This window comes from Gymnoscopelus microlampas (assembly GCF_963454915.1).
Source record: "Gymnoscopelus microlampas genome assembly, chromosome: 6".
NCBI lineage: Eukaryota > Metazoa > Chordata > Actinopteri > Myctophiformes > Myctophidae > Gymnoscopelus > Gymnoscopelus microlampas.
The window spans coordinates 23,487,288-23,558,574 of record NC_139943.1 but is presented as its reverse complement, the minus strand read 5'-3'; the positions used below and the strand labels follow the sequence as shown (position 1 = coordinate 23,558,574).

The window sequence follows — 71,287 nt, the reverse complement described above, 5'->3', positions numbered from 1 at the left end:
CATATAGAGCAGGTTTCGTTCAATTTCGACCCCTTTGTCACATGGTACTAATGTTTGTGTCCAGAATCACTGCGCCGCGGCAGCCTACTCACGCACAAAATATATGACACAAAAAATAGTACCATGTGACAGAGGGGTCGAAATTGAACGAAACCTACTCTATATGGTAGAAATAGGTCAACAATACAAATTACGCTATTTTTTTTTATTTATATATTTTTAATGAGCGGCCCCCACCCAATCTACTAATCTACCGGAACTACATTCATATTTATCAGAAACGGACCATAACTCTGACCACGGGACTCGGGCAATCAATTAATACCTTTGCAAACTAACCCTTTAACTCTGTGAAATTAACATGCGTAAGAAGACTAAATTAACATGTCTATTTTGTGACTGACACACATTAGCTACTCGAATTGGAAACAAATTGGACGGAAGAGTCAGATACATTTCAAGTAGGCATGCAAAACATTTGTGATATATTTGATAAACCATATAGCCTCTATATACACGTGGTTTATATATTTAAAAAAAGAAAAAAGTAGCCTAATAGCTAAATACAAATTCCACAACATAAATTCACTTACTGCAATGAATCCAATGGTCTCAGAAAGAGTTGCACAAAAGATAAGCGACACGCAAAAAGCTCCAAAGTATCTCTGCATCTAAAATAAAGAAGGAAAATGTCACATTGATAATTATGCACACAAGTAAAAACGAACAGAGTCTGAACAATGAACAGTCGCACTATGATCTCCAACTCACCTTACAGCTGGAGTGACTTGTTCTCTGAGAAAAGATGCTTGGATATTGGGATAAGTTGCGCGTTGGTCCGCTTGAAGTTTCGTGCTGAATCTTCTTTTACGAAAGGTTCAGTTTCTTAAAATGAGACAATAACAAGACTTTCACTCGCCTTTTATAATCCCCTTGAGGAGAAAAGGGATGCTCATGCTCAAAGACGTCACCAACTCCCCCTCCTTGGGACGCGATGGGAAGATCACGAATAGGAACAAAGTGAAATGTAATGATATCGTCATCATCGTTTGTCGCCTTCTGAACCATGGAGTTTCTTTCATAATCTAGTATGTAACTTTTTCTTGATGAATTGAGTACAAAGGACCCCAATGGAAACAATTAAGCCATAGTGCTTTCTTGGGTTTAAAATCCTTTTAACAGACCTTGTATCGAACTGTAGCCTACTTCCCTCCCTGTACTTGACTTTGCAAACTGTTAACAAAGTGTTCAATCAATCAATCGCCTAGGAAAATTAGAACTACTCCAGTAAAGTACCTCAAAATGGTACGTTAGTTCAGTACTTGAGGACATGTGCTTAGTTACTTTCCACCACTGTTGGAAAGTTTGTTTGTAAGTATGCAAATATTCTGCAGTAGGCCTATAAAAATATTGATGTACTTTGCTAGCATACGTTAATGATGACACATTATGAAAACCACAACACAATAATGAGGATCTGGCTTCTGTGTGCAGTAGGTGCTTACAATCCTTTTATGTAAATTTCAGTACCATGGACAGCTCCAGATTGCATCTAATCTCACCTAAAGGCTTTTTACCCTAGCAATTCTACTCCTGTTTTCCTACCAATGCATGGACAAGTAATTTCAGTGATCAAAACAGTCTGACAAATTATTATTTACAACATTTATTACAAATTGTACAGAGGTGTGGTTTACAATATTTATGTTTCTCAGCTTAATCTTTCACCATGACACCAAGCCTAAAACAATATTCATAAAGGCACCTGTACTGTATCTTCTGGGTCAGACTCAGTTTCCCAAACATTTCTATCTGGAATGCCTGAAACAGATATGCATAGGTACTGGTGTAAACATCTGATTTAATAGGCTAGTGTATATGGCTAGTGTATAAGGAGGAGATATGAGCACAGAGTGAAGCCACAGAGTGAAGCCAATGTGAAAAAACGAAACAAAAAAACAATCACTTACATATTCTCTCATGCACTGCTAGTGAATAAAATAGTGAAATTAAACAATTGCATGACATTTCTCCCTGAGGAAACCATGTTGCAAAGCAGTGATCTTGATTGAACATCTTAATACAATTATCATCTACTCCAGCAGAATATATTAGTCTTTTTGGTCCTGAAGCACATTTTGAAAAAGCGCAAAATTCTACACTCCAAATTACCAATCGCTGGCAACTGCCAAATCAAATTATTAGTTGCTTGAATGTCACATAAAACATAGTTTGATCATGCCAGAGGGAGTAAAATGCAGACAACTGTTTGGTCATCAGCTTCTTAACTACTTAACGTCTTAACCCTATACTAATACTTGGTTGACTGGGGTCCCCCATGGGCCGATATACTTGACCCCTCCTTTTCCCCTCTACACCAAATCTCATTGTCAAAATAGCAGATCGATAAGCTTGTCGCAATACGCTGTGAGCTTGTAAATCTTCTATTTTTGCGAAATGTTCACTTATTTTCACCAAATGGCTATTATGACCTAAACATGCCTATTTTCCACAATGACTATTTTCAGAGGCCATGTGTATCCTCATTCAGTGTTCTGCACAGTTCTGAGATATGGGGGAACTTGGTGTCCAGACTACAGGTCTTCAGAGCTGGATATTATTCAACATTTAGACTACAGTATAATATAGTTGTACCAGCTCCGTGGCCTTGTGGTTAGAGTGTCAGCCCTGAGACTGGGAGGTTGGGGTTAAATCCCCGGCCAAGTCATACCAATGATGATAATAATGGTATCCAATGCCTCCCTGCTTGGCCTCCCTGCTTGGCATCATGAGTTAGATTGGGGGTAAGTCTCAACATACTAGCATCCTGCCTAGGGTGTACTGGTACATCAAGCCGCCTTGCGCTACAGAAATAGGAGATAAGCTCCTGACCTGTGGACAACATGGCTTGGGAACCAACTGCTCTTTACTTACTTATAATATGGTTGTAGACAGTAAAGATGAACAAGTGAGTGGGCATCCACTTGTTATTCACTGATTCCTGCCACACGTTGGTCCATTATTAGCCAGTCTCTTCAGAGACATAGGTTGGCAGTTTTGTACAGAACCCATGCACTATGACATGACATGAAAAAGGAAAAACATATATGTCATACTGTCATTTGACTATTTCTGTTGTTTGACCACCCCGTTTTCAGAATTTGTTTCACTTCCCTCTGGCTATATAGGTTTCAGTTCCTGGCAAAACAGAAGAAGAAAAAATAAGAGTTAAACACATAAACTCTGAACTAAACAAACTAAACTCAGTGTAGCTGGTATCGAACACTGGTCCTGTAATGCCCTCTCTATTAAATGGCCAACATGATGTATGTGCCATTGCAGTACATCATGGACTTCAGTGCACTGTTGAATATGTCAAATGTCAATTGTCTGTTTTTTATTGTACCTTTAGATTTTATTTGTACTGCGTTCTTTTACTGTGACACTTTCAATGTAGTACACTACAAACCAAATTTCCCTGTTTGGACAAAGCTACACTATAGCGAATTGTTTGTAATTACATTTGACATATTACAACATACACATTATAATATTATACAATTATAACAGTATAAGTTTGAAAATTCTTGACAGCATCAAAGACAGCAGTATTTGTTGACTTACCAATGCATGTGATACAGTATGTATGTCAAGAATATATATGTATGTATGTATGTGTAAACCAAGGTTTGCAAAGCATGGCACCACCTTTGCATTTGGTCTATTTTAACCTTCAACATAATTGCAATGACATTTTTAAAAAAACAATGAATTAATTAATTGACTTTCCTTTCATAATACCACATGGGACCATGCATCCTGTGTTCATGTCCATGTGTTCCTAAACATTGAAACTACCCGCCTCCAAAGTCACTGTGTAACTGTGACTTCCAGTCAGTAGATTATCACAAACATTTCCAAAACATCCCTGGCTGACGGGGGAACACGGTACACATGACAGGAATACCACCATCGAAGACGAGAGAGAAATGTCACTCCTACAGTGTACAACTCAGAGAGAAACCACTTAGTCCTGCCTTTCCTCGCCCTCCTCCTCTTCTTAGGTGTCATGTTGCCATGCCTCCTTTCATTTGATGGACATACTATGTTCTCCTACCATTGTTATTTCGGACACCCAGCGTGGACAGTCATCATCATTACCACGTCTAACGAGAAACTCTCCCCGGGAGCCACCGGACTCATTACCAGGACAATATGTTCTGATGGGACGTTTTAGCACAGGGTAGGAAGGAACAGAAAGTTCAGTGGGACATTGAAAAAGTGGCCTCCTTCCTTGCTCACTGTGACGACCTCCCTGTCTAGGCCTTGTACTATGTGTTTCAACCTGTATTTCTGTGTGTCTTTCTCTCCTCTAGTCTTCTCTGCCTCTGCTGTTTGATCTGATATTGGTCTCCATTGACTATCTGATACAATCCAAACCAACATCCAAAGGTTGTTTCCTATGTAAGTATCGAAGTCAAAATTCCCAAAATATTCAATATTCAGTGTCATTCACAGTCATGAAACCATCCACTGAATAATCCAAATGATTCTTCAAAGCAACATTTTGACTTTTTTGTTTTGTATTGACTACTACGACTCATAAAGCCACTGGGGCTCTGCTGTTCTGAACATGCACATTAAATAAACACAAGCCTCCAATAGCATATAATGCTATTGGACCCCAATAGCATTAATAATAATGGACCCCATTTGGGTCCATTATTTTCAGAGTTACAGACCTGTAATGGTCTATTTGGTTCATAACTATTAACCATTTAGCTGGGGGCCCACTGGAGCCCCCTCAAGGAACCCTGGGCCTGGGGTTACCCGGACCCCAATGCTGAGAACCAGTGACTTATAGGTGTACTCAATAATTGACTCAGTACTAATGCTAACCTCCAGCACATTCATTCATTTTTTATTATTTTAATGAACTGATTCTGAAGAGCGGTCCTGCAAGTCGGAAGGCTCTGTAAAGATCACCAATAAGCAGTTTAGCCTCAGGTATCAATAGTTTTATTCTATCTTATTACATTATATTACATCACTGAGGACAGTGATGTTCTTCATTAGATTGATGTAAATGTGGACTGGTTTTAGCCAACGGCCCACACAACACAAGTGTTGATTTCTACTGCGTGAAGGGAAATGGAAAATAATGTATCCATGTATATTGAATATTTTAGTTTAGCAGTGGTGGAATGAACTTCCCACTGATGTCAGGACAGCAGAGTCACTGCCCATCTTTCGCCGCAGGTTGAAAACCCACCTCTTCAGGAAACACTACCCTTCCTCTTTGCCTGGCCTACTTGTTGTTAACTAGTTGTACGAACTCTTGTTTTATTGTTGTATTGTTTTATTGGATCTTGTTTAGTCGATACACTTATTTGTTTTAGCTCGTGCTCATTTTATTTTGCTATTTTGTCTCATCTGTTTAAGAAAGTAGGTAGCTGTTATACAGTATTGCACTTTTACCATAGCGCTAGGTATACTCTTGGTTGCTTGTTTTTGCAGGAAATGCACTTAAGACTTCTGGTGATTAGTAGTTTTGTTCCCTACCTATGTTGAATGCACTTATTGTAAGTCGCTTTGGATAAAAGCGTCTGCTAAATGACTGTAATGTAATGTAATGTAATGTAATGTAATGTAATGAGTTCAACCTTTAAATGCAATTATCTTGTCTTTTTCTATTTCCTTTTATGTTTGTATCCTTGAATGTTTGTTTCTTGAAATCCTATTTCAATAAAAAAAAAAAAAGTCAATTATATATAATGATGATGATAATAAAATACTGTATACTACATATATATACTTATATGTATTTTCCTCCAGGGGGATGTTGCAAGCTCTGAGGTTTGAGTTTTTCATCTCCTGAAAATCTCCCCCATTTGAACCATTATCATCAACCCACTGTCTTCATAGCAGGGAAACATATAATGGTATATAGACACATTTTGCATTAGTGCTTCTGATTGTTTGTCACCCAAATGGGATTTATTTTTATCTCTTGCCATGGGGTCCAGGCCAGGTCATAAAAGCTCTATTTTTAGGACATGTGTTCATAGTTTGTGCTAACAAACTTGAGTGTCCATTTGTCCAACAGTGGTGGACAGTAATGAAGTACAGTACATTTATTTGAGTAGGCCTACTGTACTTAACTTAATATTTTTAGTATGTGTATTTTCTTTGTATTTGTATTTCTGGATGATTATGACTTTAACTCCACTACATTACAAAGACAAATATTGTACTGTTGACTCCACTACATTTCTAGAAAGGAAAAAAGTACATTATTAGTACAAATTAGCCACTTACAGTAAGCCCTATTTCATATAGTGAAAATAACAGATCTACAAGCTCACAACGCGTCATGATGTGACGTGTTGTGAGCTTATAGATGTGCTATTTACACTAATGTTTAGAAAATATCAAACAAAGATGAGATGGGAATCTTTAAAAATGTATTGAGCCAAACTAGTATTTTTAAAAGTACTTTTTTTGACAGAGCAACATTCACTTGTAGGCTATTTGAGTAATATTTGAACAGGAGTATCCATACTTTGACACAAGTATTGAGGTTGAGTACTTTGTCCACCACTGGTGTCCAACATTGAATTGTCTACTTTTAAAACCAAAAAAAAGCAAATGACTTGTACTACACATTATCTGTTTGGAACAAACTGTCATTTTGTCCCTAACTAACCCCCAGTGTTTTCCATGCAGCTACCATTCTGTTTTGTCAGTATGCGTCAGCAGCAGGTGGATGGTCAGCAGGTGTGTGTGAGCAGGTGCTGATACAGTAAGTCCAAAACAAAGTTGTCCTTCTCCCCCCTTCAGTCTCAGCAGCTAGTTATTAAGAAGGTTAGGGTTGTGAATTAAATAATTGTCTAAAGGGCCATTCACACTGAGCACTATAACTATAACGATAACTACTGTATCGTTCACCATATTTGTGATAGTTGTGGTGTAGACTCTGCCATCTGCTTGACTTGGAACGATTTTTAAAACTATATTTGTTATAGTTATAGTTGTAGTTATAGTGCTCAGTGCTAGCCAAAGCACTGAGTGCTCAAGCCAAAGCCACTGTCATTGCTTCCATTATGGCAATTCAGGCTCCAAATGTTGCTACAGTAGTAATTTAGCCTAAATCAACAGTATGTCTATCAAAGCTTATGATTTGGTTACATCAGAGGTCCCCAAACTCTAAACTGTACAAAAGTACATTATAAATGAATCACATGAAAATAGTGAATAGTGAAAATAGCCGATCTACAAGCTCACAAGGCATTGTGATGTGAGCTTGTAGATATGCTATTTTCACTATTTCCTAAAAGTCTTTTTTCTTTTGAAATAGTAAATAAAGATGGCAGGAAACAATCCATATTTGGACCCATAAAATTGGGTCCACGGCCCATAGTTTGGGAAACACTGGGTTACATAGCTACTGGTGAATTTATGGTAATATCTTCCACTGGATCTCCATTAGGATGTGGATGTTTGGGATGCACATACAGAAGAAAAGAATTGAAAATGATTTTCTATATTTACAGTATATTTGTCATGCCATATTAAGTTAGAACCTGCCTGTGTATTATGTTAGTGCTCTAAACTTGACCTTCCTGGTCTGCTTTGCCTCAGTCCCGTCTAACTGCTGTCAATACAGCCCGCTGTGGAGATTTGGATTGGGTTACGATGACTGTGATGAACAATTCATCCACACAGTACATTATTGATCTATGTCTTGAAATAAAGTTTAGAAATAATAAAGTTTTGTGTGCTTCCAGGTGATCCATAACTTAAACACTTTCAATCTGGCATCCGTGTTTTGGGTGTGTCAATGTCATTCTACTTGAAGATTTTAAAATAAATTGTAAAAAATTGTTAGAACCTTTATAAAAAAATGCCATTTCACAAATATCAAAAATATCAAATCTACAAGCTCACAACGCGTCACAACGTGTCGCATCACGATGCATTGTGAGCTTGAAGATAATTTTTTGGGGCTATTTGTCGTACAGCAAAGTAGGGCTTAAGTGGTTAACACAGATTTGGACACACAACTGTAACTGGTGGCTGTTCTAAAGAGAGGTCCCTGCAAGCATGAAGGCTTTATGAAGATCATCAATAATTACCTGGGCCCCGGGCATGTGTGTCGAGGTGTCCCCTGAGCAAGACACAGACTGCTACCCCCCTGCCTGACCACTTGGGCAGCAATCAGCTGGGCGAAGCTGAAAACTGAATTTCCCCCGCGGGATCAAGCTTTTTGAATAGTCGTGTAGGGTTTGTTGTCTCCAGCAAGCAGAGGTGGACAGTAACTGAGTAAATTTACTTGAGTACTGTACTTAAGTACATATTCTGAGGATCTGTACTTTACTTGAATATTAGATTTCTTTGATACTTATTACTCTTACTCGAGTAAATTTCCAAGACAAATATTTTACTTTTACTCAAGTAAATTTCTAGGAAGGCTAAAAAGTACAAGTTACTTTTAGGTTCGCTGGTTGTTTTTTCCCCCTAAAATGCAATTGGCCACACGCTGTGTTCGTCAAAGAAGGAAAAAAGAAAATAATAATGCTGGGAAGTGAGCCCCAAACAGATCCCCTGGACACAAACATACAGGGGCGCTGGAAGTCATTTATGCCAAGGGGGGCTGGGCTTGGCGGGGGACCTTTTTTTCACGTGTGTCCCGCGTTTTTTTTTCACATTTGTCATGTTTTTTCACCTTTTTCAACAAATATTTTATTCCCCAAAGTTAAGTACATCATTGTTAGCGGCGCTGAGCGGATCCTGCTCTATACCTGACTTTGTCCGTGTTCACCGTCAACGCTCTGATTGGTCAGACCCGTCAACGCTCTGATTGGTCAGACCCGTCAACGCTCTGATTGGTCAGACCCGTCAACGCTCTGAGTGGTCAGACCCGTCAACGCTCTGATTGGTCAGACCCGTCAACGCTCTGATTGGTCAGACCCGTCAACGTTCTGATTGGTCAGACCCGTCAACAAAGTGATTGGTCAAGCTTCACGTGACACATGGCTATAAACACATTATAAACACATATCGATGACAAAATGTATCAAAGGCGCCGCTACCTTCACACAGGGTGTGATTTTTGGGGCGGTGTAGCCGCCCCCTATAAGTGAGTTTTGGACACCGACCAAAACAATTGTGTACCCCCTAACCCTTCCATTGTTAATGCAAATCAATACTTTTTTCATATCAGCCAATCACATTACAGTTAGTGGTGATGACAGTAGCTGTAAGGTGATTGGCTGATATGAAAAAAGTATCGATAGCCAAATTCAGGACTGTGATTGGCTAGCGAAACACATGACACATGTGCAGCCCTATGAATAGCAGTATGGACTTTAAGTGAGTCATGTTGTGATGACCACACACCGCCACCACACACACCGGGTGTGATTTTTTTTTTGAGAACCAGGATTTTGGGCCTCGCTGAACCATCGCTACCCCAGGACGAGGCCTCTTCCTGGGGTAGCGATGGATTCAGCGAGGGCCAAAATCATGGTTCTCTCAAAAAAATCTAAAATGTTTCTAAGTGTCTGCATGGGCTCCAGAGCCCCCCTGGAGGACCCCCGGCCGAAAATCTCACTTAGAAATATTTTTGATTTTTTTTTGAGAACCAGGATTTTGGGTCTCGCTGAACCATCGCTACCCCAGGACAAGGCCTCTTCCTGGGGTAGCGATGGGTTCAGCGAGGGCCAAAATCATGGTTCTCCAAAAAAAATCTAAAATGTTTCTAAGTGTCTGCATGGGCTCCAGAGGTCCCCGGGGACCCCCTGGAGGACCCCCGGCCGAAAATCTCAACTTTTTTGAGAACCATGATTTTGGGCCTCGCTGAACCCATCGCTACCCCAGGAAGAGGCCTCTGTCCTGGGCATAACTATCCGATGGCACAGGTGGGCCTTCCAGGCACCTGCAAGAAAATTCCCGGAGGCAGGAAGGCAGGCGCCCACCTCCTCGAGGGCCCTGGACACTTAGAAAATGTTTTGATTTTTTTTTGAGAACCAGGATTTTGGGCCTCGCTGAACCATCGCTACCCCAGGACGAGGCCTCCTCCTGGGGTAGCGATGGGTTCAGCGAGGGCCAAAATCATGGTTCTCCCAAAAAAATCTAAAATGTTTCTAAGTGTCTGCATGGGCTCCAGAAGTGCCCGGGGACCCCCTGGAGGACCCCCGGCCAAAAATCTCAACTTTTTTTGAGAACCATGATTTTGGGCCTCGCTGAACCCATCGCTACCCCAGGAAGAGGCCTCTGTCCTGGGCATAACTATCCAATGGCACAGGTGGGCCTTCCAGGCACCTGCAAGAAAATTCCCGGAGGCAGGAAGGCAGGCGCCCACCTCCTCGAGGGCCTTGGACACTAAAATGTTTTGATTTTTTTTTGAGAACCAGGATTTTGGGCCTCGCTGAACCATCGCTACCCCAGGACAAGGCCTCTTCCTGGGGTAGAGATGGGTTCAGCGAGGGCCAAAATCATGGTTCTACCAAAAAAATCTAAAATGTTTCTCTGTTTCTAAGTGTCTGCATGGGCTCCAGAGGTCCCCAGGGACCCCCTGGAGGACCCCTGGCCAAAAATCTCAACTTTTTTGAGAACCAGGATTTTGGGCCTCGCTGAACCCATCGCTACCCCAGGAAGAGGCCTCTGTCCTGGGCATAACTATCCGATGGCACAGGTGGGCCTTCCAGGCACCTGCAAGAAAATTCCCGGGGTCTGTGATGACCACTGTGATGACCACACCGCCCACTTCACACTGGGTGTGATTTTTTTAATATATAAGTGTGTATGTATACTTTAAAAATGATATATACTTGTTTAATTTACAAAAAAAAAAAATCTAAAAAAAAATCGAAATGTTTTCCAATTTTTTTCTTTCTCTTCCCCACCACCAGGGGTGCTGCAGCACCCTCAGCACCCCACTTCCCGCGTCCCTGCAAACATACAAAGTACACTTAGCTCTATGCATGCGTGATGAGAGATCAGACTAGACAACAGTCTCACTGCCTAGAAGTCACATGTTGACTTTTGTGCAGAACCCCTTCCAGTCACAATGTGACTTCCCAGCATTATTGTCTCCGCCAGGAGAGTTTGTTTTCACTTTCCGTCAGCCAAGCAAACATTGGTCGAGCCTCACGTGACACTTGACAATACGGTGAAATAGTGTGATCTGATTGGCTAGTGACGTATAACGGGCTATAAATACATGTGTAACTTTGAAAGAGGCTTTGCCTCTTTCAAAGTGAGGTAAGACAGGAATAATCACGAAATGGCTGAGAAATGGCGGATACTGTAACAATTGGATAGGACACTTACACAGACAGGACAGATAGGACACTTACATAGACAGGACGGATAGGACACTTATACAGACAGGACGGATAGGACACTTATACAGACAGGACGGATAGGACACTTATACAGACAGGACGGATAGGACACTTATACAGACAGGACGGATAGGACAGTTATACAGTAACTCCAGGTGGGGATACCAGTTTTATCCAACTAAGGTTTGGAAAAAACAGACGGATAGGACACGGATAGGACACTTGTGTCATGTTACTATGACACAGTAACATGTTCTAATTAGAACATAAGAATTAGAACATTCCCAACACAAGTCTGCTGGCGGAGACTTGTGCTCCGAGGAGCACTTTTTCTAGTTATTTTTATTTTTTATGTTAACAGCTGGTCCGAGTTGGAAGGCTGACTCTGTTTCCCGTCAGAAGACTGTTCCTCCCACTGTTCCTGACTAACCCTGAGGTGGCTTTTTCCCCAGATGCTGTTGGTGTGTATTTTATTAGCACAAAGCAATATGTTCAGCAAAACTCAATTAGTTTTTTGCCAGAATAATGGGTATCAACACACTAGTTCACGTTGTAGACTCTTTGCAAAAAAAATCCATTGAAGTAGATAGGGACAGCACTTGTTGTCGATGCAAGCATAACACTTTAGATCCCTTTTGAGAGTTCAAAACTATCAATTCCAGCGCAGTTTGGTGCTAGCAGTTAGCACATAGCAGTGACATATGGTACTTGTTTGCCTTGAGTATTCATGAAAAGCAGAGTGACATGGTTTGTGTTTCACCTTGAACAATCAAAGGCATACAATGTTGCTATACTCAGTATGCCAAAATTGTATGCCTTTCATTCACGTTTCCCCATTTAGACAGTATGGATGTCTGAATGGGGAGATTTTATAAGGACTCATCAGAATCACAAAATGTCCCTGGGACCCAAATGACCACTCCTGGGTCCTGCCACCCACTATAACTACATTGAAAACCGAACATCACTGCTACTGCTTAGATGGGGAATGATTTGTGTTGCATTGGAATTGCTGAGGTTTTAGACATAGTATTTTTTGTATTTTAGACAGTATATTTAAATGTAATATTTTGTGGTTATTTGGTTATTTTGTGCTGCACCGCTAGGCTATGAAGATTTTCATTTAGTTTACTCGTTTTGAACCAATGCAGCGCTAATTTGACTTGTGATTAAAAAAATTACAGCAATTAATTGATAATAAGAAATGTACATTAAGTAAGTATATTTAAAAGCAAGTACTTTTTTACTCTTACTTGAGTAACATTTTGAGCTACTCTTACTTGTAGTGGAGTAAATTTAACCAGGGAGTATCTGTACTCTTACTCAAGTACTGGTGTCGAGTACTCTGACCACCTAATGTGGTATTTTCAATCTACCAGGTGATTTGTACGTACTGTAGAAGCGGTACTGTCTGCTGATCACAGTATGACAGTACTGTACAAATTACAAAGTACAAATTGATCAAATGATGTTAGAGTTCAACAGACGTTCAACACATTTATCATTGCGTGGTTACATCATTTAATTTAGCTCTTCAAATCTAGGGAACAAAGCCCTGCTATCATGACACAATGTGAAGACACCCACATACAGTTATGCCTAATTTATGCTCCATATGACAGTGTCACACACCGAAAATAGCAGATCTACAAGCACACAATGAGGATTTCAAATCGGGCAGTAACACACACAAGGAGTCCAGGACGTGTCATCAACGGAGGTTGAGATCAAGTGCTTGTCTGAGAAAGTTGTTATATATCCAGATATTTAAAAAAAGATTAAGAAAAATCTACTGCATACATTAAGTGCCGTAACGAAATATCACCTCACATGGAAATGTTCCTATTGTCTTTAATGTTCAGCTATGGGCAGCCATAGCTGAATGAGTAGAGAGACCACCTGGGAAACAGAAGATCCCAGGTTCGACCCCCGGTAATTTGTCAAGCAAGACACTTAACCCCTAGCTGCTCCCCCCATGCACTCAAGTCTGACCACTTGGGCAGCAATCAGCTGCATGGGCGAAGCTGCAAACTGAATTTCCCCAGCAGTGTCAAATAGGACTAATCAATTAATTAAATAAACTGATGATAATTATTAAATTAAATTATTATTATCACTATTTTATTTTTATTTCTTCCATTCATATGACACCCAATAAATACATCCGTTATTAGCCCTCTATCTAAAAGCTACAATCCAGGACTTATTTTAATGAATAAAATGATATTTTAACCAATCTGTATGGTAAGTAAGTAGCCTTTGGAACCAACGGTTTCCAAGCCATGTGGACCATACTGTAGGTCAGCTTCCATGAGGCAGCTTCATGTGCTAGTACACCCCCTGACATAACACTATATGTCACAGGGATTTACCCCCAATCCAACCCTTGATGCTGAGTGCCAAGCAGGGAGGCAATGGGTATTGGATTTGTTTAGTCTTTGGTATGACCCAACCTGGGATTGAACCCTGACCTCCCAACCATTGAGCTGGTTATGGTAGAGTATGCTAATGAAATATATAGTCATCTGCAGTGATTGGAGGTGGCCTCCCTTCTCTTCCATTGAGAAATTTAGACTCTGGTGTCGGTAGGACACCTACTGGTTGAGAGGCCCTGCCTGAAGCTCATAAACCCATGCATGCTGGCCAGAATGAATTCCCTCTCGATGGAGCAGTATTTGGTTTCACATGCGGGACACCAGGGTTTGAATCCCAGGTGTTACAGGCGCCATTATCTCTCTGTCGGGTGAGGACACAAAACGTAAGGACTGTAGCTATAACAACAGTGATTATATTGTCAGTCCAATTGTATTGCTATTTTCCAATATTGGTCGATTCAGCCGTATCCACTGACTGAAAACTAGTAAAAGGAAGAATTGCCTTAGGAATGATTCACCGCCGTGGCTCACTGAGTACTAGCACATAACACATACTGTAAAAAAGGCTCAAGTCCACAGCCAATACTGGTTTGAATCCGACACACAGCATTTTACTGCCTGTCACCCCTCTCCATTTCCCACCTGTCCTCCCTCTCTGTTCACTGTTGTCACAGTCACAGACTGTGCCTGTCTAGGTGTTGTATTTCTATGTTGTGTTCTAGTTGTTCTGGTTCTATGTTGTCTTTCCCAGCTGTATCTCATGTGTAATCAGCCCTCATGTTTATATTAGTCTTGTTCCCCAGTCAGTGCTTGTTGGATCATTGTCTGTGTCACATCGTCTGTCTGTATGTTTACTGGTAATAAAATCCCTATCATGGGTTTTGAACACTACTCTGCCTGGCTGTCTGCATTTGGGTCCTCACCACACCACCAGATCATGACAACTGTTGTATCTGATTGAAGCTTAACATGCCAAAAAGAAGTGCCATTGTATGGCTATGTCACTATAGGTCCATTCACCACTTCACTCCCATTAAGTCACATTTATGGGAGCCAACCCAGGGCAAAACCAGGAAAGGCAAGAAGCGAACCAACCACGTAAATGCACTGCGGCACGACAGCTTAGCTACTGTAACAACACTGTAGAGCTCAAGACCCTGATGTTAGATAGGAGAGTGAACTACCATCTGTATTGCCACATAATGTGCTGTACACCTTCATTCTCCTCGCAGAACTCTACCGTTCGACGAACGCTATTTTGATGACCATATTGCCTTTTGGTTAACGGCAACCTTAGTCCAACATTTCCACTTAAATATAATGGGTGGATTGCATAACACTTGTCTGTCCAATTCAGCTTAGGTCCCAAGCAGGGGCGTAGCTACGGGTGGGCATAGGTAGTCCCACACATTTTTTTTTATTTTTTATATCATATTAAGCCATTTTGTTAACAGTATATTCTTATTTTTAAATATCTTAAGCCATTTTCAACTGAAATAACACAATGTGGAAACTAGTAATCTCTGCATTCAAATTCACAGTGTTAAGCTGCTAAATTGGGCAGTGGGTGTACATTTCTTACTGATTGGAGATGACAACCTGTCTATTATCTACTCAACCAATACACATTCATTGTGCTGCTAAATCATGTGCAGATAGGCAAAAATAAATATTAATTAATGAATTAATGGAAAAAGTTTGCCGTGCCCACCCACATTGTGCCAGGCCTAGCTACTAATTAATTCCTGGCTACGCCACTGCTCCCAAGCAAGATACCTGAAAAGCTACTGTACTACCAGGGGTGTTAGAAGGAACCCTGGTTGGATAGCAGGGATTTTTTTAATCAGAAAATGTGATCAAATCACCCATTGGTTTGGGTCTAGGGCAAGGAGATGAGCATCAAGGATAAAGATTTTATTTACTTCCGTCACCATTTCCACTTCTCTACTCAGCTTCAAAAGAAGTACATCAGCACTGAGCACTGATTGTCTGGTAGGGGGTCTGGTAAAAACAGAACTCCTTCAGATGAAAGAGGAGCTTGCTGAGAAGAAAGGGAATAGAGCCATTAAAGGGTCCAGGAAAATGTAGACAGATACTGGGATGGAATATAAGGCTTCAGAAGGACATGGTCCCCTGCAAAAAATGTCTAATGTGCATTTATCCTGTGTTCAACCAAATGTTTGGTTATTTTACAATGTTATATCACTGGTAATTCATTTCACAAATATTAAGCAATTTAATGTAAAATCCTTTTTAAAGCGGCCATTTTGACAGGTAAACAAAGCTAAAGGTACATCAACTCCTGCTTTCGGCATCTTCTGTATTTCCTTCTCCAAAGCCTGACAGGCTTAAATAAATGGGATTTAATTTGCATCCAAATGAGTTCACACACATGCACAACTTTTTGAATATCCTACACTTAAAGGTGTCTGTGAAACAAGTCAAACTGGCACATTTGGTTTAAGAAACTAAACACTTTTTGTGACACAATTTTGGTAATGTGTTTGATAATACCATTGCATAATAAGCGATGTAGTAGACAAAATGGGTTCTCCCAACACCTGAATATAAGATAATAAAAAATTAACATGAGCAAACAAATTACTGAGCTTGTTACTTTTTGCAGTGTAATGCAGTGGAGGTCTGTGCTGCTCTGTGTCCATTACAGCCCCTTAGGCCTCCCTGCTGAACCAAAGCCTTGAGTCGTAGATTTCTGGAAATGTTATAGTACTAGTAGTGACTCACACAGTCATTAGCATTTAGACAGGCTGGGATCAGCTCAGAACACAGAATGACACAAACATTCATGTATATGGACATACACACACACACACACACACACACACACACACACACACACACTTGAAAACACACACACACGCACGCACGCACGCACGCACACACACACATCGAAGCTATACATGCTGTATTCTATTTCTGTAGAATGACGAATGTCACCATGAGTTTCATCTGTTGTTTGATGGTGAGGCCACATAGGGACTGGCCATTGTAAGAAATTCCATTTCACTGAAGATTGGGAATGATCTGCTCGATGTATTCTGTGATTTCCCACATTCACATAGATAAGTGGCAGACTCCAATCATATGTAGATAGAGTTGGGTCTTATCAACTCCAGAGTGAGGTCTGTTGAGGTAGAACCAGGCATTCTGATTTTGAAATGTACTATTGCTTGTTCCAGGAATCGAGGATCCATTCATGGTGTGGAGAGATCATGATTAAGAGTCTCCTAGCTTCAGTAGAGAAGTGTCTGCCGTCTTCTGGTCAACTCAGTGTAGTCAACAGGCGGTAGGCTAGATCAGGGCTTGTGGACTGTATACTTACAGGCAGGCTTCAATGTCAGGAAATGAGCTCTGCAGGTGGGATGCCAGAGGGACACAACAGGAGTTGATGGTAGGGCTCCACTGATTAGCCTCATGAAGGTGTTGAGCACAATAGCAATAGTGGCTGTGTGGCTGCTGTGAATCCTTGCAGGTGCAGCATACACAGCAGTGGAGTACAACAGCAAAAGTGGAGGTGTGTAGGGTTTACGTTGGCAGCGGTCTTGGCAGCAACTTGTTTGATGTGAGATGAAGGTGAGGATTCGGCTAAGTATGACATCAAGATACTTGGGACATACTTGACAAGTTTGATACTCAGTGTGGTATTGACATCAGTTTGAAAGATGAAATACAGAGCATACCGTGTTGGGAAGGCTCAGCTTTATAGGTGCTAATTGTGGAAGTACTAGCTCAGTGATGAGAGTTCTTTTCAAGGGTATTCTGAATAACGTTGAAAGCTTTATCAGCAATTCAAGTGGCTGAGTCATCAACACAGGTGTATTATAGTAACAATGGGACAAAATAGAGCCTTGAATAGAATCTTCTTCTCTTACTGCATTGGCCATTAGGTCTTCATTACAAAGGTATGATCCTGTATAAGCATCATGATACATTTTACAAGTTTGACATCCGGTAAAATCTTTAGGAGCTTGATGCCTCTGTGTCAAATTGTATCTTACGCCCTGAAGTCCCTATGTTCCCCGGGTTCTATGTACCCCAGGTTCTATGTTCCCTGCTTACCTTAGGGTTAGTGTTAGGTTTAGGGTTAGTAAGCAGGGAACATAGAACCCGGGGAACATAGATACGCTCCTGATAGAATCACCCTTTCAAGCAGAGTGATATTGGATGGGATTTTTTGGTTCATCTGGTGGCTTGTTATTTAGCTTAAGTATGGACAGCCCCTTAGCTTGACTATACCATCCATCTGGATGGCAGGGCTTACTGGTGTGTCCCCTGCCCAGTTCAAGTTAGACAACTGTGTAGTATGTCATCTTTTATTTGCCTTTATTTCCTGTCTCTCCTCTGGAAATAAAAAAACTTGATTCCTTGTGCCATTTCCTGCCAATCAAGCAGTCAACGACTCCGCCTCCATGCCAATCATTCACCTGTCTTCAATCAAGCTGATGACAGCTCCTCTTTACGCCAATCAGTGTGATATTTGAACCCTGCTTTGTCAAAATGTCAGTGTGCATTCACTGTATGTTGCAACCCTCCCTCCCTCCCCCCTTTTGTTTTCTCTCTCCTATCCTTCTGGTTCCAGATGGGCTCTCACACCATGGTCCTCAATGTACAAGGGTCCATGCCCTCCTCGGAACCTCCATACCAATCAGTATCGTTGGCCGTTCATGCCATAAATCAGTGGTTCGCAACCTTTTCAGGCCGTGACCCCCCCAAAAAAAAATCATATTTGAACTGGTGGCCCCCCACCCTGATAAGCACTTGGAATTGTAGCAGTTGAGTCATTTCATTTTGTTTGACTCGTTTCCTAAGATAAATATTCTGAAAATAGCAGATCTACAAGCTCACAGCGCCTCGCGTTGCAAGGCATTGTGAGCTTGTAGATCGGCAATTTTCTTTTGCCTCTTCCTTATATTATTTGACAATTTGGCCAATGTTTGACCAGTTTTTATAGTATAGTTTGTTGATTACTTTTGATGCAGTAATGCTCTTTTATATTTTCTTTTGCCAAAAATGACTAGTCTCTCATGATACTTTTCAATAAATTTGTTTTTATTTTTATTTTTCCATATACAATAAACATGTACATTGTACTGTAACCGACAGATTATCAATAAATAACCTTTAACCGTTGAAGGTGTGGTCTTTTCCTAAGTTATATACAGTACCTGTATATACTGTGTGTACATACACACACACACACACACACGCACACGCACACGCACACACACACACACACGCACACACACACACACACACACACACACACACACACACACACACACACACACACACACACACACACACACACACACGCGTATATACATTGTTTGTATATATACTGTATGTTACAGTGAATGTGAGGCATCAGTGATTTTACAAAATGGCAGGGGTGAGTGATTTTGAAGGTGCTGACTGTTAGTGATGACTGTTTACCTGAATATTTGAATGTCGCTGAGTGTCACTGCTTAGCTACAGTGTGAATTTTATAAAACAAAAGAAATGTTAAATCATTTTACTGATCTTTATATTTTAATCACAGTGCTAACCTGGGGTCTGTATGTTAAAAGCCAGCACACGACTGAACATAAACCCAATGGCCGTTTCTGCTCTTAATATGTGCAAATTACACTTAATAACGTCATTTAGGTCACCTTCAAATGGAGCTCCATGCCAGCCATCCAAATACATTATGCCGTGAACAGGCAATTATGGGTTATTTGGGAAGAGAACGTGTAATGGTTACATCACTTTGTGGGAACTTCTCTCTGGATCTCTACTGCCTGATGATGCCGTGGCTCTCTCCTTATTCCTTCCTTATAAGTGCAAAATGGGTTGTCGTATTTTATGATACCTGATTCCAGTCAGCCCTCTGTCCCTGCTGTGATTAGATTAGACAGAGAAAGAGAGAGAGAGATGTATCTTTTTTGTGAGCCAAATAGGATACAACACATTGCATGTACACAATGTCCTCAGTATTAATGTACAAATAGAACCAATTGGGCCTATATGTCCAGGTGTATGTCCATCCTTATGTTCGTCCTCTGTATTCTTATTAACTGGGGTGTAAACTAATATTGATATTATATATTAGATATTAATATTGAAACACATATCTATGACAAAATGTATCAAAGGCGCCGCTACCTTCAGACAGGTGTGGTTTTTTTGCGTAAGTTTTTTTTTTTTTTTTGGGTTTTTTTTTTCATGCTACCTGTCTGTTTTGTGTTTATGTCTGTTTGTTTTTGTTTAAAAAAAAAAGGAAGCTAAATGTACAACTATAACTTGTGCTTCACAATAAAAATATTTGAAACATAATTTCACATTGTACATCTAGCCTAAAATATCTATATTTTAATACACTGATACAACACAAATATAGATAATAAAGCAAAGATGCCAACAGGATGGTAAAGCTCACTGTGAGACCACCCAAAGGTATTCTCTCGTGAATAAAGCTCTGCGGATTTACAGAATCATCCTCCCATGTATTGTGTTGAGTGGCTCTCTCCTACTGTATAATCCACTACCCTTTGATCATTAGTAGCATTCTGTCCTAGACTTATCCGCCTGAATCACGACCAGTAATTTAGCTCTCTGGATAATAATCAACAACACTCATCAGGTGACTCATACCACACACAAACACACACAAAGAAACAACAAACATGCATGCACGCACGCACGCACGCACGCACGCACGCACGCACGCACGCAGACAGACCGCAGCCCCTCTACTACTTTCATGTCTGTCTGTTCATGTTCACATGTTCAGAACCAGGTCAATATAATTTAGTATGTGTTTGGATTTGTTGAGGTGTGTTTGATTTGTGTTGCCTTGACGGTACAGCTGTTTCATTGGTCATTAGAGGCAAAGTTAGCTATCATTCATCTTCATTTCTCCAATTATGGTTTATGTCTCCTTAATTTGCCCTTTGGGCATTTGGCCCCTTCCTACCTGAAAGCCCCGGGCCCGGCCTGTACCCCCTGACACTGCCAGCCCTCCTCCTAGCTGTCCCCATCACCTTCCAGTGTGATCTAACACTATGGGATTTTGGGTGGGTGGCTCATCATGACTGTTGTGGTGGAAGCACAAAGTGTACAGCTGCATGTCTGTCCCAACTGTAGATGGTCATGATGGGCTGTTTGTCAATAAACTCATCCCTTATGTGTAGAAATGAGCCTCACAGACCATCCACATTCTAACCTGCTGCTGCTGTTCAATATCCCAACCCATGACTTACAGTATATTTGTGCCAAGTTTGGAGGCAATTGTATTACTTTTGTGAGAACACGAACGCACAAACACACAATGCCTTACAGATTCTAAATGATTGATATGATATAAAGTCCTCTTTGGCTCTGTACATATCCTTTTTTGTCAGATAGAATGGTTTGTTTCAAATCATTAAAGGACCATACCACATCTTCGGTCATATATCAAAGATAATTTACATAGACCATTTCCTGCTAATGGCTTTACCAAACTTACCCTGGCTGTAGCTAGTTATACAGTAGTTTGGCCTGTTCTTTTCATATTGGCTATTACAGATAAGAGAGCTCTCCATGGACACATAATAACCATAACCAACATAACCATTGTGCTGATTGAAAATGGGGTTTCAACAGTACCCCTTCAGCCCAGTTCTGAAGAACCTCTGAACCCATCGACTTCACACTCGACAATAATCTAAATGAGGCTTTTAAATATAGTTAAAGAAAGCAACTGTTTAGTTGAAGGCCTATATAAGTAAGTAAAAGTAGTAGCCTAGTAGTAGAAATAGCACCAAGGGCTGTTTTTAAGTCTTTCTGTACAAGTTCAAATCAAGCGATTCAAGACAAGTTTTAGCGTGTTTAACCCACAATATTAGCGTGTGTTGACCAGCTCACCACATGCATTAGATTTTATGAAAAAAAAAGATATAGTTATGGGATAATCATCTATCTCATGGACTTGAGAAAAGTTTGCAGAAGATTTTAATTGGCAAATTTTCCACATAAATGTTTTTGAAACTCGTAATTTCCAGCCCACATGAGAGTGCAGAGTGATTACAGAGGGCAGAATCCCCCCCCAACCACCACCAGCACCACATGTGCCATGGGGAGCCCACGTTTTTAATGTTATCTAATTAAATTATTATATGATAATGAGATAATTAATTATATGATGATAACTATTATTACAAGGCTATTATTGGTATAAGAAGAAATGGAAAAAATGCATATCGCAAACATTCTGTGGGCCTCGAGCTACTTTCTGAAGACTCCCTTTGGGCCATGGAGAGTGCACACATTCCTGCCTTATTCAGGGCCCTTTCTAGCCTGGTTCCAGACAAATCTGCCATTGCAAAAAAATAATTATTTGCCCTCGGCAGACTAGGTCTGGCCCCTCTCAATAGAGATTTTAGTTCTCTCCCTCCGAAGTTGTGAGGGACCAATCAGAGCCCAGTATGCAAATATGCGGCGGGTTTATCACCAGCGGCATTTTTTGAATTTGCCCCTCGGAAATGCAGGTTCCACACAGAGATTCCAGACTAATATCTACGCAGTGATATTAGTCTGGCCATGCCAGGCTAGGCCCTTTCCCTTTCACTGTCAACTCCAACCCATCAGAAACTGTTGTACATTTTATGATTTGTATTGTAATCTTAAAATATGGATATATATCTTCGAACATTTAATATATTTTCTCTAGAAATATTTAATTAATTAATTAAATTAAAATAATAATGTCTAGTAAATGCTTGGCAAACTACACATTGGCTGGCTGTGAGCAATGTGTTGTCTATATTTCAAAAAATGGTGGAAGTCATCTACAGTAGACACAATCACAGATTTATATATGCTCCTGTGACCCTAATAGAACAAAAAATTGGGCTCGTCCGGGATTTGAACCCGGGACCTCTCGCACCCTAAGCGAGAATCATACCCCTAGACCAACGAGCCTCATACAAACTACTGTAAATGCCGCAGTCTCGTCTGTCCCATCCCAGCCGGGGGTTCAGTTTGAGTAACTGGTGATGTGGCAGGTTGGAACAGAGCTGATCTTGTAGAACAGTGCCCTCTGGTGGTTACAAGTTCATTTAACTTTTTTGTTGTGTACTACCATACCAGGCGTGTACATCAGATATAGGCCTACAACTGCATTTAAAAATACGGTGTACGTCATCTGGATTATCTTTAATACTTGCATCATTTGTTTGATGCTCAGAATCAGAATAAATATAGCCAAAAATGTATTAGTTGTGGTGTCTAATGCTGTAATGATTTTTTCCTATTTTTTTTAGCTAACACAGATTAAAGAAAAATAAGCAAACCTTGCTACACATCAAGCTTCTATCAGCTTCAGCTATTATATGTGCAAATTATACTTAATTATAATCTTTGAATGGGGCCTGATACCAGCCATATGAACATTATGTGAGACATGGCAATTATGGGTTATTTGGGAAATTGCCACATCCCTCTGTTTATGGGCTAATTTCATAGGCTCTTAGGATGTTCACCATCTAATCTCCTTTAACTAGGAGATGGACTGTGGTGTTGTCTTCACTGTAAAGATAGTATGGCTGACAGTGACACAGTAGCTGTTTCATTGGTCATTACAACAAGAAACATTATAACCATCTTCTCTTTCCTTTGTATCTTTCAGTTCTTCCATTTTCTCTCTGCCTTGCGAAATTGCAGATGGATGTTCTCCTTTTTCCCTGTCTCTGAACCATCAATCTGAAGCTAATTGAAAATCTCCTAATCTTTCTGGTAAAGCCTTAAAGGACGACTTCACCCCTTTTCAACCTATCATCATATAATAGGTCCTCACTAATGCTCATGATAAAATGATACAATTTTTTCTACTTGGTCTGTGTCTCATAGGAGGGCTGTGGACAGTCCAGACACCCGTCTACCAGTGACATCATCGTTAGGCATGATTTTTTTTCCAACAGGATTTCACAGTTTTTATTTAGATTTTTATTAACACGAGAACAATGGCTTCTTTTATTGCATTGCAACTTTCCAGGAATAGAAAGCCTGCAGTTTCTATTAGCTTGGATTCCCCATTGATGATGTCACTGGTAGACGGGACTCTGAACTGTCCACAGCCCTCCTCTGAGACACAGACCGATTAGAAAAAATTGTACCGTTTTATCATGAGTATTAGTGAGGACCAATTATATGAAGACAGGTTGAAAAGGGGTGAAGTCGTCCTTTAATTTATATCAACTAAATGACATAGTCAAAGTAAAAACTCGCCATAAGAAACATCATGTCTCAGATCTGACTTAATAGGCCTTCACTCCCTATATGACCTAGTTTGAATGCATTTTGACACACTGCTGCATTTGTAAACCCATCACATCTTTCATCTTCCAGACATTTCTCATTACATTTACATTTACCTATTAGTGGCAAATGTAATTACGTAGCCTACTGTTGATTATTCTTGTAGAAATGCCATTCAACATTTTTAAATAAACATAACATTTTGTTTTGTGCTGATTTTTAAATTTATTTTCAAGACGTTTTAAGGTTCCGGTGGGTGAACCTTGTACAAATCGTTTATTACAGAAACCTTAAAACTTATACAAGCAATTGACCACAAAAAAATCCCATTGTTCAAACATATTAAAATAAGTCAATGGAAACACATGATTTATGAAATGCAATAAATAGTTGTAAGAAATAACAGTGAAAAAATATGTTTATCAGTATCACAGAGTTTGTAAATGGCAGCCCTGTAACAACGGGGCATTTTGTAATATCCATAGCATTCACAGCATCCATAATGATGCTTACTGCCCGATTTATACTTGGTTGTGCCCCACATTGCGTGCCAAAAATTGACGATCTACAAGCTCACAATGAAGAGTTGTGAGCTTTTACATTGCCCGTATTCGGTGCACAACACCAGCGCGTAACCAAGTATAAAATCAGGCTTTAGGAGGTCATTCCTTCTGCTTCTTCTCATGTGGTGTCTTCAAATGTTTGTGTTCCCAGCTGAGTGTGAAGAACGTTGCTGCTGTTACAGTTGATATCTGGTATCTGTGACATCCATTGGTCATACGTCATGTGACCTGCTACCTGCTCTTTACTATCCACCCCTGCAACACACCAGGACAGAGATGATATATCGTTGCTGTTGGGCTGAAACCTTGCATCTTCATATTTCAACTGCTTATGTTTTTTTCCCGTAAATTAATACCCTGCTGCTTCATTGTAAAAAGAGCGTTGTACAAAAGTGGCAAAAAAAGCAGATCTACAAGCTCACAACACATCGCATCACGATGTGTTGTGAGCTTGCAGATTGGCTATTTTCACTACTTTTGAATATTTTTGAGGGTCTTTTGTGGGTCTTATACATATTGAACTAATGAAAGGTATTAACAAGGGCTTGTGCCTAAATAATAACTACATTGGATCAATTGGATGACAGGTTATTTTTTTATTTTTTTAACAGTTTTAGACATGAAAAAAGGGAGATCCTGCACACGGTCTTCACTTACAGCAAAAACGTTTTTTTTTTATGCAAATACAACGTTTTCGTTGCACTTACCTTCATCAGGTATCTGCTAAAAAATTATCTGCATGACCCAGGGGGCATGTTTTTTTTACATCAGACTTCAGTACTCTATTATCCATCAGTTGTTGTTGGGTAAGGTACCTTTTACCCTAATTATATTATTGTAAGGCAGCCAATGCATTACAATGCTGCACAATACATGATTGCAGGTCTTTGCTGCCGTATAGAGCTGATGGGAAAATAACCAACCTTACACAACAGATGTTTTGTAAAAGTGCAACATCTAGTGGCTGAATGATGTCGAGTGCCCCTTTAAATGAACACTGGATTTGACTGTGTATGCCTTTTTTGTGTTACCCTTTTAGCCTAAATGTTTTACTGTACCGCCGTGCTGTTTACATTTTTTGACTAATAAAGTATTCAATCAATCAATCAATCAATCAATCAAATGTAGTATTTGTAGTATTTTACCTGTCTGTTTGGTGGAGGGGATGCTGCAGTAGTCGGTGGTCTTCCGTTCGTCTGAATGTGCTCCGCCACAGTTCTCATATTCCGGGTCTACCTGCTCCTCCTTGATTGCCATTCTCTTAGCATCCTCTGCAGAACAAAGTAAAAAACAAATGTGAAAAAAGAAAAGAAGAAAAATAAGAAAAGGAGGGAATAAGAAAAATATGTTCAAAGTAATTGAGTTCATATCAAGTGTATACATAACAGCGCAAACTACAGTCGCACTATGTTCACAATTAACTGCCTTGAGAATCACCTTCCCATGTTGTGTTTTCGGTGTCCAAATAACAGTTTTTTGGACACAAACAGTTGTTTGTGAAACCGCAGAAAGTGAAACCGTAATATTAATATAATGAATGAGTATCTGTTCTCAAATATGTAATGAATAACTATCTGGCTCTTGCTTTCTTTGTGTACACCACAGGCTCTTTATATGTGCAATAATAAGCACCCTCAAGCTAGTCTCGCGTAGCCAGATGATCGGATATCTATGCCTGCCAAGATGTCTTGGGACTTCTAAATTCACTGTAGGGGCTAAAACTGTGTGGAAACAATCCAGAGATTTATTGGGCCAGTGATGTGATTTGTTTTCACAGTAGTGGATGTGGGTTTGTCAGGGGAAGTTCTCTAGACTATTCTAGCCCATACATTGAATTTAGATTGAGGCCTGTCACAATTATTACATAATCGCCTAATCGCAATTATTTGAGATGATCTCAACTATTTTGCATAATCGTCATAAATCGTTTCCATCCTACATTTACAGCGGCCTGAACTCTAGATGTGACGGCTGTGTAGCAGCCGAACCTCTATTTTGTCAAATCTGCCCTGTGCAATTTTTCTTTACAAAGCCTAAAAGACAAAACAGAAATGTATTTTTTATGTTCCAATGTTCAATGCAAAAAAACAGTTGAATCGTTAATCGCAATAATTTATATGACAACTCATCGTCAAGTAAAATGTCATGATCGTGACAGCAGTGTTTAGATTTCCAAAAGACGTTTCAGTAGGGGGAGATCTCTGACCCGCAATGCAACAAAAGGACCTATTTGGTCAGTTTACCTTTTGCTAGCTGAAGGTCGAAGGAGTACTTGGTCTCCTCCACATCATGGGTGGGTGACGAGTCGTCCTTAACTTTGTCCCGTAGTTCCTTCAGCTTAATGTAGAAATGCACTTTGTCCTGAGCACGTGGAAACTGGGCACAGCGTGGGCTGGATGACGGCATCAAGTAGCACAGCTGCACAGACAGCCACATGTTAGAAAGACCGGCATGTCAACAGACAGACAGGCATTCTCAATGACCACGCTGATACCGATCTGGCTGCATCCTTACCGTTTCGGTCTCTGGGATTTTGTACGGTTGTAAGCCAAATTCAAGGTTGGTTGCCTTTACACCGAAGATCTCTTTACAGAAGATTTCATAGATGCCTGCAAAAAATGTATACATTAACCACACAATGACTTAAACCCTCTAGTTTATAGTAAAACACACCTGAGTTACAGCAGTATTTGGACCGCGTTTTTCCTTCTACACCAAATTGTAGAAGGAAAGTTTTACCAAAAATAACTTGGGTTCAAGTGGTTAAATGCAGGGCTTAATTTCTGCCGCAGCTGGCCGGAGCCGAGGTCCGGTACCTGCCTGCTGGGCTCCGGGAAATCTAGAAGGTGCTCTGTCACCTCAAATGACATACAATACAATACATTTTTATTTTAGCCTATTTATCATTAATTAAACTCTCACATGTTCCCTCAATGTCCATTCTTGCAATGGAAAAGGACTGCGGATGAAATTTAATTTAAACACGTTATTATTCGCCGTTAGAAAAATGGTCGCGCAACTTGCGTCCGTGAGCCGGGTGATCTGTCTCCGCAAATAACGCTAAGGCCCCGTCTCCCCCTCATGTCAAAGTAGTCAATGTTTACGACTTGATGAGAGGACATGTGGAAATACCCTTATGGACCCCAAGAGAGAGAGAGAGAGGGAGAGAGTGGAAAAAAACGGCATGATTGACGGTTAGGTAAACGTGTGTTCTCTCTCTCCTTTCCAAGTGTGATGTCATTAAATAAACAGTAACGTTACGCAGATGGCGCGCATCTCTGTCTAGTAGCCTATCTGTGTTGTTAACCGAGCTGGACAGTGTGTGTCTGTCTGTGTTCTGTGACTTTATGCCTGACAAAAGTGAGAGTGACTGAGTAGTGTTTAATACGGTCCGCTCGATAAACCACGTTGCTCGTGAACATGCCATGGTTTCATATGCACATCGCGTGTCACTGTCTGCGAAATTGACAAGAGAGGGAGAGGGAGGGAGAGAGACAGATAGAGAGAGAGAGAGACGTTTCTACACGCCCCTCCTGTTTTTGTCAGAATCGTTCATAAATAATGCTAGCGTTCTTCTATTGCTACATTCTTGATTATTAATGCATCATTTGATGTGGAAACAGTAGCCCTCATGCTGTTATTTGGCCTTGTTTTCTGGGGATATTATATGGTTAAATCAATTAATTATATTTTATGAAAAATGTATAAAAAGTCTGGCCGACCGGGCCCGACATTTGGTCGAGTTCCGGCACCTAACACAGCCCATCCTTTATGAGATTATTCAGACACATCCTAAAGAAAGCTTTTTTTTAAATTATGTTGACACATAAAATAAAACCAATAAAATAGAGATCTATGAAAGGAAGATATCTGTATTAGAAATGTGTATTACATTCTTCTTACCTTTTCCATTAAAAGCTGCTATGAGAGGCTTGTATTTCTGCAGTTTCTGCAATAACTGCCGACCACCTTCACGAATCTCTTTACTAGAATAGACATTAAGGAAAACAATAAGAGACACAGCTAGCAATATGCCCTCCTCACAATTTTACCATTTCTCGTATTTTGTCTGAGGAATATTCCACTCAGTGTAATAAGGGTTTTATCTCATGATACCCTACATAAAATGTAAGGAAACAGAAACAGCCAAATCTTCAGTGTTCAATTAACTCAAGAGACCCTCAAAGAGCTATTTGGTTCCATTTGTACACTGATGGCACCTTCTTAGCCGAGAAGAGTCATAAGTATTCACCTGGACAGGTCCTTGCTCCCTGGTGTGGTCCTCTCCACCATGTTGGTGAAGCCGATGCCATACTTCTCTGGAAGGCTCTGGTCGTGCATGAAGTTCAGCTGCTCCTCTGTGAACCCAGCCAGGAACAGACACTTCCCTGGGGTCACACGCAGTGTAATCCTCATTGTTAATTTAACTTTGAGAGTGTACAAAATGGATAAATTAACACAAACGAAAGAGATAAAATACTTTTGTTCAGAAAAACAAGACATATTGTCCAATAATGGCTCTTCCGGGTCTAATTGTTATAAAATAATGATACATATGTATAGATGAATAATTACGATACAACTTTTACACTCTTCACAAGTTAAACTAATACATTTAGGCATTTCCTGGTTGTACACCAAGCTATGTAAAGAGTTCCGTAGTTGTACGGAGTGCTATGATTTGTGACATCATCAAGTGCCAAACACGCTGCCAGTAGGCTTCAGAAACAGAAGTGCCTCCAAGCATTGTACTCAACTACTTTTGGAAATGCAAGAATTACGGAGAGGCCTACAGTTATGTTGCTATGGCACAATCAGTAGGATATTGTATATATATTGCTTTGTAAGGCATTCTTTGAGAAAGAGTTCTTATAAAGAAAAGATGGTCATAACTTTGGAGAGCATCACTGAAATGGAGAGGGATTCTTTGATAGGATGTATTCATATTGAAATGATCACGCTCAGGACACGACCATATGTAACTACCATAGTAACTGTTTGGGGTGGCCGTAGCTTTTAGTTGATAGAGAGGCCATCTAGTAATCAGAAGACGGACAGCCCACATGTCCAAGTGCCCCCAAGACTCTTAATTAATAACAGACACCCCCTCCCCCCCAATATAATATTAATGTAATAATAATAAGGGTAATAATAATAATAATAATAATAATAATAATAATAATAATAATAATAATAATAATAAATGCAGGAACACTTTAAAAATAATCCCAAAGGTGTAATAAAGGAGGACTGTGAACAGTAACATACAGAAATGGTTTCCTGGATTGGGGTAGTGGCGTCCTTTGAAGGCTGACATCAGTCCTGGGTTGATACCAATCTAGGAAGAGATATAAAACTGTTACTAAGTGTTTTTTTAGGGCTGCAACTATACTATAGTTATATCGAATGCTTTTTTGATCGAGAAGTGTATTTTCTTTGTTTAGTTTTTTATGAATCGATGCAAATACATTCTAAAAGGTTTTCATAGTGTGCGAAAATAGTACATTTACAAGCCCACAATGCAACGCGTTGTGAGCTTGTAGATCGGCTATTTGCTCCATTTTCTTTTTACTTTTGAAAGAAAAAAAAAGGTAAAATGTACTCCCCCCCCAAAAAAAAACAATTATTATTATTTTGTATAATCGACCGTTGCACCCCTAGAATCAATTAACACTGAAACACCCGTGTGCACAAATGGGACTTCCTCACAAAATGGTGCTGATTCACGCTCATGTGATTAGGCATGGAAATGCCACAAGTGCACCATTGAATGATCCTCATTAAATAACTCACAATCAAAATGTCAAGATTGTAGGTTATAATGTCTGGCAGGGTTTTGGCCATAACTTCGTCCACGGACATGCCGTTGAAGCGGTTCAGAGTTCTCTTGGCCTTCCTCGCCGCTGCAGCCTGCTCCTGTTCTTCATCCTGAGCGCTCCTCTCCTCCTCTCCCTCCTCTCCAGCTTTTCGCTTCGGAGGTCTTCCTCTCTTCTTCTTGCCTGGCGTCACAGCTGGAAGAGAGACAGAAGGGGGGAGACAATAGGTAAAGTCTCTTATGACAGCAATTCCCAACCTGTGGGCCGGGGACCGCTGGTGGGCCACGAGAGTATTGCAAGTGGGCCCTCAAATAATTTGCTAAACACTACAATAATATAACATTCATATTGAAGAAATAAAAATAATGACATTTTTTGAAACCTTGTTTTCATTGTGATACTGATAAATAAGAACTTAAAGTATACTTAGTTGGTTCCGTTGAACCCAAAGAAATCCATCTAAATAATATTTGGAACATAATCTGGATACAAGACACAGGTTAACGCTAAATGTAAACGGGGGCTGGCTCTGACACCTGCTTCAGTACCTTGAGAAGGCTCCGCGGGCAGAGGCTGCCCATAAGAAGCCTGTTGAGAGGGTTCCACGGGCGGAGGCTGCCCATAGGAGGACTGTTGGGCTCCTGTGGGACCATAGTGGGGGTGGTGCTGCTGGTCCTCCTCAAAGGTGTGGTAGTCCAGGGTGTGGTGGAGGGCCGAGGTGTAGCTCTGATGAGAAGAGAAGTCATGGTGGTGGAGAGCCGGTTCCAGCTCTGTCAACTGTGGTTCCGTTCCGAAAGCCTCCGCGGAATACGGACCCTGGTTGTGGTACTGAAGAACTCTATGGCCCTCTGTCTGATGACTGTTCTGATACCTGGATAAGACAAAAACCACAAGAGAGGGTTTGAAAAAGTTAACGGGAAGGAAAGGAGTGTGTGTGTGTGTGTGGGGGGGGGGGGGCAAGAGAGAAAGAGCAGGGACAGGGGGGACAGAAAAATAAGATGGAGAGAAAGATAAAGACGCACGTGTGTGTGTGTGTGTGTGTGTGTGTGTGTGTGTGTGTGTGTGTGTGTGTGTGTGTGTGTGTGTGTGTGTGTGTGTGTGTGTGTGTGTGTGTGTGTGTGTGTATATATATATATATTTATACACACACACGTTTTGTCAACGTGTAAGCGTAACTGGGCTCTTATATTTGCTTTTCACTGATTCACAGGTTTGTAGATGGACTTATCCGCTGTTCTGAACACACAGGATCTTGAACATCAGCCCTCTAAGCAATTATTTCCCTCTTAAATGTCTTATTAATCTGTACAGTAACAACAAAAAAATGACACAACGATGCACAAATTGAAGACGACTTAGTGCATTTTGGATACGTACAGTAGGCTGTATTGCATTTTGTAGCATATCCAACTTGTATGCAGTGGTGTGAAGTAACTAAGTACATTTACTCAAGTACTGTACTTAAGTACAATTTTGAGGTATTTTTACTTTACTAGTATATCCGGTTTTCAGTTTTTCCGGTTTTCAGTCATTTTACTTCTACTCCATTTCAACTCAAATATTGTGCTTTTACTCCACTACAATTATTTGAAAACTTTAGTTACTAGTTACTTTGTAGATTTGGATTATCATTACAAAACATTAATTCATTAATTACATTATGGCCTTTTTAAAATAGCCGATCTTCAAGCTCACAATGCCTCTCATCGCATCATGAGCTTGAAGATCTGCTATTTAAAAAATATATAAACATTTTATACATTTGGAAACTTGTGAAGTGGGACATTCTGCATAATGAGTACCTTCTACTTTTGGTACTTTAAGTACATTTTGATACCAGTAACACTTTTGTACTTTTACTAAGTATTTTGAATCCTGGACATTTACTTTGTTTTGTAACAGAGTATTTCTGCAATGCAGTATTGATACTTTTCCTTAAGTAAAACATTTGGGCACTTTTTCCACTACTGATGTATTCTCTCTTTATTTTGTCATTGATTTCCCACTATTGACTTTCCCTGTGCATGCAGCAATGAGCAACAAAACATCACGTTTAAACGTCCAAATAAAAAAAATAAAAAACACATGCATCAATGCTGATAATAAGCATGATAGTTGTTGGAATGGCATTGTTTTGTGTCATGCATGAGGATGATGCATCATGCACACACAAGAAGGTTTCCATGGAAGCCTCCTCCAACATCACAGATCCAACTCACTCACCACTGTTGGAGATAATCCGTAGAAGGAACCGTCAGAGACGTGTACTGCTTCTCCTCCATCTTTACCGTGGATTCTACACCAATAAACTGAGATGCATGTTGCTGTGACACTGAGTCAAAAGCCTTTAATCGTCAAAGGCTTTGATTAAGAAGGACGACAAGGAATCGAGAAGCTGCCTATTATCTGAAAATCAACCAAACCAAGCACAAAGACGCTGGTTTTTACTAGACACAACCATTTCACAATCCCATTATTTTACACAAACATCGACGTGACACTGCTGTAACGTGCAGATGGTTAGTGTTGTCGTGCTGAAACGTACCTGTACATGTCCATGGTTTTGTTGTTAAATGATGACTAAATGAAGGCACCCCAAAACAAAGACATTTAAACGTCTACGTTACGGATCGTCTGCTCTAGATGCTTTTTTTTGCAGGAATAGTTTAACTATCGCCACCCGCTGGCTGGAGTAGGCTACTGCATGACTAAACAGTAACTAAAGGCAGTGGTTCTCAAACTTTTAAAATTTTATTTAAGGACCCTCTGTGAGTGTACAAATGGAACCAATGGATTAGTAAGACCTGTAAGGGTCCATTCGATAACCTCTCAAGGAACCCCTGAGGGTCCCTGGCTGGACCTATAGCCGCAAGCAACTCTTAGATCCTATTTTTTATATCTGGAATCTAGAGTTGCAATACCAACCCTGGCTGGCTTGACAGCCCATTACATCCAAAGTCAGAAAAGTCCTATCTGATTGTATTAAACAACTTAAACTCACCAACAAGGCAATAAATAGGATCTAAGAGTTGCTTGCGGCTAGGCTGGACCCATGGCTGGACCCCACTGTGAGAGCCACTGCTCATAGGTAAAACGGAAATGTGTGCCTAACACAAATTCACCAGAACTATAGTCCTTATTTTCCTTATTTTAAATATTATAATTATCCAATGAGTCTTTACCACCAGTTTATTATGGTTGCTTTTACAGACAGTGGCCGCTGGGTGGAGACAAATAGCTTGTACATGGAAATACGTACCTGGCTGCTGGTATAGAAGAAGAGCGTGGTCCGGTTGAGTTTCCCATAGTCTGAAGAGACGGCCTCGTTTGTCGTGCTGCGATTTGCGGATTGGTTGTCCCGGGTAACCACCAGTTTTAGCCATGTTTTTTAGACCAGTGGATACCCTGGCAACCAGGCAGCGTGCCAATCACAGCCCGGCCTCAGTGCCCACCCTCCGAGGTATGGGATTTGTACTACCCTCTGTACTGTTTACATGCGTGGTATGTTTATGCAATTACAATGTGATGGTTAGGTTTATACCTCTGGTTTGTGGTTTATTAAGTATGAAGCAACAGAAGCATATTGGTACGACTACGTAGTCACTCCAGCTTCTTGGTGGACATTATATGACAAGTGACAACTATTCTCTGCCTCAGAGAGGAGCAGTTATATCACCAGAACTGAAGCAAGACTCATTCTGATTACTAGCATTTGAATAGACAAGCAGGTGGGTTCCCAGACAGGGGTGTTGGTGAAGCAGGTTTAATCAGCTAACTTAACTGTTAAATTCTTTCTTTTTCGGTAGCTTTATTTCTGTTATTTGACTTGTGCAGCACTCATATTCTGCTGCAGCAGGTTGACCTTGACCAGCACTGTGCACTGTTTCTGATTCTGAGTTCTACTGGCAGAAATGTGTTTTATAGTAAAATATCTCCACTTTTAACATGCCATGTACGTATTGGGATAACATTCACAACATTACTGACAGAACACAATATATCTACTATGCATAAACTTCAGTTAGCAGGTACGGGTCTGGTATGGGCTGGCATACATGTTTCATAATAGCAGAATTTCAGTAAGAAATTGCACATATTTAATTACATGTTTTCTTCCAATTACTTTTGTCAAGGAAAAACATGAACCATTTTTGGATGGTCACTTTAATGACTGATGATTATGTGAATTCTGAACTTGGGGCTGGTTAGGAACCTTAGTGTTGAAGAGGGTTTGTCTTGACTTAGAGAGAGATACGCAACTGTTAGTGCAGGAACTCTATACATACATGATCTGTCAGGGTAGAGCAAAGTGTTAACACATGTATGGGCATAGGGAGGGACCATGTAAAGCTCCATATACAGACAAGTGGGGAAGTGGAGACATCAGCTGAATGACGTGGTCATGACGTTGCCATCTCTCAGGAGAAGATGTAAGACAACGTTACAGAGTTTTGGGGAACTAGTGTCTACAACTGAAGTGGTGACCGGGGATATTTCTTCAGCATTATAGAGGATCTTCAGACCATGAATCTTACTGCATATATACTGACGCCTCGATCTGGAATAATTGAATTCACTTCTTATTCACCCCTGTCTTACTTAAGTTCAAGGTAATGTTCTGCGGCGGAATCAGACAGCTAAGCTAGACAGTTTAGAACTATTTTTCACTTAGTGTCTGGCCTACAGTACATTCATCATATCATTTTCTAATAATTTTCCTTCACTTGGAAGGCACACTACTTTTTCAAAAAGTCTGTACAGTTTGCTTACACGCTACCTCCTCTGTTCTCCCAATACTTCTAAATTATATGGAAGATAAAGTTGTTAATAATTAGCCTAATCCCAGATGACAGTCTGACAGGCACTCACTGGGTGGAGCAGAGAGGCAAATGCTTACTAGAACTTTGATGGGCTTTGGATAAAATCTGTTTGTTGATAACTTCTCTTGTAGGCTGAGAGGAACCTGTTACTCCTCTGAAGATGCCAGCCGGTGTGTCTTGGCCTCGCTACCTGAGGATGCTTGGGGCTACTGTCCTGTCCATGTTTGCAGGAGCACAGGTTGTCCATCAGTACTACCTACCTGATCTGGTGAGTGCTAACATTCATTGCTTTCCTTTCATTTCCACTGATATTGGGTGGAGGTTGTGATACAGTAACTGGCCTGCGTTTCCAGACTTGAGAGCAAAGCGACGACGGGCAGTACAGTGTACGGTTCGGTTCGGCCCAATTCTTCTACCCGAGAACCAGTTGTAGCTATTTGGTGGAAATGCACAGACTGTTTTTTTTTTTCAGAATCAGTTTTATTGTCACATCACAGGTTTACAAGTTTTTTTTTTACATCATTCCCATCGCAACGTTAATTTCCATAGAAAGAAGAGGGGGGGAGGGAGAAGAAGAAGGGGGGTAAGTGGGAAGGAGATCAGACAAGAGAACAGCAGAAAGGCCAAACAAGTTATCTACATATTTACATATTTACAAGAGTACCAATGGTTTGAGATTGGGCACTGGATCTGCCTCTCGTTCTGGAAATCCACTATACTTTTTAGGTCTTATATTTACTAAAACATATGACCGATTCCATAGCTCTGGAATGATACAAATACATAATAATTTCCAGGTGTTTGTTGACACACAAGTTATATGTGTCAGCACCTGGCTGAGAATGTGATGTTCTGTCCACACAGCAAACTGATTTGTTGTCAGGAATTTGAACTTAATCCATGAACGCATGCAAACTTCCCACTATGCATACTGTATTACTGATCTTCCCGTCTTTTTCCTTCTATCCATTAGAGTATCCCAGAGATCCCACCAAAGCCAGGAGAGTTGAAGACAGAGCTGCTGGGATATAAAGCCAGAGAAGAGGCTGCCGCAGCAATGGAGCAGCTCAAAGCCGAACAGAAACTGGACTGATAGAACTAATTGCTTTGTACTGCCCCCAGTGTGGAAGGCACACCCACACTTTTCCCACAAGGACATTTTCTCGCATCTATGGGTGCTTGGACATGCTGACATGCGCATCAAGCGTCACTACATAATTTTCACATACAGTACATATGAAAGGACATGGAAATAAGACGCTGGCTTTCGTGCATTTTATCCTCTTGATAATTGTGTGACAGTGTATGTATTTTACATACGTTTATGGGTTAGGTCAAACTTTATGTCACCTCAGTGTTGGTCACTGAATCAAGGGGAATACATGTTAATGCTCAATGTCAGATGTCTGGCAAGAGCTGTTTGACTGCCAAAGCATCCAGATATCGGACTGTTTTTGGGGAGCATGTTGTACTCTTTCAACTGTGTGTTCTTCATGGCTTCAACTGTGTACTTTTTTGCTGTGGGTGTTCTTAGTGGGGTGCCCTGGCACATGGTTGTGCAACTGATATATTTATGTGTACCTGTTCAAGATAAGCACTTCAACACGGGAGCTGGAGAATTATGAGGCTGCTTCAAGAGGATTCTTTGACTCATTAAAAGAAACAACATGGTTTAATTAAGCCTTTCTTATCATGGCTTATTAATGAATGTGTCTTGTAATCTGTGCTGAAAATGAGAGTATTCAAGTAGGTACAGTTTGTACAGAGTAAGTAAATAATATATTGATGAGCATGTTTGTATTGTCTTAATGTCCTCTCACAAATTATGTCACCCATCCAAACATCACCTGTTAAAACAAACAGCCCTGTTTTACCTGTCCCTGTGAAGCAGTTGACAGGTAAATTTGAACTGGCTTATTGTGGCTGACATGGGTTCAGGAGGTGGTAGAAACCCAACTGGTTTTCAGGCAGAACACAGATTCAAGAATGACAGATAACAGACAGTAGGTTTTGAGGTACGCTAGTGATAATTGTATACAGTAGGTTATACTGGAACAAATTAGGGACCCACACTGGCTACAGTGGGAACTGCTTGGAAAACCCGTGTGGATAGAACACACAAAAAAAAATTGGGTAATAGTTAGTAGAAGTACTGTTAACTTTATAGAAGGGTATATATTGCAGCAGACTAGGTGCTTTCACTAATTGACTTATTTTGGCTACCATGGCCCAAATATATGATTTTGCACTGTCCTATACATATTTGGCTATAAAATAAGACACACCTTCATTGATCCTGGGGGAAACTTAGGTGTCACGGCAGCAACAGCAGTAAGAGTGAAACACAGGAGAGGTACATGTAAGACTAGAACAAGTCAAGAAACAAGCTAAGATAAGAAAATACATTTCAATAGAATTATAAAATAAACTCTGACAATAGACATTCTGTAGTGGTTTTCTGAACGAATTACCTGTTCAGAAAACATGTACAGTAGGTCTATTTCAATAGCGTATACATGAATATCTATCACCAATGAATACATTAATGAATGTACATGATATACAGTACAGTCTATTAACAGTGAATATTATACAGTGTCAACATGTCTTCTGCAGTGAGATAATATTACAGTCTGCCAACAGTGAATTTATGTAGCTAGCTACAGTCTATAGTCTATCATTGAATAACCTATAATATGAATGAATATTAAGTAAACATCTCTCAATAGCTTAGTTATACTTAAATGGGCTTTTACCAACATCTGCCAAGTAAGATAGGCCAGACGCTAGAGAAAATCCATGTAATTTATAAAGGTTTTTTATTACTCTTATTTTGAATTTCTGAGCCGGAAGTCCTACAGCATACGACGTGTATCCTAGCAACCACTATAAACTACATTTCAAACATGGCAACGCCAAGAGAAAAAGAAGCTGCTGGGTATCTTGAAAAACACAAAATTGTTGAACTAATGGACAATTTAACGAGTATGCTGTTCTTTTATAGACCAGGTTAGCGTTTCAGTTTTTCTATTTTACAAATTATTATCATTCTCTGTTTGTTAGAGAGTCAAACATCATGGAAAAAACGTCACGTTTTTAATATTACTAGCGTTGCAATATGGGAACCAGAAACCCATCGGCAATTATAAAATAAAATCGTTTGAATTAGCTTAATCTGTCTTGAGAGATTACTAGCATTGGACTGCTATTAGCACTTTCAATGATAGAGCCGTGTGTGTGTGTGTGTGTGTGTGTGTGTGTGTGTGTGTGTGTGTGTGTGTGTGTGTGTGTGTGTGTGTGTGTGTGTGTGTGTGTGTGTGTGTGTGAGAGAGAGAGAGAGAGAGAGAGAGAGAGAGAGAGAGAGAGAGAGAGAGAGAGAGAGAGAGAGAGAGAGAGAAAGGGGGGAGAGAGTGTAACTCTTTATCACCATTGTCTTTGCAGAGAATCCCACAGAGTTTCTCATTAACCAGTTGGAACAGATGGAAGCATCTAAACAGAAATCTGTGGATGCACCCTGTCTCTTTGATGAGTCCAACCTGGACTCTGTATTTGGCATCTTGGACCCTACAAAGCAAAAATACATAACATGTGTCCAATACAAGGAAGGTAAGCAGAGGAAAGATTGTCACTTTGATGAGTATGACAATGGCACAATCGTGGAAGAAGTACTCACATTTCAGCAATAACAATGTAGATACTCTGTTACAACTTGTAACAGATCTATACTTGTAACAAGTGCAAGTACAAATCCTTTTTTTGAATAAAAGTAAAAGTTATTGACATCAAAATATACTGCAGTACCAAACATAAAAGTAGTCATTTTAAATGTAAATTACTAATTTATATAGAATGGCCAATTTAACTATACAGTCTTATTAGGATTGAAATGTGAGGATTGAAATGTTCCAAAGAATTAGAAATGCATGCTTGTGTTCATCACATTTCATTTCACAAACAATGACTAGTCTGAGGCTGTATTCACTCACTGCATGTTTAGTGTTTATTTTACAATCTGTTAATAGTGAATTAAAAAACAGTATGAAGACACAATGGAACAATTCTAACACTAACTATGTAATTTCCTCTGCTGCAGCGTTAACCACACTGGGGATAGCAGATATAAACATTAATAAGTGTCCTGAAGGTGCAGATGAAGACAGGATATCCCGGGAGACATTCAAAAGAGAGGCGTACGTACGCACTGCTGTCTGTTTTCTTCTTCACTTCACTTCATTGCATTGTATATTTCTGTTCCGTTCCAAGCAGTTAAATATCCATTAAGAAATAGTGTCCATTAAATAAATAAACCAAATTGTTATTAATTGGGAAGTTTGTACAAGAAGTATATAAAAGATAATAGTCATCATTTGAAAACTTCTAATCTAGAGGCTTACTATGTCAAATGATTTTGAAGGATACTATACATTTTATTTAATTTGACTGTAATTATTCTTACAATAAAATGCAAGGGGAAAATTTCGGTTTGTGGGTGGGGTGGGTACACCTACTGCACCATGAATGCATGGTACAGGTGCTCACCACAGGAGGAATGTCATGTTCTGTGTCTCTTTTCTTGCAGGAGAAAAGGCCTACAGAGAAGTTCAGCCACTTATTTACAATCTTAAATGTCCTGTTTCGTTTGTAATATGTTATAAAAAATAAATGTATATTATCACTATTTACAAACAAATGTTAACGTCTACATTTTTATTTTACACATTACACCCCCACACGAATCTAATTCCCAGGCTTTGCGAGAGGCACCTCACAACCCTAGTATTTGCAAAAAGATTTGCATATAGACAATAAATAAAAAGTACAATCAAATACAGTGAGCAAAGATATTGAATGTAATTTGTAATATACATGTATTTTTTTTGCTGTCTTTGACTTAAGGGTTCAACTGTGTGATTTTTCTATACATACTTTTAGAAAATACTTTTCTGACTTTTCCTATCACGAACCCAACAGACACCATAGTACAGTAGAACCTTATGGCCTTAAAAGGGTGTGCAGAAGAGAGGAAGAGGTATTTTATAGATTATGATTTGGACATACAGGATTATATTCAACTCTGCAATTATAGTAATTTATAATACATTTGCAGAGTTAAATACTTAAGGGATGGAGATATGATCAGTAAGATCAGTTCTTCTTAATCAGGATTAGACATGTTAGGCAGGCAGGCTGGTAACCTAGTTAGTTTGAGGTAATGCAGTGGTTCAGTGAAAACCAGGGTTCCTTGGGGCGATTCCATACAGACACTCAGTGGTGGAAAAAGTACTCATATTTTTTACTTAAGTAAAAGTAAATACTGCAATTTAGAAATACTCTGTTACAAGTGAAAGTCCGGTAATCAAAATGTACTTGAGTAAAAGTATAAATGTATTGGCAGTAAAAGTATTCATTATGCAGAATATCCCGTTTGACAAGTTATCCTATGTCTAAAATGTATAAAAAATCTTTTGAAAATAGCATATCTACAAGATGCGATGTGTTGTGGGCTTGTAGATCGGATACATAGCCAAAGTTTAAATAGGGCTGAAGTGGTTAATGTATGTTTTGTAATAATAATCACGTATCTACAAAGTAACTTGTTCAAATAATTGTAGTGGAGTAAAAAGTACAATATTTGCCTCTGAGATGTAGTGGAGTAGAAGTAAAAGTATTGAAAATTGGAAATACTCCAGTAAAGTAAAGATTCCTCAGATTTGTACTTAATTACAGTACACTAGACCATACCCGGTCGGCGCAGCCGTGGGGGGATATACGCACATGATCTGGCAACCCGGGAGGCAGTTTGTCCCATAGCTGGGCAGCCGCAGCTATGGGACGACATTCTTTGACACAAAAACGCTAATAAGAAGCTGAGATTTGATGAAATCGAAAAACGGGCTTCACAGTTAAGTTCAGATGGTAATGGTCAATGGCTGTGAGCAAAATCAGAGCAATTGGTCCAGCCAGTGAGGGGAACCGGGTGTCTTCACCACCACCACCACTACAAACGGACAGAGGTTACTAGAATTATAGTAGGATGTATTTGGTTACTTTACACCACTGACTGACCACTGCACAAATAATGTAAAGCCTTGCATATGCACTCCGGGACAGTAGGTGGCTCAAGAAGAAGAAACAGATGAAGAAAGAGGAGAAGAAAAAGAAGAAAAAAAGGAAAAACAAATAGGAAAAAGGGGCGTGGTTAAGGAGTGTCATGGCGGCACCCGCCTGCAAATATAAACTACCCTCGTCCGACGGACTACTAGTACATATGATTTAACTTCTCCAATAAACCAAACATATCTGCTATATTTCGCAGGGCGATCGTGCTCTAGCGCTAAAAATGGGTACCGTTCATGCCAGGGTAAGGACATCTACGTCACATTTATTACATGAATGAACGCATGACCTATATACAGTATGTGTGCACTGTACAAGGCTAATGTTACTGCTGTCAAACCCCCACACAGGCCCTATGACAAGCATGGACCAGTCATAATCCTCAAAACGGAGTCATATTTTGAATATAGTAGATTCTTACGTGCTTTTATACACTTGATATACAATATAAAGTGCAGTAGCCTACATAGACATATTTATTTCTGTAAATTGATTCATAACCACTCAGACTCGGTGCACCTAAACTGGTGCACCGAGTTTCTTTTTCTTTCTTTCTTTTCTTTGTGAAATATTCATTTTTTATACTTTTTAATTTGCAAACTGTAATAATGGGATATTGGGATTATGACTATTATAAATAATATTTTTTTAATATTCTATAAAGACTACTATGTGGTCTTAGGTAGGGTCTTAAAAAAAGGAAATTGACTGATTGATTGAATACTTTATTAACAGTTTGCAAAAAGATGACCTCAATTGAGGTCCTGTGTATTCAATTCAAAGACAAACAATAATACACAATAATATGCAAAACATCATATATACGAGTAGTCAAATGGGGGGAAAGGATATTTGGGGGTGATGTGCACAGGTTGTACATTTACTATGTCTTGTCATATGTATACAGAAACATAGGGCGTGTTTACCGTGCAAATATTTAACAGTTTAAGGGTCTATGGGTGGTACTTGTGAAAGCTATACAACTGTTTTGAAGGCTGTGAATTTAGGAATTGTTTGTTATGCATTTCATACCAACAGAAAGTATACATGACTGAGTAGGACTATGCTACTGAGAATTTTTAATGAATGGGAAAATATATCATTAATGAAAAAGTAAAATATGAATATAAATTAATGGTTCATGATGAAAGAATAAATCAAACACAAATACGTTTAAGGTATCATAAGCTATAGGCACAGCATATGATAATAAACCTGTTCTTCATGACCAATGATACAGAATAGATTTTAGGCTCTGAGTTAGCTAGCTAATGGGAAAAGGAAGATTGCAGTAGATAATGGATCCAGTGTCTGATACTGTGGTGAACCCAAACCATGCTGAATAGGTTACCTTGGTAGCCAGATCGTCAGTCTGCAGAAAGTGGAAGCTGAGAGGTCTTCCTCACACTTCTGTAATATGAAGAATTTTATGGGATTAATATTGTAGCATGGTAATTTAAGTATTGAAATACAACATTTTATCTGTTGATGCTGACCTGTGTTACAGAGCCTAGACCCTCTGCCCATGCGAGGGCCAGAGCTGGGTGTTCAAGCTGATGACATCGAGGCACCAGAGATGGAACAGGAGTCAAAGCAAGAGGTTCTGGAAAACAAGAATGTAAGGATTTGCCTTGTTCTGCATCCAGGTATTATTTAAAATAGTTTAGCATGGGTCCATATTATTATCTTATCATATATCATATGAAATCACATATCTATATCATAAATAATAATAGTAATAATAATAATGTATTTATTTTATTTGTATTCTTTTAAAGAACAAATAAAGGCAACACTCCTCAGTTTTGGAAGTGCATTGAACAGTGCATTGAACAGACATGTAGAAGAAACACAACTCTGCTCATTTGTTGCTGCCTAATTCTTTTTCAGGTTGTGGTTCAGCGTGTACATATAGACGGCCTATCGAGAACCAAGGATGACCTGTTAACCTATGAAATCGCTGGAGTCTTCCGAGCAAAAAACTTAATTGACGTGGGTATTCGTTGAAGAAGTTGCTGTCAGATGTAAACCGTTATGCTCATGTTTAATTGCTTGCATTTCTTAGTCCTCAAACTCAAGACATTATTTGTTAAAATGGGAAATTTGTACATGCACATTAGTACATTTTCACTAAAAACAGGGGAATCTTTCTTAATTCTTGAAAAGTTCACCGCTTTTTCTGTCAAACTGCAACAGATTGTTATTGTTGTACTGAAGTGTGTTCCCATCAGCAGTCCTAATATGTGGTTCTCTCATGTGTTATTAGGTCATGAAGACATCCCATGAAGCCAGACAGAAGTTGCTACGTCTCGGCATCTTCAGAAAAGTAGAAGTTGTCATCGACACCTCACAAGGTGCTGTCACATACGTCATGGTTTATATTAGAACATAGTACCCCGTCAGATATCTCTTTGATGTAATATGTGATTTTCAATTCCTATACATTTTTAGGGTTGCAACTATCGTTGAATTTTTTGATCAATCGAATAATCGATAGCCATGGTTTTGGATAATTAAGAAATATATGTATCAACAAATCAACACGAAAAAATAAACTACATCACCTAGGGTGACCACCCGTCCCGAAATTCGCGGGACAGTCCCGAAATTGGACCCTCTGTCCCGCGTCCCGCACAAGCAGAGCAATGTCCCGAAAATCAAAGATATGAAAAAAAACTAAAAACAATTTTGTTTTTGATAATAAATCGGTAAAATCAGGCAAAAATAAGAATTTAATAACATAACCCTAACCTAACCCTAATCTTAACCCTAAAACCGAAATAAAGAAACCAAAAAACGAACCTAATCCGGCCAGAACCGCGCGCGTGAACGGGAGGTCCTCATGCACGCGCGCTGTGCGCGCGTGCATGTGTCCCGCGATGTCCCGCGGAACGGGTACGTCTGTCCCTCAATGGGTCTGTTTGAAGGTGGTCACCCTAACATCACCAGACGATCAGAGATCTGCACGTACTGATACTGTCGGGTGACATCTAAATACAGTGAATGGGTTAAAACTGTGTTGAAACTATTCAGAGATTTAAAAAATAACAGCATCACAGATCCAATAGAAAGACTTTAGGGTCCTTCATATTATGATGGTATCAAGATTGGAGCAGTGGATGTAGGTGTGTTACCACTGATTTTCTCCAGCGTCTAAGCACATTCATTGAATTTACATTTCTCCAGACATATCAGTAGGCAGAGATCTCTAATCGTCTGGCTACATGAGACTATTTGTTCACATAAAAACACAATTTAAAAAGTATTACATTTTTATTTATACAGTATTTATATAATAAAAATAATTTATTTGTTGCATTTAGAAATCCAGAAATAAGCCTGATTTTGCCCCTGTAGGTACGGACGCTCTTCCCAACGGTCTAGATGTCACGTTTGAGGTGACAGAGTTGAGACGGATGACCGGCAGCTACAACACCATGGTCGGAAACAATGAAGGAAGCATGGTCAGTACCACAACACCTGCTATACAGACCTCACCTATCACATATGAAGGAAGCATGGTCATCAGTACTGCTATACATATCAGATATGCCTCAGTTTGTTCTGAAGTTAGTGAACCATGTCTGAACCATGGAAGACTGGTCTGCTCCTGTTAATTTAGTTGTGGCAAAGAGTTTTCTATGTAAGATACATGATGGAATGTTACCTCAATCACAACTATGGGGTGTCAGGCCAGGCCAAATAAACTTAAAGAGCAAATTCAAAATATAAAATGTAGCCGGCAGCGGTGGCCTAGTGGTTAGAGGGGCGGCCTTGATACCGGAAGGTCCCTAGTTCGATTCCCCAATTCATCACATCGATCATGAATCACCGCTGAATAGCCCTTGAGCAAGGCTTCCATGCAGGGTCCGGCTGGAAACAAGCTTCGTGCTTAGTCCGACACCCTGGGTAAACAACAAACTTTGCTTTGCTTTTGCTTTGCTTTGCTTTGCTAGCCTGTAGCCCATGGTTGCCCACACTTTTTTTGACTTGAGAACTACTTTTAAAACTCAAAAAGATCTACCAACCAAAAAATGATTGTACCATTGCTGAAAATACTTTAAAATTCAGGCACATAGCAGCCTATGTGTCAGTGTCAGCTACATTATTCCATAAATGATTCTCAACAGCAGGTGATGCTATGGAAAGACCACCCTATGTTGTATTTTATTTCTCTGGTACTTATAGTTCTTCTCCTACGCCTTCTTTCACTTTAAAACACCTCGGGGGTCATTTTAACATCTGCTCTGACAGTTTTTAAGTTGCATTACATCAGACACGCCCCCTCCCTCCCTATATAAGCCTAACCATGTTAGACTAATTTAAAACACATGTCCCTGGTTCTGGTGACTGATATTGTCAGTCTAATGCTGGAGTGGACAGTGTTTTTTTCTCTAGAATCTTTATTGAAATAAACAAATATTGAGGAAATTATTTCCTTTCACATTTACAGGTACTAGGGTTGAAGCTCCCCAACATGTTTGGACGTGCAGAGAAACTCACCTTCCAGTTCTCTTATGGCACCAAAGAGACGTCTTATGGTCTGTCTTTCTTCAAACCCCAACCTGGACGCTTCGAGCGCAAGTAAGGCATGACTACTCCACCACAACTTATACTTAGTTATATGTCCTCTTGCAGAGAAATAACTTACTTGAAGGTTTGCATTGTTTTTAATTCAATGTAATTATGATGGTTGAGTTATTTAGCCCATTCAGAAAACATGATAATTCATGTGTAGAGTAAGGGTCGTTCACCAAAAGTCATTCAAGTTACGCTTATTCTGACAGCAGTGATATGAAGGAAACGCTTTTCTCTGGTAACATTGTATTTTCTGTTCCTCTGCAACAGCTTCTCAATCAACTTGTACAAAGTCACAGGCCAGTTTCCATGGAGTTCCCTGAGAGAGACAGATCGAGGTGTCTCCACAGAAATGACTGTAAATACTTTCATCCATCCCTGATACCGTTATCATATTCACCTTTTGTTTAATCTGCTGTTTTCCTCTTGCCTCTTTTTCACATTAATGAAGTAACTTATTAAACGACCACTTAAAGCTCTATAATCAATACAGTCTATTCACAGCTTCCATATATCATGCGTTAACTTCAATGTTATTTTTATTATACTTGGCATTAGTTAAAAAAAAAGAAGAAAAAAAACCAAAGTTATTAAAACGTTAGTGACCTTGCCTGAATAATTGAGTCAATCTTGGCCAAACGTAAATGAGTAACTCATGGATGATTGAATGTTGTGTTTCTCCAGGGAATATTTTTGGATATACTTTTCAAAATTAGTGTGCATTTTAAAATGCATGAAAATGCAATGATACCATAACTTTAATAACAAAACATAACCATGCATTCATTTTTATGATTTCATTACCTGTCTCAAGCACATTTTAATTCCCTGCAAATTGATTTGAATAGTGTATGACACAAACTGAATCCAATGGCTTCCTTGAAAATCAAACAAACCATAGAATGCTTTGGAAAATGGTCGTCAGTAATGTCAATTATATTGTGGGTCAAATCCAATGGACTAAACATGCTAGACCACCGGTATGTTAATTTAAGTAATCACATTACAGTGGTTAGTTCCCCCAAAATGCATTAGTCTCCTCTTCTCTCCTTTTCTTTTACATTAACTATGTTCATTTTTATTTCTGTCCCACCAGTTCCCACTGTGGAAAACCAGTCAGACGTTGAAGTGGGAGGGTGTGTGGAGAGAACTGGGCTGTCTGGCTCGTACAGCATCCTTCGCTGTCCGGGAGGAGAGTGGTCACTCTCTCAAGTCCTCACTCTCGGTACTGTACTACTGTATTCTAAAGATATTGTTTCACGAACCTTGCTGTGGGTCCGCCTGCCTTATTTTAAAGTGATTTAGAAAGTAATTCATTTGTTGCTGAAACTTGCACAGCAGGAAGTCGAGTGAACCAACATGGGACTTTGAGTGAACCAAATTGAGCACTCCTGCTATGCTAGGAAATACTAAATCACGCCACATGTTTGTCACTCTCAGCCTACATTACAAACGTGTCCACCAGAGTGTGCTGAAAATGCCAAACAAAGTTGGGCTGAAACACTACCAGAGGCATTAAGCCACGAGGCTTAACTATGCACACCTGCTCTAGGTGCATTTGGTTTAGTTTAATAGGAAGGGGTGAAAACATATTAACATACTTTGTATCAGTAGCAGCACAATGAGGAGTTTGTTAGTTTCCATTAGTGAATATACTATACCAACATTGTGGTTGTTGTTAAAAGACGACGAAGTAGAAATAGATCCATTATGTGTCAATATGTAACACAACTATATATGTATTGACTTTTCTAATTATCTTCTCTCCTAGCATGCTATGGTTATTGACACCAGAAACTCCTCCATTCTTCCCAGGAACGGGGGCCTGATAAAGATCCATCAGGTTAGTTTACTAGCCATAATACTATTTGTGTTCACTGACACAAGGAAGAACAGTACCAATAGTAGGGATGGGTATCGTTAGGATTTGATTGATTCCAACTCCGTAACATATAGCTAAATCATAGTGTATTGTTTGGTTGTGTTTATTGATGTTTAGTGATATTGTATTGTGTCATGCTTATGTTGTGTTATATTGTGTGTTGTGTTGTGTAGGAGTTGGCTGGTTACACCGGGGGCGATGCCAGTTTTGTGAAGGAGGACTTTGAGATCCAACTCAACAAAAGTTTGTTCTGGGACTCGGTGAGATACTCCATAATAATGTAAAGTTGTAATATGTTCAGTTTAGTTCTATTTAATTGTATTATGTTAATTATCCTCAATTACATTGAATTCAGTTCAGTCCATTTCAGTCCAATTCAGTTCAAAGAGATTAAAGACTAGCTGAAATGGCTTCGCAACCATATCAAGATGTATTTCCTTGTGAAACAGGGGCTAGGTGCTTCCTCAGCCAATCACATCAGTGGTGTTTCATTTCAGCTGGTCTTTAAATTCAATACATTATACATAATTAAATGATCAAGAAAGAATAACTTTGATTGTCTATCTTGCGGTTTATTTAGTCTAGTTTGCACAATAATAAACAGAAGCAAAGTGGAGAGAAAATAAAAAATATAAAATGTGGTTGAGTGAGTACTTGAGACCAGTGTTTCTGTAACCAACTGGAAAAAAACTGACAATATGAGTTAACTCTTCATGAATTGAAAATGTTTGTCAAAGAAGTTAGTTAAAAGGTTAAAAGTTAAAAAGTTAAAAAGTTTTAAACAAAAGAGGATTTCCAAAGTACTGCTTGCCAAAAAAGGTGTGAAATGCAGACTTGCAAAGAAAGGAATTCCAAGGCACTCCGTCTCAAGTGAAAAAAATATATGAATTTATTTAGAGCAAGGCAAATGAGTATGACCAACGCATTTCGACCTAGAAGGTCTTCATCAGGGTCTGTTTGTCTGTTGACAAAAGTTAACACTTTTGTCTGTCTCCCTCTGAGCTTTCCTACTGTCTGTGTCTTTTACACTGTCTCCCCTGTCTCTCCTACATTACTTTCTTCCAAGATTTCCAATTGTCTCTCTGCTCTACTGTCTCCCTCTGAGCTGTCCTCCTGTCTGTCTGTTTGTCTCTCCTACACAGTCTCCCTCTGAGTTTGTCTCTCCTACACTGTCTTCCTCACATCATTCCTATTGTCTGTTTCTCCTACACTGTCGCCCTCTCAACTTTCCTACTGTCTGCTGTGTAGGAGAGACGGACAGTTCTAAAGGTGAGAGGGAGAAAGTGTAGGAGAGACAGTCTCCCTCTCAGACTGCATCTCCAACATTGTTACCCTCTCATCTGTCCCACTCCCTGTCTCCCTGACAGCTGTCCTAACGTCTTCCCTACAGTCTCCCTCTGAGACAGTATCTCCTACACTGTCTCTGCCAGCTTTCTACTGTTTCTGCTGCTGATTTTTTTAAAAGCTTTTTCCTTCATCTCTCAGGTCTTGTCTGCCTCTATGTGGGGAGGGGTGCTGTTGCCGATCGGTGAGAAGCCAACGAGCATAGCAGACAGGTACATAATGATACTGAATACCGTCCAACCGCTCTGTATTACTTACTGTAAATGGAATATTTAAAAGTGTCCTTTCACTTGGGCCCTATTTTCATAGTTGTTTCTATTATGCTCATTAGTTATGATTTAAAAGGTTACATCATTATCATCAAACATTAATCTGTTGGGGTTTTTTTGTTATTCAATTAATCTATGCAATTATTTTGTACCATAATGGTGATAAAACGAGGCAATAAAGTACAATGCTCATCAATTTTAAATGTTCATCAAAAGTCATGTGAACCCAAGAAGACATCTTGAAATGATTTAATCAGCGAACAAAAACATAACTTTTCATTTTATAATATGAAACAAAGACAGTATTCACATTTGATGGAGTTATAAATAGTTCATATTAGAAATATTTACATAATGCTAGGTGATATCCAGGACATGAAGCTCTAAATGTTTTTCATAACCAGTCAGCATCATGGTGAAACTACATAAACAAATTATTTCTTTGTTTCTTTTTCTTATTGTTTTGTATGTGTAACTGTGCTGATATACAGTATTGTGTATACAGTATACGTATAATACATTCCTCAATTAAGAGTAAAACACTGGGGCGCTTGGGTGTCACAGGGGTAAACTTCCGGACCACCACTGTGGAGATTAGGGATTTGAATCCTCCACGATAGCTATGGCCTGGCCGAGCGTTTCAACAAGCACAATTGGTCATGTTCATGGGAGGGAAGCCGGAAAGGAAGGGCTTTCTTTGTCACTACACTAGCAATGTGTGTGTGTGTGTGTGTGTGTGTGTGTGTGTGTGTGTGTGTGTGTGTGTGTGTGTGTGTGTGTGTGTGTGTGTGTGTGTGTGTGTGTGTGTGTGTGTGTGTGTGTGTGTGTGTGTGTGTGTGTGTGTGTGTGTGTGTGTGTGTGTGTGTGTGCGCGCGCGCACATCATTGCGTATGACACACATCATTGCGTATGTGCAATGATTTGTGTCTATTTCTGTGCTTACATGACAAGTGTCTGTCTTTATGTGTGTGTGTCTGTGCTAGGTTCTATCTTGGGGGTCCAACCAGCATCAGAGGGTTCAGTATGTACAGTATGGGTCCACAGAGCGATGGTGAGACATTTCTTTGGCTTGAGCTTTATATATTACACACGCCCAAACCCTCCTGCCAATGTATCTGGCAATGATGAAAACAGTGACTATTCCAAACCATATAAACCTAAGCTCTGTTTCCTGGAACAGAGCTTTGTTGGTCAGCACTATTTGTTGGTCAGCAGTCAGCACTCTTCTACACGGAGGTCTTCTTCACATAGATAGTGATTGAATAGTTTAACCACATGAACCCTGGTGTCCTTATTTTGGCAATTGTTTTAATATATATATTCTTTTACATTTTACAACATTTTCAAAATGTTTTAATTGTCAAATAAAAGTACAAATAGCAGATCTACAAGCACACACCTTGCTGAGAATTTTGCGTTGTAGATTTTGGGCCCTGAAATAAAGACGGAATCAAATAAGGGTCTGTGGCTTCTGCTATCTATCCATTGAAGTACATGGAGTGAAAGCTCTATCCCTGTCAAGCGTTGGTGCCGTTATACGATTGACCTACTGTACAAAGGACCACTATAGGCCTACTGACCTGTGGTGTTCTGCGCTGGTATTACTGGTCTGGCAGGTGACTACCTGGGAGGAGAGGCCTACTGGGCTGGGGGTCTACACCTCTACACACCTCTTCCATTCAGACCAGGACGGGGGGGCTTTGGTGACCTCTTCAGAACACACTTCTTCCTCAACGCCGGGAATCTGTGCAACCTCAACTACGGTGGGTATCAGAATCACTCGACATTAACGACCTTTGAATACCCACTAAAAGAGCACACATTACTCACATGAGTGTAGCATTACATTGCAAAACATATATCCGACCAGTAGGTGGTAGACTACAGCTAGACAAAGCTCAGCAAGTAAAATTAGTGTTCATTATAAGGTAGTAGTGATGCGCGGGTCGGGTTTTTTCATGACCCGCCCCGCCCCGCGACGGAACCCAACCCGCCTCAACCCGCCCCGCGAACCCATATATAAATCTATGGATTAACCCGCCCCGCGACCCGCGATTTTTATTCTGTAAAATCATGGTTAGAAAATAATCCCCAAGTGTATTCAAACTGTTTTATTGTTATTATTCTTATTCTTATTAGGAATAAAGACAAAACAAGAGCATGTGATTTTATTTATTTTTTTGCGTGTGAGAGCGGCTGACCCGCTCACCCGCAGCCCGCATAAAATTCTCCGAAATTCTGACATGACCCACCCGCGCCGCGGGTTGACCCGCGGGTCCCGCGGGTTACGGGTCAACCCGCGCATCACTATAAGGTAGGGTAAAATAGCTAAGTATCCTACCTGGGTGTTGTAGTGCGTGTAGTCAGCAGTGGTTAAAGTTTTAGTAGGCAGTAGGATGTATGGTAAACCTACCTTAGTTTTACTATAGTTAACATGTTCACTTCTTTTATTAGGTTATCAGTTATAAATGGTAAATGGTGCATTTATATAGCGCTTTTAGCCAAAGCGCTTTACATAGATTGTGCATTACATTCACCCATTCACACACATATTCACACACCGATGGCGGAGGAAACCATGCAAGGTAGCAACCTGCTCATCGGGAGCAATTATGGGTTCAGCGTCTTGCTCAAGGACACTTCGACACTAACTCTTCTGGGGGAGCCCGGGATCGAACTGGAAACCTCACAGCTTCCATCCGGCCGCTCGACCTCTACCCCTGAGCCACTACCGCCCAGTTATTGATCAATTTATTTTGTGTGTGCACTTGTCGTTACCTTTTTCCAGGAGAGGGCCCGCGAGCTCACTTGCAGAAGTTGGCAGAGTGTATCCGCTGGTCATATGGAGCAGGCATCGTGCTGCGTCTGGGGAACATCGCCCGCCTAGAACTGAACTACTGCATTCCTATGGGAGTCCAGAGTGGAGACAGGTACGGACAGCTAGTGTTTGATGCTATTAGTCACATTGTGTTCATACCTAAAGGTTACTGCTGGTTTAGAAGACAAAAATACAGGATGCTTAACTATACTTTTCAAAACAATTTATTTGCCTTTGTTATTATTATCATTATTATTATTAATTTAATCCTTTTTGCTAGTGTAAATGGTAAGTACACTGAAAAGTCTGAACTGTGCCCAGATGAAGTGGGTTGAATCAGTGCTCTGTTGCTCCATATGATGGAATACATCCAGAAATGCAGACATTTCCAGAATAAAAGTGAACTTGAAGTTCAAACATGGTCTGATGCTTCTTAAAGGGGAATTTCACAGAAACTAACTTACATTACTCTACAAATGTTTTCTCCAAACAAACAAACAAACAAAAATGCCGGACAAATTCTCCCTGGTGGGACGGTGTTACAGAATCAACCGTATGTGCAGCATACATCACATATACACCACAGACTTCATACTGTACATGAAACAAGAGACACGTACTGTAAAAGAAAACAACAATTGCCAAATGTGACATGAGTTCCTTTCATTTATTTCATGGAGTGTTTTTTTTTACCCTTTCATTTTGGGTGAACCTAGCATCAGTGAGTACATGGGTCTCTCCCGCTGAGACGCAGTTGTACGTTGATAATTTATGATCACTGAATAGTTTACTTTTCTCTCTTCCTTTGGATGTAAATGGAATCATGTTTCCCTCTTATCTTTACAGAATATCTGACGGGGTCCAGTTTGGAGCTGGAATCCGATTCCTGTGATTTTGTCTTCCTTCGAGTTTCATTGTTTCACGCAAGGGATATTTCATTGAATAAGGGAATCGATCTTCATAGTTTTTAATGACGGCTCCAACCACATAACGATATATTTTGGTAACTCTTGCTGTCAGTGTGCAAGCAAGACGGGTGCTAAAATTTGATATGTGGAAGTAAGGTATGTGATACAGGCCGTGAGTCGAATGTAAATGTGTTCTAAACTATAAGTTACTCTAATAAATTATGTTCCCCGCATGTTTTAAGTGATTGCGTCTCGTTCCTGTGTTGGTAATATGCTGCACCTAAAAATGGGATTGATTTGAGAAAAAGGTGCTTTTAGATTAATAACGGCTTAGAGGTACAGATCAAAAAGAGGCTTTAACTGAAAGAGGTTATAAACATGCAAAGAACATCATTCTAACATTCCTCATTCACTCTTACATAAATCTTGTTCACACAAAATAACAGAAGAATAGAAATAACACAACATAATGAGCAGGAAAGAAAAAATGTTGGTGGGTTCTGTATTCAAATTTGTCAATACAACCCTAAATGCAAGGGGAGTAGGCTAATACTGAAAAAGAAATATTTTTTACATATATGGTTTATGTTTTAACAGCATTATTGTTAAGCAATAGAATTATTCGACACAAATCTAACTTTAACCACTTAAACCCTATATTATACTTTGTCATAGGGCTGGGCAATTAACCGAAGATATATCAAAATCGACATTTAGAACCTAAACTGGCTTAAAGCGGGACCATGTAACTTTTTTTTCATGGATACAAATTTATTTTGTCCAATCTGTATGGTAGAGTATGTTAATACAATATAACTTATACAATTGGGGTGGTTGTATTTTGTCTCCCCGCTCTTCTATTGAGACATTTAAATCGTGTCAAAGGTCATGACCTAGACACAGCATCTGACACGAATTTTTACCTGATGGTCAAGATTCAATTTATCCCCTGAGCAAGCAGGCAGGCTCTATTTGCTCAATGGTAAAAAAATAAAATAATAATCAGCACTTGCGCAGGAAACCAGGTTCAAATCCCTAACCTTAACCCGGATTAGAAAAGGAAAGTTACATAGTGCAGCTTTAATCTTTCTTGCTTATGTAGGTCCATTGAATAATGGAGAAGCAGTTTTTTTGGATACAGTTTTTCTTATATTTCTTATATGTCAACGATCAAAACAACATTGTAATCATTTTTTTTATCACTTACTAGAATTGATTTTTGTAAAAAATATTGAGCCTGTAATATTACAGTACAGATCTTATCAGAGAACTATGAGGGCAGTGTAAAAAACGTGTATAAAATAATATTATTTTTGTTAGTTAGTTTATTTCGGCCCTTTTTTAGACAAACAAGTATGGTACAGTTATATTAGTATTTCACCTTAAAATGGTCCGAAAAGGTGTAGGCTGAAGCTAAAGCTTATTTTGCCTACCCCATTTAAATACAAAATCAAATATCAAAATGGATCAATGAACATAGTTTTGTAATTTGATTTCACAAAACTGAAAAACAATTGATAAATACGTTTACTAATCCAAGTAAGAAAAGAACAAACAAAAAAACTAAAGTAAACATCAAAAAAGGAAATTAAAATTTCACTAATTTTCGTTAACAATACAGTATCAAACTAGTCTGGCGTAGCATCACGTAGCAATATAAACTTTTTGCCACAAAAGACTACACCAAACTACACTACACTTCATTACTAGGTAGATACTTAGTACCATCAAGTATACATATACATACTTTTCTCATATATTCGTACACACTTAAGTATAATAGTACATTATACTACATAATAAACATATATACACAGAGCCTGCATATATTTCCATATGCAACAATAAGACTCATACCCACTATAGTACCAATTTTGTTTTGATTCATTAATCAAAATGTAATTATGTATATAACATTACAAAAACAGAGGTGCATACATCAGTTAAAGCTATGGAGTGGTGGCTCAAACGTCATCACTGTGCGTCCTATTGTAGTTTTATAACAAACGCCACTGGCGCGGTTCATGAAGCGTGCGCATGCGCCATAGTAGTCATTCGAGTACTTTCCTTCCGTACCAGCAGCGGCAGCTCGTCTTGCAAACGAAACGAAACGTTGCTGAACAGAGCAGATTGACTGACTGCGGGGTTTCATTCACAGCCTTCTGGACATTTCCTCGTCCTTCCCCGCTCTAAGGAGCACATCTCGGGTTATTATAGCACTGTTTGCCTTACAATCACCCGAAACCGAGAAGAAGGCGAGCGGAGAAGAGATATAATCTGCGGTATTCGTCGAGCGGCGGTTCTTGTGATCTGGACACTGAGGCCAGGCACGGCACGCAGATGGCGGTCACTGTGGAGGATCTGTACCGTAACTACGGAGTTCTGGCCGACGCTGCTAAGGACAACCTCAGCCAGGTGAACAACACACTGCAGCCACCAGGCCGCTTGCCGAGCCAGCTGGCTTTTGTTTTGGGCGAACGAGAATGATATGAGCCGAGTACCGTCTAGCGGAGCCCCCTCGGTTGTTTGTATTGCATTCCCATCCGTTCATGAGTCGTCTCGGGACAAGCTAAGCTAACTGTTTAGAGTGAAATGACAAAGGATGCGTCGATGAGGTCATAACAAAGCGTCTTATAACCGAATTTAGAACACTTCGAATTTAGAACACGTATATTGATCCCTGCCAGGGGGATACCACGGTTAGATTAATGAATAAAAGTAAAATCTAAACATGAAGGACAATAAGCATTGAAGCTTTAATACATGATACGTAAAAGTGCTTCATACGCATCGTGGCCTGGGCCGCAAAACCGCGTCGTTAGTGTAGGCTACTACTAGTGGTTGCGTGGTACTACAAACACTACTTTTACTCCTTTCCGCTGAAAGTACGGCACATTAAATTAATGTCGGAACCCCTTGAAACTACCAGCCACCATGGGACGATACTAATGATACGTACTAGTAGTGTGACTTCGTGTAAACTGCTTAGCTATAACGCGATTCTTTCTTTGTGACGTCTTTCACTTATCCTTCAAGCTAAAGGCGTCATTCAAACACGTTCTTCCATCTGTAACGTTAAGCCGGTGGGTCCGAGTGAAAATAGAATTGAACCATAAGGATACACAATTTGGCGTTAAATGCCGGACAAAAGTGGAAATGGTGTACGATATAATGATTATGGGCCAGAGTCGACTACTGTTCTACTCCTTAATCTTCTTGGATGAGTTATGCTTTGAATTGAATGTGTAATAAAGAAAATCAAACACTGGATATTTACGGAAACATCAATATCTTGTTTCTGATTAGACCTTTTTTGTATTCTCTTCATTTCTACTGCTTATTTTTAACAGCTCAGTCTAGGATCAAACCATGCCCGTGGTATCAAACCATTCCACGTGGTAATGTTTTTGACTTCTGGATAAACATTCAGGGTTCTGGTAACCGGTGATAAGCATTGTTATCTTGATTTACTGCAATTTTATGCTCTGAATGGATTGAATAGATTGATCAAATGGGAAGGGGGAAAAAATCCATATGATGAAATAATTAAGAAAAGTGTTGTTACTTATTTGCAACCCTAAAGGAAAGTGTGTATTGTAATGGCACATTGCATAGACCAGAGCATGGCAGCATGCATAATATACTGTATTAATAAGAAGGCATAGCTTTTATCCATTCTTTCTCATTTCAATCAAAATGCCATCAAAGAAGTTATCATAATCCTTGCTCTGTTTATATTTTGAAGCACAAAGATGCATACCAGGTCATCCTGGATGGTGTGAAGGGAGGCCCCAAGGAGAAGCGTCTGGCAGCTCAGTTCATCCCCAAATTCTTCAGCAGCTTCCCTGAGCTGGCAGATGCCGCCATAAACGCTCAGCTTGACCTCTGTGAAGACGAAGATGTGTCCGTAAGTTTTAAGCCCCCAGATTTGGTCACTTAACTTAATAAAATAAGGACTATCTTGCCTTGATGATTGTGTGCCTCTTGTGTTTTTTAATATCACTTTATGGTGTGTTGAGAATTGTGTGTGTGTGTATATATATATATATATATACACACACACACGCACGCACGCATGTGTATGTACGTACATACTAGCCGTAGAATACGACTCTCGTAGATGTATTTTATGATTCTGACATTTTCAATCCACGAGAGTCGTAGACACTATTCCGTCTGTCTTCCCCACCCCTCGTTGACTTCCTGTTTACATTTTTTGTATTTCCCAATGTGCTTCGTCACTACCGCCCATTGTGAATTTCCGACAGAATCGGCCACAGACGGCATTAAAACACTTCTTTATTGAAGAATATGGATTATTACATTGCACTAGAACTCCTGACAGTTAGTTAACATTTGGGGCTTGGGGGTAAGCACCTTTATCTTTGCATTTGTACATGTTTGGAGCCCGGACAGGCTAGGAGCTGAAAGTCCAGTTGGCCATGGGGAATAGTGTCTACGACTCTCGTAGATTGAAAATCTCAGAATCATAAAATACATCTACGAGAGTCGTATTCTATGGCTACATACATACATACATACAGCATGTTGTTGTCGTTACTTATAATCATCTTTAGAATGATCTTAAACAAACACAATTAATTAACACAGCTGTGTCTCTGCAGGACTTATTGTTGGGGTCATTAATAATCATCAAGGTGCAGGAGTGTCAAAATTGAGTTTTTCCATGCAGTGTGCCCTTGTTCAGGGTTGTAGCAAAATGTGTGCAGGAATACCCAATATTTAACCTTTTTAAAAACTCTTTCCTGTTCCAATCTGTATCCAGATTAGACGACAGGCAATCAAGGAGCTGCCTCGATTTGCAACGGGCGAGAACATACTCAGGGTGGCAGACATCCTAACCCAGCTCCTACAGACAGGTATTGGAAGTTTTCTGTTCAGCTTGTTTGTTGTTTGGACTGCTGCACAGTGCACCTGAGAACGCTTTACATTGTTAAAGTTTCAGGCAGAGACCCTGATAAAGAGAGTACAAACTGCACTAAACATTCTGCTGATGGACCAACTTTTAAAGAACCAACCAATATCTACTAACACGTCTCCCATATCACTTCCTGTTGTGTTCTGTGTTGTGAGAACTTGCTCTTTAGGTACTTGAAAGACGGAACCATCTTTTTAGTTTGGCTCCTCCTAGTTTGCTTTAAATTTATGTATTAAACTGACAACTGTCTTTACATTTTCGTTGTGCTTCCAGATGACGTCCCAGAGTTCAACCAAGTCAACACGGCACTCCTCTCTATCTTCAAGGTTGACGCCAAAGGTGAGAGTTTCCAAAACGTTCTCATGCAGTGGAACCAAACTGAAATGTTCTCTGCTAGTCCAGACTCTTCATCCCGTCTAGTGTAAAGTTAGGTTTCAGTCTACATTAATAATAAAAAGTATGAAGCCTGCGACCTCTATACAATTTAGCCAGTTTAGTAGATAATGGAGCAGAATGTATTAATTTGATTCAATCGATCCGTCTCCCCATGACAAGGGTGCTAATTGCTTTGATTGTATTGTCACGGGGTGTAGTCAGACAAACCGCTACTTAGAGTGCTGCTTGATGCACGTTTTATACCAAAAGGGTTTGGACAGAGTAAACTACGGATTACCATAATCAGGGATTCTTTAGCGAGGACTTGTACTTTAAGTCAAATTGATGTCCGCAACGAATAGTTGCAATGTTAAAAGTGTATTTTAGTGTTCTGAAATGTATCTGAACACTGAAAGACTGACTGTTATCAGCGTTATTAGTATAGTTTTTATTTATTGGCTCTATATGTTTTCTAGGTACTCTGGAGGGTATGTTCTCTCAGATCCTGCAGGGTGAGGACATTGTCAGGGAGAGAGCCATCAAGTTCCTCTCTCTCAAACTGAAGACCCTGCCAGAGGAAGTCATGACCAAGGAGGTGGAGGACTTTGTCTTTGCTGAGACCAAAAAGGTGAACCCTCACCTGTGTACAACTGGGCCACTAATGTGTGGCATCACTGTGTTACTCAAATGTGGGATAATATTGCAACCTTGTTTCAGCCCTATGGAAATATACATATTGTATGTGTATAAATTAAAAACATTGGCTGTAACTAATTGACTGTTATAGCTCATAGTTCCATAATTACTCATGTCTTTATCTGTTGATATTGCAATGGGGGGAAAAAATAAAATCAGTATTATACCTGGATTAGTTTACTTTACGTTAGTTTGGCAAATAGTATCCAAAAATCCCACTTAATTTTGACAGATGGGAAAGAAGAATTCATGACAAGTGCTATTGCATCTACAGTATGTATTTCACAGGTTTGAATAACAGCTCAGGATTTGAGCTATCTGTTCTCCCTGACCTGGTTAAGTAGTTGATATCCTTCAAGAGTATTTGTGTCTCTGGCGAGTTTGAGAAATGTTTAATATTTGTCTTGTACCTTCCTGCACAACAATGAGTGAAAAAAATGGATCTATTAATCCTAATCATAGAAAGATATGGACACTTTTTGGAAACGTATTCAAATAACTACTTAAGGGGTAGGACTTTCGGTATAGGGCTAAAGTTAGGAGTGTTGAGGGTAGGTAAATGTATTTAACAGCAACCACTCAAGCCCTATGTAATTTGTCGTACGACATATAGCAATGGGTTGAGCTTTTAGATCAGCTGTTTTTGAAAACATTGATGATCTTCATTTACAAAAATACAAATCTGTGTGTCCCTTTGTGCGTGTGTGTCCCCCAGGTCCTGGACGATGTGACCGGGGAGGAGTTTGTGCTGTTGATGCGAGTGGTATGTGGTCTGCGAGCGCTGCAGTCGGTCGCCGGTCGACAGCAGCTGGTAGAGCTGGTAGTGGAGCAGGCCTTCCTGGAGCAGGCACTAAACCCTGCAGACCCCGACACGGTGGACAGACTGTTACAGTGTACGCGCCAGGCCCTGCCACTGTTCTCTGTGAGTGACACGTATTATATTTGTACTACATGTAATTGTCTAGTTCAGAGCAAAGATTTGCAATTGGAATACACTGTTTTAAGCCTGATTCTGATGATGAAGCATTAGAATGGTGAGGAGAACTCAAAACTATTGTTTGATTGTACAACATACTATTGTTGTAATATGTTTAGCTGCGCAGTCCAAATTTTCTTCTGGGTCCTCGTGTATAAATGCAGTGTAGACACACAACAGAGCTCCAGATATAGTATAGACGTTTCTCTGCATAAATCGGATGTATGCATAAAAAAATGAGTTAAAATAAATTGCTTGCCAGTATGCAATTTTTAATGTGGTGCACATTTTGGAGAGAAGTAGGAAATAGTGACGTGGGTGGTGCATCAGCGTGAAGCTGAAGTGCTTGTCTACTGAAAGCCTATCAGCTGGTGAACAGTGTGCAAACAACTTTTTGTCAAAAATATCACTTACGGTTTGGATTGCAGACTTAGCTGCACTATTTAACTTTCCTATTCTACCCTGGATTTGAACCCGATTTCCTGCGCAAGTGCTGAAATGTTGACCATTGAACTAATGGAGCCTGCCTGCTTGCCCAGGGGATAAATGGAATCTTGACTTGTTCAGATAAAAAAAAGATCTAAATGTCTCAATAGAAGAGCAGGGAGATATAATTCAACAACCCCATACATATAAGTTATATTGTATTAACATACTCTACCATACAGTTTGAACAAAATTACATTGTATTCATAAAAAAAAAGTTACATAGTGCAGCTTTAATTCCCATCATGGTTGATTTTTCTTTTTAGTTGCGTCTGTCAATCAGATCCCGTCTGTATAAACTTTTCCACATTCTGCCACAATACAAAAGCACTGATGTACTTCCTTTGAGTTTTGATAAACCAAAGCACATCACTGCATTGGAAGCTAGCTTGTTCACCTAGTGAACTACAAATAGAAAGGCCAGCATGGCTTCTCTTAAGCAGCTATGACTGATGGCCCTTCATTATGGAGCTGCTACTGAACCAGCTGTGGCTGACTACTATATATGTTGTAATTAACATTTGGGGTCACTATTTTGACCTTTTTCCTTACAAGCAGCAGCGGATTTCCCAACACCTTGAATGATATGTACCCAATCTATAGTATTATGTACTTTTAATGTGTGCACGTCATGCCAATTTCTTAGACTGTAAATGAATGTTGTCAAGTGCATGTCCTTGTACATTTACAATTTGTTGTATTTCTTTTCCTCTTTCTCCAACTCTCCAGAAAAATGTTCATTCCACACGATTTGTGACTTACTTCTGTGAGCACGTCCTACCCAACCTCAGCTCTCTGACCAGCCCTGTAGCTGAGCTCGACATTCAGCTGGAGGTCAGTGCTTTATTCTTGTTTATCCTATGTCCCAAGTGGACAATTCAGTTTTTTAGCAAGGAATAGAAGACATTATCACATAACCAGCATTTATTTGCCCAGGTTTGAGGGGTGTGATAAGAGCAATAAGGGTCTGATACGGTAGTAGCTGACCAATCAGCCTATGCCTAAGTTTTTTGATTAATTTAACACTTTATTAACATTTTGCAAGAGGTACAGTTATACAATAATGCTAAAAGATAACACAAAAAGCACTGAGTGCTTGTTTCCATTGTGGTCCTGTATTCAATTCATCAAGACAAATCAAACCACTTATGTGTGTGTTGGTATGTGTGCAGGTGCTGAAGCTGTTGGCAGAGATGAGTCCCTTCTGTGGAGATATGGAGAAGCTGGAAGCCAATCTGCAGCAGATGTTTAAGACATTGCTGGTAGGAACACGCACATTTTGCGTCATGCACGCATGCCATGTACTACTGATTTGTATTTGTTGATCATGGATGCATTTTCAGCAAAATAATCACTCAACACTGTTGAAGTCCAAATTAAATCGATATTTTGCGACCATATTGTGACGTATTTCCTAACTAAACTATTCACCACTGAGTAGCTCCAGCGTTGAGCTTTTTTCCACCTTTTATTTTCATCTTGTCTCGTTATCTTCTCTATCTGTCTTTATAGGAATTCATGCCTCTGCCTCCTGAAGAAGGGGAGAACGGGGAGAACAAGGACGAGGAGCCAAAGCTTCAGTTCAGTTATGTAGAATGTCTCCTGTTTGGCTTCCACCAGCTGGGCAAGAAACTGCCTGACTTCCTCCTAGACAAGGTGGACGCCGAGGGCCTCAAAGACTTCAAGATCAGGTGAGGGCTGTGTACACCATGTCAAGAACTCCAAATTGATGCGTATTCGGCCACCGACTGTCTGTATTTTGCTAATGATCATTATTTCTCTTAATAAGCTATGATTCTATTACCTGATTTTTTTTTATGTGAAGTCGTTAAAATTTGACAGCATTTTATGATTTAACCTGTTTTGGGCATGTCACTGTAGTTCAAAAATGTAAATCTTAAAAATAGCGACTCTACAAAACTCAATATGCGTCATGTGTTGTGAACTTGTAGATTGCCTATTTTAGCTATTCGTCATACAATGACGTATACAGGGCTTAAGTGGTTGAAACGCATTTTTGAAAAATAGTGAAAACTAGACCATACCCGTAGGGGACTATGAGCACCCAAAGTGTGCAGTTTGGCTTATGCGCTGAGAACAGACAGTTTATCAGGGATCGAAAGTGAGTTTGTACTGTGTAGTGCAGTGGTTCTCAAACGTTTTTATGTCAAGGACCCCCAAATTGAAACTTGTTAACCCGCGGACCCCCATTTGAAAAGATATGCCAGGGACCCCCATAAGAGGTTTTTTTTACGGCTCTAGCAGTGAATCTCATCCATTTTAATTTCAAGGACCCCCAGTTTGACATGCATTAGGGCTATGGACCCCCATTTAATGGCATTTCTATGTCTTGGACCCCAATTTATATAGTAAAGTCTATGTTTATTTAACTCTGAGAGTGTACAAATGGAACCAAATGGACCCCTTAGAGTCCATTTGGTTCCATTTGTACACTCTCAGAGTTACAGACCCATAAGGGTTCATTTGGTGCCTAATCTATCATTTAGCTGGGGTCCCCCTGGAACTCCCTCAAGGACCCCTGGGGGTCCCCGGACCCCACTTAAAGAACCAATGGTGTAGTCGTGTGTACACACACGCGCACATCCCGTCGTGGAGGCACAGAACACACACACACCACGGTACATGCTCCCGTCGTGAACACACACACTGGCGTCGCGCAAACACAAATAAAATGTACATTGTGACACGTGGCTCCCTAGCACGGAGAATGGCGTAGGCATGTTACTCGCTGTTTCTCTCGCGAAACCTGGCAACGCACACCAAGACGCATGCGCAGTTTGATCAAGAGTCGACCCAAGACCCAAGACAGCTACCACCGTCCGTGAGGTTACTAGAATTAGAGTAGGATGTGTGCAAATCTTTAAATATATATATTTTTAAAGCCAACATTTTTAACTCAAATCTTTGCTTCTGGGGGTCCCTGGAACAAAATATTTTGATGGGGGTCCGCGGCCAAATACATACAATTTTGGGAGTCCTTGACATGAAAAAGATTGAGCACCACTGATATAGAAACATACGTTATTCAGAAAACTGTTGAGATTTAGGAGACATGTAGAATCGGCTTCAGGTCTCAATGGGTTAAGTGGTTAATGCAGTTCTGTGCTCCAACAGGTTGCAGTACTTTGCCAGAGGTCTGCAGGTTTACATCAGACAGCTCCGAGTGGCCCTGCAGGGCAAGACTGGAGACGCACTCAAGACTGATGAGGTAGGACTAGAACTGGGTGATGGGACTTCTACATGTTACCTTATTATTTCTGGAACAAATGCCCATGTTCACTGAATTTACATATTGTGAACCTTTAGCTAAATGTCCTTGATAACACAAAGTACTTTCATTGAGTAATTAAATTAAATACAGTTTGGTCTTTGATAACACAAAGTACTATTATTGAGTAATTCAATTAAATACAGTTTGGTCTATGTGTATTTTGTATTTACTAGTTTTATTGTGTGATTAAAGTTAAATGTTCAAATAGAAACTTTAATCAAAACCAACTTTTTCAAATTGATTTCAAGATTTTGCACTTTGTCTTTTTGGTAAAAAACATCAGTCAAAACATTGGTAATCAGTGGTCTAGGACTCTCCAAAAACAGGTTTGTGTCAGACGCAAAACCTGGCATTGGTCAGGCTCTAATCAATATGGAGACACCCAAGGGAGTGTTCCATGTTGTATTCTGTTGTCCATCTGATCATGGCTAACTTCTCCTTTATTTGTGTTCAGAATAAGATGAAAGTGGTGGCACTGAAGATCACCAATAACATCAACATTCTCATCAAGGTACTGTCTTTTGGTTTGGTTGAATTAAGCCTTGGGGGTCCCCCCCCCCCCCAAGTCTTTCCTTGTGGAATAAATTTGTATAAACAGTATTTTAACGTCTTTCATTTAGTGTAGTTTTTATATACAGTATGCATGTCTTGTTTTACATACATTATTTTAGCATGTTTATCACTTTCCTTCTATGTAATTCTTGTTAGTATTAGCAAAATATTCTGATTTAATTACCTCAGATATATTAACATACTGTATACATGTACAGTATTTGTATGACTTGTCCTGTGGGTAGTCCTCTGTTTGATGGAATGTAGACTTTGACAACATTGTAAACCACTTCCCTTTATAAATGCTTGATGATTGATTCCCATCAGCTCTAAACACAACCTTATGATGACTTATTTTCCTTCCAGGACTTGTTCCACAACCCTCCATCATACAAGAGCACAGTGACTCTGTCATGGAAACCAGTGCAAAAGGCAGAGCCTGTGGCGTAAGTCTGCTTCACCTCCACTCACAAAGCTGTCATATATCTACACTACTCACACTGTAAAAAAAATATGCTTTTGTCAATTGGTTAGTTAGTTGAGGTTGACCTTTCGATCCTTGACTCTTCTATGCTCAGAGCTAAGAGGCAGTCGGCAGAGGAGATGGGGACAGGTGCAACAGGGAAGAAGCAAATCTCTCCTCTGCCCAGGAGAGACGCCCGACAGATCTACAACCCTCCCAGCGGGAAATACAGCGCCACCATCGGAACCTATGGTGAGAGAGGGGGCAGACTCGGGGAGTTCTCTTGGCTGAAGCTGTTGAATGAATGTTAATTTGGTGTCAAAACTACTGTCACAACACGCAGTATACAATTAAAGATCGAATCCTATATGTGAAGGAATGCCAGGAGGTGAGAGAGGGTCATGACAATTTGTATTTATTTTATTTTAGAACAAAGCTGTTAGAAAATGAAATAAAATGTCTTAATCATTATTTATTTACAGGAGTATTAGTAAACTTTATATAGAACGATGCTGTTTAACCACTTAAACCATATATAGTTGACCAGAGTCCGACAGGAGTCCATTCTAGGCCCCTCCTTTTTTCCCTTGCGTTGTGCGCTTGTAGGTCTGCTATTTTAACCGAATGTTTGAATGTTTGCTCAGAAAAGGCACATGGGTTCATTGGTTAAGAAATATTATTATACTGGTTTGTGTGTCATGTTGACGTGTGTGTGTGTGATGTGATTTCTAGAACAGCGCGGGGGATTCAGAGGAGGCCGGGGTCGAGGTTTCGGCGGCAGGGGCGGCAGGAGTCGAGGACGGATCTACTGAGAGACACTCAAGAGAACATGCTCGTTGAACTGCAGCTCATCACCATCCTCGCTGTTCTGAGGCTACCCTTTCACACTCATCTCCCACATTTTAACCTCGTCCACTTTTTACTTCTTACTTTCCTTGCTTCTGTCTTTCAACATACATTTATTCAGGAAGCCCCCCACACACACACAAACGCACACACTTTGTACGAATCCAAATTCTGCTTCAAAGTCTGGACTTGAACTTTTTCTACCTGCCCTTTTCACCCTCCCTTCCCACCCCTCCCCCTTCTACTCAGCCAAGGTGATAGTTTGAAGAAACGGATTATGTTTTTTGTTTTCTTATTATAATTATTTTTTATTGTGTATTTTTTTGTGGAACAAAATGACTGACAAGTCGTACCTGCGTGATTTGTGTTTTTCCCACAATTTGTTGTAGAAAGAAAAAACAACCATTTCCTTGGCGACGTGTCAACGAATGCATTCTTTGTACCTTTTTATTTAATCCGAAGTTGAAAGGGTTTTTTGATTATCAATGTTTTTAGAGCTTTGATTGGTTATCGGCTGACTTGCTACTTTGTATGAGTCGGATAATGTTTCCATTTGGATTTTTATCATAAACGTAAAACTTGTAATGTAAAGCTCCAGCTTTGGTCCTCTTTTTGTTCATGTAGTGTTTGAATAGCTAAACTACTGTCAGGTCACTTCACCAGAGTCAGATTAGCCGAAATGGTCTCCAGAGATTGCTGCTCTTCATTTCCATTAACATCTGGATTCAGACCTTAGACAGTGTAAGTTATTGTAGGTACATAGACAATGTGGCATGAAATGGCTGGACAGAATTTGGTTCTGATACATCCATGGTCATATTCTAAATGGATTGGATTTGAAGAAGACAATTTGGCCAAATGTGATTGTGTTGGTCAAATTAGCTCTATAAATCTCAGATGCCTATGGTGATAAAGCATTTCCCCTACTGTGTAAGCTCTGCAGATGAGAAGAATATAAAGAATTTGCATGTGAATGTACCGATGAATGGAAATACAAAATTAAGTATGGCAACACCAAGTCCATTTGGGCTACAGCTGGATCACAGGTCGATCTTTGAAGCTTGTTCTTTTTCTCCTGTGTAACACCTTTATTTATTTTTTTCAAATCCCTTAAAAGGGAACCCCTGTGAGGGTGCCTCACTGCGGCTCTTGAGTGTGCTGCGTTCTCATTTTCCTGAGCTGTATTTAACATAACATGGAATATGTGTCCACTAGATCACATCCCCAAGAGGAAACATTAATACCTTTTTTAAAAGCTAATAAGTTGGTGCAAGACAGTTTGTAGTTTAAGCAGTCATTTAAAATATGTATTTTTGGACATAAGACCAGGAAAAGCAACATGCTTGTCCCGTTACAGACTGCTTAAGGACATGCAAACTCTTAATACAAAAGAAGGATGTTAATAGAACCCAGAGGTTTTGTAGTTCACTTCATATTGGGTCTTTATCAGAGCATCAAATAAGCTATAGAACATTGTCATGAGTTTAGGCACCATATGACTCCACAGAAGCAAGTCAATGTAGCTTTGAAGTTTAAAAAACAACCTCTTAGAACCTACATAGTCCTGCAGATTGAACTATTATAGTACAGACCAGGTACACTTCACAATGGCTTTGTTACAAAAATTATTGAGTCAATACAAAATAAATAAATTATTTTAAGCTCCATCTGGGATTCATTTGGCATATGGTAAACACCAGCACATTTGCTGTGGTTGGACAAGCTCACCATACTCGGGTCACACCTTCGCTGGAGCGCCAGCAGTGCACATAGCAGTTACTGTAAGCCTACAGTCATATTGCAGTGTTTACATCATTGGATACAATTTGTGTCCAATTGTAATTTAATCACTTAAGTAAATTATATATGCACTTGACGGTTAGCTGGTCCATCGGTGGCGTTTTCACTCTTCTGGGTAGCTGAATGGAAGCACAACACTACAACAGATACTCTGCCATTTTTAAATCCCAGATTGGAGCTTTATTGTGTGATTGTTATTTGAAAACTGAATTTACATAACTGACAGTCTTAACTGTTATTTACTGTAGGTTACTTGTCATGACTAACATCCAGAGTCCCTCGTTTGAAGTCTGCTACCACAAGCCTGGCGCACATTCACATAATTGCCCAAGTAAGTTAAACCACTTACCCAAAGTTGTTGCCTTGCTCTAGCCTACATATTGAAGTACACACCATAGTTCAATGAGGTTAACCACATGAACCCTAGAATCAAGGTTTTATTTGTCACCCACTAGCTACTCATACAGGTACAAGAAGAGGTTTTGAGGTCCACAAAGTACCTCACAATGACAATAGTGATAAAAAGCATCCCCATTCTGGACATGCTATAATGGGCATACATTCAGCGACGAAAAACTGCTGACCTACAAGCTCCCTGGGATGTGCTCTTTTTGGCGAAGAGATTTGGTGTAGAGGAACAAAAGGAGGGGACCAAGTGTAGACCCCCTGTGGGACTCCTGTAAACAGAGTATATGGGGTTCAAGTGGTTAATGTTGTAGAATAAGGCCATTGTAAAGTTATCTTGTTTGGCTCATAATTGCAGTTGCGTTTGAGTTGGAACCCCCCTTCAGTTCTCAATTTGACCATGGGCATCTCTATTACCACCAGCCAGCAGTTTTACAAATACATATTTATCAATCCTATCCTCCTCACTGACACTCTAGCTCACAGTGACTTTTCTACTTTATGTAAAGAGGGTTTCTAGCCACAAAGGCAAGTATACCTGCTGATGTTTTGCATGTTATAGATATCTATATATGATGTTATTTAAATAGTTTTTGATTAAAACAAAGTGGTTTTATCATCTGAATTGTTTTGGGGTATTTAAAAAAAACGACATTCATTTATTGAGAAAGGAAAGAGACAAGAAACGGCAGAGAGGGGTAAATATGTGACAGGTCTCTCCAGCCTGAATCAAACTGCATGTTGCCATGATGTGGCCTGTACACAGCCTCAGTTACTGCCATGCTCCATCTTAATTTTAACCAAATGTAAAATGTATTTGAATGTTTTAAAAACTAGCGAAAATGGTCGATGTACAATGTGGCTTGTAGATTGGCTATTTTCGCTATTCGTTTCCCCCCCAAAAAATCGAATATTTTCCAAAAACGTTCTGAAAAATATCGAAAATAGTTTCACTAATTTAAAATAGTCTCAAGTGGTTAATTCATAATGTACTTCCTACCCTTCCTAGAAGTAGTAGTCGAGTTGAAAGTGCAACATTTGTCTTTCAAATGTAGTGGAGTGGTCATAAGTATCCAAAAATACAAATACTCAAGTAAAGTACAGATACAAAACAAAATGCACTTTAATACAGTACTCAAGTAAACTTTTTGTCCACCACTGGTTAAAATGGGGACTTGTCCAGGAATGTGGTGGTAGAGGTCATGCTGGGATGAATATAGTTGAGTAGCCCTAGCTAGTCCCACTTTGATTGAGTGGTAGATGTTTGGTTTACCATGTGGAAGACCTGGGTTCGAATCAAGGACCTGTTTAAATATAATTTAGTAGGCTTTATGAATAATAACCTCATATTCAACATAATCATACACTACAGTAAATCATCATTTTGACTTGAATTTCGGGGTGAGCACAAAATATACCTAAGAACACATAACAACCTTTGTCTCTAACGTTTTTTGTTTGCTGATGCCTAATTAATGCCTCGTCGTATAACAGTATTGCATGCAGTCTGTTCCACCTGTTGGTCAGGGTTGTTGGGGGAAGGAAAGCCCCCTGCCATGAATACCTGCTGTCACCATCGGCCATAGGGTTTCTGAAGAAAGGTAAGAATCTAATACTTTGATTGATACAGCTTGGATATGTATTGTATTGCATTTGTATCTTTCTGCCTGCCTGCCTGTCTGTCTGTATGTATAACTAATCACATGGCTGGAAGCTGGAAGGCTGGTTATACCTTCCTGGCTGTCTGTCTGTCACATGGTAAGACAAGTTAATTTGTGTAGCAACAACAAAGAAACTCAAAGTTCTTTACACAAGGCATTAAGAACATTAAGACAGTGGTTCTCAAAGTGTGGTCCAGGGTGTCCCCAGCAAATCTCCATATATGGGCATAAAAAGGACAGACAGACTGACGGGTGCAATGGGTAGAGTAGTCTAGTCCTACAATAAATGTGTGAAATCTCAAATCTGGTACATGGAAGACTAGTATACCACAGTGTAGAGTACTGGTACATCAAAGATGGTGTGTAGAGTACAGGCACATGAATGTCTAGTGTACCATGGTATCCCCCCCCACTATGCATGTGTTAATGACCAAAGAGGCTGTTTGTAGGCCAGAAGTTAGGGCCAAATCTCACCAGTAACCCAAGGTATGTGCAGTACTGTTGCCTTTGTAAATTTGTACCTTCATATTTTGGTTCTAAAAGAGTTCTACTTATGGTATAGCTGTATGACAGTACTGGTACATGGAAGACTAGTGCACTATGGTGTAGCTGTATGGGAGTACTGGTACATGGAAAACTATACCAAGATGTAGTTGTTCAAGGGAAGACTAGTGTATCACGGTATAGACTAGAGGTTACATGAAAGACACAATGTAGCTGGTACATGGAAGACTAGTAAACCAGGGTATATAGCTGGTACAGTAAACCACAGTGTAGCTGGTGCATGTAAGTATGTAAACCATGGTATAGCTGGTACAGTAAACCACAGTGTAGCTGGTGCATGTAAGTATGTAAACCATGGTATAGCTGGTACGATAAACCACAGTGTAGCGCTGATACAAAGACTAGTGAACCCCAGTGTAGCTGGTACATGGAAGACTAGTGTTCCACGATGTAGCTGGTACCTGGAAGACACAGTGTAGCTGGTACGTGGACGGTGGAAGACTAGTGTTCCACGATGTAGCTGGTACCTGGAAGACACAGTGTAGCTGGTACGTGGACGGTGGAAGACTAGTGTTCCACGATGTAGCTGGTACCTGGAAGACACAGTGTAGCTGGTACGTGGACGGTGGAAGACTAGTGTTCCACGATGTAGCTGGTACCTGGAAGACACAGTGTAGCTGGTACGTGGACGGTGGAAGACTAGTGTTCCACGATGTAGCTGGTACCTGGAAGACACAGTGTAGCTGGTACATGGACGGTGGAAGACTAGTGTTCCACGATGTAGCTGGTACCTGGAAGACACAGTGTAGCTGGTAGGTGAAAGACTAGTGGAAGCCTACCTTGAAGTCACGGTGCAGCTGCTACATGAAAGACTAGTTGACCACAATGCAGCTGGTACCTAGAAGACACAGTGTAGCTGGTATGAATGACTAATGGACCACGTTGGAGCTATGGGTGGGCCTTCCTATAGCCTTGGTGGAATCCCTAATCACTAATCAGGTGTGAACATGGAAGACAAATACTAATTGATCATGGTGTAGGGTACATGAAAGACACAGTGTACCTTGTCCATGGGAAGACTAGTGACTATACGATGTAGCTGTCACTCTGCTGATCTCTTTTCATGTCCCCATTTTCTCTCCACGTGTTTTAGAC

General features: G+C 40.0%; 6 protein-coding genes across 11 annotated transcripts in view; 4 read left to right on the top strand and 2 right to left on the bottom strand.

The window, feature by feature from the left end:
• gal (galanin/GMAP prepropeptide) overlaps positions 1–671 on the bottom strand; it is a gene marked incomplete at its 5' end in the record, with an annotated part of 6,739 nt that extends 6,068 nt beyond the window's left edge. Inside the window, one exon of the mRNA XM_084060209.1 lies at positions 594–671. Within this exon, the coding sequence (XP_083916335.1) occupies positions 594–671 (78 nt within the window). The remainder of the gene's footprint in view (positions 1–593) is intronic.
• Positions 672–24,240: 23,569 nt separating this feature from the next.
• tdg.2 (thymine DNA glycosylase, tandem duplicate 2) lies at positions 24,241–33,061 on the bottom strand. 2 transcript variants are annotated; one of them, XM_084059981.1, is made up of 11 exons: positions 32,947–33,061; positions 32,625–32,807; positions 30,950–31,272; positions 30,379–30,596; positions 29,854–29,923; positions 28,838–28,973; positions 28,489–28,571; positions 27,100–27,194; positions 26,829–27,003; positions 25,731–25,856; positions 24,241–24,840 (listed from the first exon to the last, which is right to left on the bottom strand). In XM_084059981.1, the coding sequence occupies exons 2-11, from the start codon at positions 32,681–32,683 to the stop codon at positions 24,704–24,706; spliced, it is 1,422 nt and encodes a 473-aa protein (XP_083916107.1). In that variant the 5' UTR covers positions 32,684–32,807; positions 32,947–33,061; the 3' UTR covers positions 24,241–24,703. The 2 variants fall into 2 exon arrangements, with proteins under 2 accessions (XP_083916107.1, XP_083916108.1); XM_084059982.1 differs by lacking the exon at positions 32,625–32,807 and having other exon boundaries at positions 32,947–33,036.
• Positions 33,062–33,827: 766 nt separating this feature from the next.
• uqcc6 (ubiquinol-cytochrome c reductase complex assembly factor 6) lies at positions 33,828–37,011 on the top strand. Of its 4 annotated transcripts, none has more exons than XM_084059393.1 (3): positions 33,828–33,861; positions 35,353–35,489; positions 36,195–37,011. In XM_084059393.1, the coding sequence occupies exons 2-3, from the start codon at positions 35,382–35,384 to the stop codon at positions 36,312–36,314; spliced, it is 228 nt and encodes a 75-aa protein (XP_083915519.1). In that variant the 5' UTR covers positions 33,828–33,861; positions 35,353–35,381; the 3' UTR covers positions 36,315–37,011. The 4 variants fall into 4 exon arrangements, with proteins under 4 accessions (XP_083915519.1, XP_083915517.1, XP_083915516.1 ...); XM_084059391.1 differs by lacking the exon at positions 33,828–33,861 and adding an exon at positions 33,869–33,902; XM_084059390.1 differs by lacking the exon at positions 33,828–33,861 and adding an exon at positions 33,894–34,129.
• Positions 37,012–38,127: 1,116 nt separating this feature from the next.
• On the top strand, positions 38,128–39,846 carry efcab10 (EF-hand calcium binding domain 10; the record flags this gene model as incomplete). Its single annotated transcript, XM_084059498.1, has 4 exons — positions 38,128–38,230; positions 38,663–38,827; positions 39,315–39,411; positions 39,801–39,846. The coding sequence occupies 4 exons, from the start codon at positions 38,128–38,130 to the stop codon at positions 39,844–39,846; spliced, it is 411 nt and encodes a 136-aa protein (XP_083915624.1).
• Positions 39,847–41,425: 1,579 nt separating this feature from the next.
• On the top strand, positions 41,426–53,382 carry samm50 (SAMM50 sorting and assembly machinery component). Of its 2 annotated transcripts, none has more exons than XM_084060058.1 (15): positions 41,426–41,582; positions 42,846–42,956; positions 43,229–43,330; positions 43,605–43,692; positions 44,696–44,802; positions 45,792–45,922; positions 46,187–46,274; positions 47,013–47,141; positions 47,688–47,759; positions 47,972–48,058; positions 49,284–49,354; positions 50,395–50,462; positions 51,028–51,174; positions 52,200–52,341; positions 53,076–53,382. In XM_084060058.1, the coding sequence occupies exons 1-15, from the start codon at positions 41,562–41,564 to the stop codon at positions 53,119–53,121; spliced, it is 1,410 nt and encodes a 469-aa protein (XP_083916184.1). In that variant the 5' UTR covers positions 41,426–41,561; the 3' UTR covers positions 53,122–53,382. The 2 variants fall into 2 exon arrangements, with proteins under 2 accessions (XP_083916184.1, XP_083916183.1); XM_084060057.1 differs by having other exon boundaries at positions 50,395–50,464; positions 51,021–51,174.
• Positions 53,383–55,123: 1,741 nt separating this feature from the next.
• api5 (apoptosis inhibitor 5) lies at positions 55,124–66,353 on the top strand. The gene is made up of 14 exons (XM_084060764.1): positions 55,124–55,552; positions 56,883–57,044; positions 57,924–58,017; positions 58,350–58,415; positions 58,928–59,079; positions 59,863–60,069; positions 61,339–61,443; positions 61,782–61,871; positions 62,122–62,300; positions 63,745–63,838; positions 64,356–64,412; positions 64,820–64,899; positions 65,032–65,168; positions 65,649–66,353. Exons 1-14 carry the CDS (start codon positions 55,478–55,480, stop codon positions 65,726–65,728), a joined length of 1,578 nt encoding a protein of 525 aa, XP_083916890.1. The 5' UTR covers positions 55,124–55,477; the 3' UTR covers positions 65,729–66,353.
• Positions 66,354–71,287: the final 4,934 nt, after the last annotated feature.

Bases quoted from the DNA above. Each gene is read 5' to 3' on its own strand.
- samm50 (XM_084060057.1), top strand. From the start codon at position 41,562: ATGGGTACCGTTCATGCCAGG. The intron at 47,142-47,687 runs GTACTGTACTAC...CTTCTCTCCTAG, and splicing joins CTCTCAAGTCCTCACTCTCG to CATGCTATGGTTATTGACAC. The intron at 49,355-50,394 runs GTACATAATGAT...TGTCTGTGCTAG, and splicing joins CCAACGAGCATAGCAGACAG to GTTCTATCTTGGGGGTCCAA.
- tdg.2 (XM_084059981.1), bottom strand. From the start codon at position 32,683: ATGGAGGAGAAGCAGTACACGTCTCTGACGGTTCCTTCTACGGATTAT. The intron at 28,974-29,853 runs GTATGTTACTGT...GTGTGACCCCAG, and splicing joins CAATCCAGGAAACCATTTCT to GGAAGTGTCTGTTCCTGGCT. The intron at 27,195-28,488 runs GTAAGAAGAATG...CATTTTTTGCAG, and splicing joins AGCAGCTTTTAATGGAAAAG to GCATCTATGAAATCTTCTGT.
- uqcc6 (XM_084059393.1), top strand. From the start codon at position 35,382: ATGCCAGCCGGTGTGTCTTGGCCTCGCTACCTGAGGATGCTTGGGGCT. The intron at 35,490-36,194 runs GTGAGTGCTAAC...TCTATCCATTAG, and splicing joins AGTACTACCTACCTGATCTG to AGTATCCCAGAGATCCCACC.
- api5 (XM_084060764.1), top strand. From the start codon at position 55,478: ATGGCGGTCACTGTGGAGGATCTGTACCGTAACTACGGAGTTCTGGCC. The intron at 57,045-57,923 runs GTAAGTTTTAAG...ATCTGTATCCAG, and splicing joins GTGAAGACGAAGATGTGTCC to ATTAGACGACAGGCAATCAA. The intron at 58,018-58,349 runs GTATTGGAAGTT...TTGTGCTTCCAG, and splicing joins AACCCAGCTCCTACAGACAG to ATGACGTCCCAGAGTTCAAC.